Raw genomic sequence first — 72,089 nt, forward strand, 5'->3', positions numbered from 1 at the left:
ATCCTTACTCCATTTATTGAACAAAGAACTAACATTCACCACTTTCAAGTCCACTGGCTTATCCAAAGAATATATATTTCCCTTAAAATTCAAGGATGCATCCCATCCCGTCCTAGTGACTTACCTAATTAAATTCAGTCAACTTTTCTAATCCATCCATGTTTTAAATTTTCAACATATCAAGAAATGTCAAGGAAATTAAAATGGATTAAAGATCGTCCATAAAATTCTCCTTTGATTTGTTCTCCAGCTAAGTTTTATAATCAATCTTAATCTATATCAGGATTACTACATAGTCTCAAAATCTGAATGCCTATTAGTAATCTGGCCAACCATAGTTAAGGAACGAATGCACAACTTTTTCAATAAATGTTTATTGAAATCAAAGCAAATAGTTAACACTTTAAAAATCAGTTCAAATTGATTACCTGTTTTTTTCACAGCTGGAAATGTCCTTAAAAGTTGAGGTTGTGAGAATAGCTTGTCAATAAGAACCAGTGGATTCAGTAGCTGCCTTTGCAAAAAGCAGTCAATAAGATAGAAAATGGAAGGCTATTACACAAAATAGAATCCCATGAGGTTGAGTGTATTATGATTAGGGACTGGTTAAAAAAAGCTCGAATGTAAAATATAATTTTACCACTGGCTGGCACCACCAGCAATTTATGATGTTCATTGATGAAATGGATGAAGGGTTCCAGGTGTACAAATTTCCAAATTTTAAGATGCAAAGCTTGGTAGGAAAGTAAGTGTGTGTCAAAATTGCAAGGAAATGCTAAGATAATGGGGTCAGTACATCAGTATAGGGCTTCGGGGTACTGATGGGAAGGATGTGCTTATCAAGTGACAGAGTAGCACTCGTCCACTGCATTGATTCAAGCAATTAGGATATTGACATATCAAGTGAGATTGAAAAGGATCTGTTGATCCTCAGGAAGTTAGAAGAATGAAATGTAATCTAACAACAATATAAAACATAGTTTTATATAGTATAATAACAATAACAGCTTCAGAATAAACCTTTAGAATGGAGATGAGCAGGAATTTCTTTGGCCAAAGGGTGGTGAATCTGTGGAATTCATTGCCACAGGCGACTAGAGGCCAAGGCATTGGGTATCTTTGAAGCGGAGATTGATAGGTTCTTGATTAGTAAGGGCATCAAGGGTTATGGGGAGAGGCAGGAGAACGGGGTTGAGATGGAAAAACGGATCAGCCATGATCGAATGGTGAACAGACTCGTTAGGAACAGAAGTAGGACATTCAGCCTATGTCTTATGGTCTAAAAAACACCTGAAGGATTTCAGAGCAGATGCAGTAAAGCTGTTTCTTTTAGCTCAAGTGTCTAAAACCAAGCAGCATAATCTTGGGTGAAGAGGACAGTCATTTAAGATCATGATAAGGAGAAAGTTCTAGTTGTAGAATCACTGTACAGTTCGTGGAGAATTTTCAAATTCCAACAATTTACACAAACAGATTATTTAAAATTATGATTGCATCATGAAATGTCCTTCTTTACTCAAACGTAAAGCTTATCTAAACCCAATTTATCGTTGTTTTTAAGAAAACAATCAACAATCAGTTCTGAGAACTTTGTGGCAGTTTGATCAGAATAGTGTCCATTAGTCTCATTAAATGCACACAAACTCAAAGAATTACAAAATTGAAGATAATTCTGTGGGAAATTGTTAAAAGTTCCAGAATATTTTAATTTTAATACATTTAGCTGCTTAGCAGTTCAATCAGATGGTAAAACAAACATCTTATCTAGGTTTGTTGTCTCAACAAAAAAAAAACACAGGTTAGTGGGCAGGAATTTACCATGAAAACAACTCACAGTGGGCTCTTGAAACTATCAACAAGTCTGGCTGTTGTTAATAGTTTCACAAAGAGCAAATAAACAAAAAGTAAATCGGAAATACTGATTTTGCATTCAAACTTCAGTTATTTTATGCATAAAAAAGTGAAATAGGAATAAACACGTTAATGGGTTCAATATCCAAAGTTCTCATCTCTGAATAAATCAGAAGTAGATGTAGATTTTGTTTTATTGAATAAAAGTAATATATAGATTTCTTCTTTTTTTCCCAGAATCTGGGGGTCCTGTTGGCATGAATCAGCATTCAGCTCAGATCAAAACAGCACCATCAGTCACTTAAAATTCCTCGAGCAATAAGCTCTTTCATTATTTCATTTGTGCCACCATAAATTGAGCTAACACGGGAATCAACAAAAGACCTAGAAATAAAAGGGCTGACATCAGGTTTAACATGTAAAATCATAAAGCAAAGTAACTGTACACTTCTAAGTTCCTCAAGTGAGAAATGTAAAAAATGCAAAATTCCTAGGGTAATTTTATTTCCTTGACCTCTCCCTTCCTCTTGACAGGAAGACGATTTTAAAATATATTATGGAAATATCACATGCTAAAGAGCAGGGTGACTCAGTAATTGTAGACTTGTAAACAACACCTCAAAGCTAAGGTATATAAATCCATGGTACACAGACATTAGACAAAGCCCAACTCGTCCTGACTTAAATCCACACATATATATTTTCCAGAAGTTGCAACTGGACAGTAATCACAAATGGGAAGCTTTTTACCACCGTACTGCCGTACCCAGATTGGGAGGGGGACCTGTCCCTTTACCTCCCCCCTCGACTCCATCCAAGGACCAAAACAGTCTTTCCAGGTGAGGCAGAGATTCACCTGCCCCTTCTCCAACCTCATCTATTGTAACCGCTGTTCCAGTTGTCAACTTCTCGACATCGGCGAGACCAAGCACAGGCTCAGCAATCGTTTCGCTCAACACCTTCGCTCAGTCCGCGTTAACCAACCTGATCTCCTGGTGGCTCAGCACTTCAACTCCCCCTCCCATTCCCAATCTGACCTTTCTTCCTGGGCCTCCTCCATTGTCATAGTGAGGCCCAGCGCAAATTGGAGGAACAGCATCTCGTATTTCGCTTGGGCAGTTTACACCCCAGCGGTATGAACATTGACTTCTCTAATTTCAGATAGTTCCTCTGTCCCTCTCTTTCTCCTCCCCCTTCCCAGTTCTCCCACTAGTCTTCCTGTCTCCTACTACATCCTATCTTTGTCCCGCCCCCTCCCCTGACATCAGTCTGAAGAAGGGTCTCGACCCGAAACGTCACCCCCGAGATGCTGCCTGACCCGCTGAGTTACTCCAGCATTTAGTGTCTACTTTTGATTTAAACCAGCATCTGCAGTTTTTTTCCTGCACAGGATTAAGTAATGAATAATGATCTATGTTTAGCCAAAGGTTTAATGGCATGTGAAACATATAACTAATTGTATAAACATTTACTGTCATTCTGAAAATATATATTCTATACATTATCTCTAGATAGGTGATGTTCAAGAAATAATTAAACATTATATAGAGCCAGTTCTTCCAACAGTTTTTTTTTGCTCCAGATTCCAGCATCTGCAGCCTTTTAGGTCAACAGAATATTTCTTTTGAACAAACTTATCACTTTAAATCAACTGCTGATAATTACATAAATGAGGGTATCACAAAATGCTGGAGTAACTCAGCAGGTCAGGCAGCATCTTGGAGAGAAGGAATGGGTGATGTTTCAGGTCAAGACCCTTCTTCAGACAGGGGGGCAGGACAAAGAAAGAATATAGGTGAAGACAGGAAGACAGTGGGAGAACTGGGAAGGGGGAGAGGAAAAGAGGGACAGAGGAACTATCTAAAGTTAGAGAACTCAATGTTCATACCGCTGGGCTGTAAGCTGCCCAAGCAAAATATGAGGTGCTGTTCCTCCAATTTCCAGTGGGCCTCACTATGACACTGGAGGAGGCCCATGACAGAAAGGTGGGAGGGAGTTGAAGTGCTCAGCCACCGGGAGATCAGATTGTTTAAGGCGGACTGAGCGAAGGTGTTGAGTGAAACGATCGCCGAGCCTGTGTTTGGTCTCGCCGATGTAGAGAAGTTGACATCTGGAACAGCAGATACAATAGATGAGGTTGGAGGAGGTGCAGGTGAACGTCTGTCTCACATGGAAAGACTATTTGGGTCCTTGGATGGAATCGAGGGGGAAGGTAAAGGGTCAGGTGTTGCATCTCCTGCGGTTGCTGGGGAAAGTGCCTGGGGAGGGGGTGGTTTGGGTAGGAAGGGACGAGTGGACCAGGGAGTTACGGAGGGAACGGTCTCTGCGGAACGCAGAGAAGGGAGGGGATGGGAAGATGTGGCCAGTAATGGGATCCCGTTGGGGGTGATGGAAATGTTGGAGGATAATTTGTTGGATACGCTGGCTGATGGGGTGGAAGGCGAGGACAAGGGGGATTCTGTCCTTGTTACAAATTGGGGGAGGGGGAGCAAGAGCGGAGTTGCGGGATATAGAGGAGGCACTAGTGAGAGCCTCATCTATAATGGAAGAGGGGAAGCTCCGTTGCCTAAAGAATGAGGACATCTCTGATGCCCTAGTGTGAAACACCTCATCCTGGGCGCAGATGTGGCATAGATGGAGGAATTGGGAGTAGGGGATAGACTTTTTGCAAGAGACAGGGTGGGAAGAAGTGTAGTCCAGATAGCTATGTGAGTCAGTGGGTTTGTAGTAGATGTCAGTCACTAGTCTGTCTCCTGTGATGGAGAAGGTGAGATCCAGAAACAGTAGGGAGATGTCGGAGATGGTCCAAGTATATTTAAGAGCAGGATGGAAATTAGTGGTGAAATGTATGGTCAGTGAGTACAATAGGTAGAATCAATGCAGTCGTCAATGTAGCAGAGGTAGAGTTTGGGGATGGGGCAGTGTACATCTGGAACAGGGATTGTTCGACGTGCCCGACAAAGAGGCAGGCATAGCTAGGGCCCATGCGAGTGCCCATAGCTACGCCTCAGGTTTGGAGGGAGTGGGATGAGTCAAAGGAGAAGTTGTTAAGGGTAAGAAGCAGCTCTGCTAGGCGGAGGAGAGTGTTAGTAGATGGAGGTTGGCTGATTCTACAGTCGAGGAAAAAACGGAGGGCTTCAAGGCCATCACATTGCATAAATGGGGACTTACTTAGCAATTGGATATTCCCACATATATCCACATCCACCGTGGAGTTGGAGACACTGGTTGGCTACAATATTCTGGAGATCAGACACCCTTTATTAAAAAAAAAATGCATGCATTATTCTTAGTTTAGTTTACCGTGTGGAAACAGGCCCTTCGGCCCACCGATCCTACACATGGACATTAGGGCCAATGAACCTACAAAATTGCACGTCTTTGGAATGTGGGAGGAAACTGGATCACCCAGAGAAAACCCACGCAGTCACAGGGAGAAAGTACAAACTCCGTACAGACGGCACCCTTACTCAGGATCAAACTCGGGTCTCTACCGCTGTGTCACTGTGCCGCCCTTAAGTTGCAAATCCAAATCCAAATACAGTTATACTACTATTGTACCAAGACCAGCAAATAATTTCTGCAGCATCACCAAATGTCTTTATTTTGTCCATTTTCTCCTACCAGGCCCTAAACCCATCCTGTACTCTTGTGTAAATGGCTAGACTTCATAGCCGAGAACATACAGTGGTGTTGGCAAGCTGTTTAATCTGCCAAGCTGCAATGCATACTCGACACTCAGACATACAATTCCCTAGATTACTGATTCCCTAACTTGGGTGTTCCCAAGCTGATGGTATCACACACCACCTCTTCCCTGTACAGTTGTAATCAGCCAAATCAGCACAAACTGAGAATTAAACCGGGGATCATGTCAGTTACACTTGCTTTAACTATCCAACAAAACAGGAAGTTCTGCAGCATATTTTTGTTAATTAACAACTAGTACATGTTTAAAAAATCAAAGTGTTACAACAGAAATATCTTATCAGGTTTTATATATAACCTGATATATATGCGATCACGCGATCTTATGGTACTTAATCTTGCAGAATTCAAAATATTTCAGAAAAATGTTCCAATGGATATTTCTTTGAGTCAGACATTATAATGTCCTTGATGTAATTTTTGTTTCCGCTCATATTTTAAAGCAGTCATTTGCAATTGGAACTGTGGCTAATGAACATGGAATTTACTATCACCTCACATTCAGTTTTGCATACATTTTATTCTTTAATTACCTATTAGTAATCATATACATATAAATGTATCACAACTAAATAAAATTGTTTGGACAGTGCCAATAATGTTTCAAGCAGGCACAAGCCCATAACACAAACAGCCCCTCCCCATGCAGCATTTATAATTATTTGTATTGAAATAAGTGGGAATTTTCAGAAGCTCAGCAGTGCAGAGTGGATGGACTGAACTCTGTATTTGGCATCCTGTACCTGACCTGGGAGTGAACAAACATTATCTTCAACATATTATTTCAACATTATATTCAACCAGAGAGAATACTTTAACTTAACCATTACTCTTCACCTCTCCCTCAATGTCAGCCAGACAGAAAGGCAGATGAGGTTGTGATTGACCTCAGGAAGCAAGCAGTACACATGGGTCAGTATACATTGATGGCGCCAAAGTAGAGATGGTCGAATGCTTCAAGATCTCTCCAAATTCACCACTGTCCCACATATTTTGTCCTCCTCAGATATGTCAGTTAGCCAAATAACTTCATCTCCAATTATCGTATCAGCGAGCGCTTCTTTGTGGATATGTTAGAAAAAAAGTTCAGCAAGTTATGCTTCTACATTTTAATGAGACTTTGTCAAATACATCCAGTAATATTTAATTATTTTACATTTGGACATTCACCACTTTCTTTGCATTTTACAATGGGTTTCTTCATTAAATGGCAGACTGGAAACTAGAAGAACAGCAAGCTGGAAGAACAGCAATTCGTATTCTGCTTAGGAAACCCAAAACTCAAAGATATGAAGACTGAATTCTCCCATTTCAGATAAACACCACCCCTGCTCTCTCCTTCTAAATTAGCCAGGTTCTTTCAGGCATAACTTTTGTTCCACTTCCTCTGCCCTGTCACCCAGTTTCATTTCCCTCCTTTTGTACATTCACCCCTACCTTTCCCCGGGTGCTCCGGTTTTCTCCCATACTCCAAAGACGTACAGGTTTTTAGATTAATTGGCTTTGGTAAAAATTGTAAATTGCACCTAGTGTGCAGGATAGTTTGTGTATGGGGTGATCGCTGGTTCCAATGGACGGTAAGCCGAAGAGCCTGTTTCTACATTGTATCTCTAAAATTCCCCATGGACTCAGATGGATATGGACCTAATGTAGGTGAATGGAATTAATATAGAAAGGCACCGCAGTTGCCATGGGCCAAACAGTCTGTTTATGCACTGCGGCTCTATGACTCTATTCTATGACTCTATTCAGTAAGGAAAAGAGAAAGATAAAAGAGACTGAAAATTAATACGTTAATGTGCAAAGTGGAAGACAATATATTTAAAAATAAATATAAGTACAGGCAAAAGAAAGGCACTTAACAAAGTGGATGAGCAGAGAGACCTCAAAATTCAGACATTTTCTCCCTCCATTAGAAGTACACGTACAAGAAATGATGAGAAAGGTATACACAAGTTAGGGTACATCAATTGTCAGAAAATCCAGTAAGAACAAACAATGTCGACTCAGTAGATAGAGCCTAAAATTATGTTCAGGATCTGAAGTACTGGGTTTATTTTCAGAGAAGCAGAAGAGAGAAGTTGGAAATTTAATATCAATTTCTAAAATCATCAATTTATGCAGCAACCAAGGAAATTCAATTTCTCCTACTTTGAAAATCAACATCATCATCAATTTAGAATCATCACCAGGTAAGTAAGGAAAGATAACTGTATAAACATTTGTACAATGAGGGCTATAACAAAATAATGGAATTATTTGAAACAATTCGACTTTGAGAGAAAATGGGATAACATTTGTAAACAAGGGGACTCAAATGACTGAAGATCTATACGTTTAGTCTTCAATTGTTCCAGCAAAGAGCCAGTAGATACAATAAGCTGAATTGCCTTAACCTTTGTTGAAAACCCAGCAAACAGTTTCTTAATGCCAGACCAACCCCCCCCCCCCCCCCCCACACCATTTGGCCAATGAAATGTGATGAGCTGTTTCAAAGGGTTACAGGGCACAAATAATAACAAAACCAGACCACAGTGACATCCGTACTCAATTTGAGCTGCAAATGTTAAAGGTAAAATCTCAACAGAGCACAACCAAATTTTTACGAACACAATAAAGAACAGTTACTGTATTATTTAAAAAAGCAGTTCATTAGAGTTGAGCATATTCATGAAGGTCAAACAATTTTATGTGGATTTATGGAACAAACCTCACCACTGTAGCCCAGGCAAAATTCTCACTTTATATAACTTCTATAAATTAAATTCTGTACGTAAAGCACTAAGTGGTTTCACATCTGAGAAACGTTTTTACTATCAAATATGTGTCTCAATTCTAACCCATAATAATACTTTCTATAGCTGTAGAAAGTAAGCGTGAGTGTGCGAGAGACGAGTGAGTGAGAGGCAAAAGAGAAAATTTGGTGGGAATGGTGCAGCAAAATGATTAATATTGCTTGAAGACAATGGTACAGACAGAGGTGGAGCTAAGGACATCAGCCTCTGGGTCTTCCGCTTAGCAAGTAAAGTAGTAAGCTTTGCAAGTAAATTTAATTGTCCTTAAGTAGTTTGAGTGCACTTCAGTATTTTTGAGAGTGCTCGGTATTATACTTTTTTTTAAATGATGCAGTAGCAAAAGGGAATTATCACTCTATTGTAAAAGTAGAATTGCTGCTGTCACTTATATTTGATAAAGTGAAGTGTTACAAATCTGGCCAAAACTCCCCATATAACAAGAATCAGTAAACTTCAAAAATAGTTTCTTCCCTTCTTTCTAATCTAGATCTTCCACTGTAACAATCTTTACTTTGTCCCTGTTTGTTAACTTCCCCTTAAAATGCTGTCCATCTCAAGCACTCAGTGCGATTTCCAAATTTTAATTGTTGGGAAAAACACCATTGTTGAATTTTATATGAGATTTCTTGTTGACTATTGTCCTGCCAGACTATTGTCTCGTCATGCTTTTCCAAGGAACTGGAAACATTTCTCTTGTACCCACTTCATCATCATAATTCTAAAGAGTTATATTAGTTACCCGTCAGCCTCCTCATTGCAAAGTATAATCTGGTCACCCATCATATTTCTTTTTACATACTTCCTGGTGGATTTTGCCATCAACAGTCAGAATATTGAGTGGAGAAGTTGGGATGTTATGTTGCAGTAGTTGAAGATATTGATGAGGCCACATTTGGAGTATTGTGTTCAGTTTTGGTCACTCAGCTATAGGGAAGATATTAAGATGGAAAGGGTGCAGAGAAGATTTTCAAGGCTGTTGCCAGGACTCGAGGGCCTGAGCAACTGGGAGAGGTTAAGCAGGCTCGTACTTTATTCCTTGGAGTGGAGGAGGATGAGGGATGATCTTATAAAGATCATGAGGGGAATATATAGGGTGAACACAGTCTTTTACCCAGAGTAGGGGAATCAAGAGCTGGAGGACATTGGTTTGAGGTGAGAGGGGAAAGATTTAATAGAAATCCAAGGGGAAACTTTTTCCACACAAAGGGTGGTGTGTATATGGAATGAGCTGCTTGAGGAGGTAGTTGAGGCAGGTACTATCACAAATATTTTAAAGGCCATTTGGACAGGTACATGGATAGAAATGTTTTAGAAGGATATGGGCTAAATGCAGGCATGTGGGCCGAGTGTAGATGGGGCATTTTGGTCGGCATTTGCAAGTTGGGCCTAAGGGCCTGTATGACTCTATGACTGTCAAAGGCTACAGAAGAATTCTTTGTGGCAAGGCCGACACATTTCATGCAGTTCAGCGTTTAAGGCCTAATTGTTGTTCAGGGCATTACTGCTTAATTCTAGGACAGTCAGAATAATCAAGACCCGATTTGGCAAAGGCAAGAATGGAGGAAAGCGGGAGGCGAGTCGTGAATACAGGTGACAGGCCAATATCAGTAAAATGCATGCCTATGATAATTCAATAAAACTAAAAACTGACAAGAGCATACCCTGAACATTAAAAGGCAAACTAGAGTAAACTTCAACAATATTATTATCTTTTTACATTAAAACAGACTATCGAAGCACAAAAAGAAAGTAATGTAGCATAAATACCAGTATTTGGCCATGGAAGTAGTAGCAGAATCTAATCGCTGCTCCATATGCAACCACAGGCAGCTATCGACGAATGCTCGGCCCACACAAATCTGGGTCTTTATTTCCGCCAATTTATGCTGCACAGTCTACAAGTGAAGGAACAGGAACTTCCTGACCATGTTCCATATCATCATAAGATAGCAAAGTTGAGTAAATATTCATGAGATGGATTTTTAAATTTATGATGAATGAAAAATATGTCTAAGTATCACCAACTACTGATCACAGTAGCAATATTGTGAATGGTCCCAACCTGAAACATCACCCATTCTTTTTCCCCCAGAGATGCTGCCTGACCCGCTGATTTACTCCAGCACATTGTGTATAATATTATATGCTTTACAGTTTATGGAATTGCACATTGCAATACGTCATGCTAAGTATCAGACATTTCAGTGAATTCAATGAACAAGAGAATTTGGAGTTAATAAGGCAGAGGAGTGCATAAAGTAGCAACCCCACTATTTAAATTCAAACAGGATATATAAACAATATTATAGAAATATTTTGTCATGCTTTATTGCATTAGCTTGTTCCCTGGTAGGTCAAATGTATTGAACTGCTGGAATTGTACAATAATACTTCAAGTCTTTCTTGAACTATTGGAGCTTTTAGTGTTAGAGGATCAAGTTTGCGTCTATCAGATCCTTTGCTTTAACATAAACTGTGGCTGAAAAGACCATGCGGATGTTGTTTAAGAACAAGGTTGGTGATGTTACCTTCTGCAATGGAATAGCCTGGAAATAAAGGCCAGGTTATTTGTAATTATTTATTTTTGGGGACCTGCATGTCACCAGCAAGTCATTTATTGCCCATTGTTCGCTGCCTTTGGGAAGGAGGCGGTGAGCATCCTCCTTGAACCATCCCATTCCTTCTTCTGGAGGTTTCCCATGGTTCTGATGGGGAGGTAGTTCCAAGATTTTGATTGTCAGGATGAAGAAGGATCAATGACACATATCCAAGGTTGATGTGCAAAGTAACGAGCGACCTATGGATGATGGTGTTCCCATACACCAGCAGTCCTTGCGTTTCTTGGTGATAAAGGCTGCCGTAGGAAGTGTGGTGGCAGTGCCTAAGCAAGTTACTGGGGTGTTGTAGATGAGGCAAGCTGCAGTCAACTGTATGCCAGTGGTGGAGGGAATGAACGTTTTATGTGGTTGTAAGGATGCCAATCAAGCAGTTGCTTTGTCCTGGACAGTGTCAAACTCAAGTGTTATTATAGCCGCATTCATCTAGTCAAGTGGAGGGTATTCCATTCCCTGCCCTTGTATTTGATTGAAAGTCTTTGGAGTATCAGGTGCTATTTGCCTCAGGTTAGCCAGCATTTTGTACATTTACCTTTGGCATCTAGGCTTTGATGGCAAGGCCAGTGTTTATTGCTCATCCCTAATTTCCCTAAAAAAGATCAGCATGAGGCTTGTCTTTGAACTGCTTCAGTCCTTCAAGTGAAGACATTCCCATTGGGCTTTTGGGGGGGACGTTCAAGGATTTAGAAGGGCCAGCTATATATTTCCATTTCAAGATAGAGAGTACCGTGGAGGGGAACTTGTAGTTCCCATTCACCTGCTCCCCTCATCTTTCTTGCAAGGGAGGTAGCCAGAGTACCCTGACCAAGTGATCGCAATGCATTTTATAGATGGTGCATACAGCAGCCACGGCACAGTAGTGGGGGGAATGCATGTTTTAGGTAGTAGACAGGTTGCCATCCATTGTCCTGGATGGTTTTGAGATTCTTGAAGGTTGTTGATGTTTCATTTATCCAGCAAAGTATTCCAGGCTCCAGAGACACAGGAACTGCAGATGCTGGAATCTTGAGTAAAACACAAAGTGCTGGAGTAACTCAACACGTCAGGCAGCATCTGTGGAGCGAATTGATTGATGATGTTTCGGGTTGGAACTTTTCTTCAGACTTCTACGATATCTCTGATCTGATCCGGTAGCCATGATAGTTACATGGCTGGTCCAGAGAACCAATCACTTGCTGAACAGGATTTGAAAGAACCAAAATCAAGGCATAAATAAAAGAGCAGTGAAGAAAGTTTCTTTAAATTTCTGAGAGAGGGAAGAAAGTGGATATAGATAGCAAGTAATTTTATTCATGCTCTTCACATTGAAGAGCTGATCTATTATATTTATTTTTCCCAAGGTGGAAATGTCCAACACCAGAGGACATAGCTAAAAGGTGAGAGGGGGAAAGCATAATGGAGATGTGAGGGGGAAAGTTTAATGGAGATGTGCAGGGCAAATGTTTTACACAGAGGGTTGTGGGGACCTGGAACACATTGCTTGGGATGGTGGTGGAGGTAGATACAATAGTGGCGTTTAAGAAACTTTTGGGCAGGCACAAAGAAATGCAGGGAATAAGAGGGATATCAATCATGTGCAGGCAGAAGAGACCAGTGCAGCTAGGCATCATGTTCGGCACAAACATTGTCAGCTGAACTGTTCTATGTTCTATTTACTACTTTCTTTACTTTTCATATTGATAACTGCATTAGATTTTAGTTATTTCAATGTTGTGATAGCAATCAGTATGTTATATCCTATTCATTCAGCAAAACAGTAGGCTCATACAAGCTTTTCCATTAATCTACAGGAAGAAAATAGATCTAACAGTTCTATTTTTTATTTTTTTGCAGTGCCAAAGAATGTAAACTCACCTGTAAATCAGCAATTGTTTTTCCAAAGGCCTTCCTCTGTTTCACATACTTTCTTGTTTCTTCAAACATGAATTCACAGCTGGCAAGTGCCATGTCAGCGATGAGCAATCTTTCCTTTAATCACACAGGGTCAAATGTGTTTCAAACAGCATCATTTTGTCTGTACTTTCCCACGATTATTTTTGGTATTTTAATGTAGCCCCCCCCCGGACACCAAGGCCTGACTGATGGACACTCCCTACAAGGTGGATATGGGGTGAGGGCATTTGGCAGCTGGGTGGAGATAGTCAAAGACTCGTGAAAACGAGCCTAAAAGATGTCAGATAAGCAAAGGAGTGAAATGTAAAGCAGGAGGGAGAGATCTGGGTGGAACGGGACGGGGTGGAGAAAGCGGGACAAAAGGAAATATGGGATGAGGGGATTGGAAAGGAGCATATGCACAGAAAAGGGAGCAGGGTGACGGCGTGGTGGGGCCACCTTTACATCGGCGAGAGCAGGCGTAGACTAAGCGACTGTTTCACAAACATTTGCACTCTGTCCACCAAAGCTAGCTGGAGCTCCCAGTTGGTAACCATCCTTCCCATTTTAACAAGACCATCTGTCCTTGGCCTCTTCCATTGCCAGAGTGAGGCCACTCAAAACGTGAAAAACAGCACCTCGTATACCGCTTGGGTAAGTGGAACATGCAAACTCCATACAGACAGCATCCGAGGTCAGGATCGAACCCGGTTCTCTGGCCCTGTAAGGCAACAACTCTACCACTGCACCATCCTGCTGAAGAGTGATCTTATAAAGGCATATAACATCATGAGGGAAATAGATAGGGCAAATGTACAGGGTCATTTTCCCAGGGTAAGTGAATCAAGAAGTGAAGGACCTAAGTGTACAGATTGAGAGGAAAGATTTAATATGAGCCTAACGGGCAACATTTTCACAGAGGGTGGTGGGTATATGGAATGAGCTGCCAAAAGAAATTGAGGCACATACAATAACAACATTTAATAGACATTTAGACAGGTACATGGATAGGAAGGGTTTAGAGGGATATGGCCACACACAGGTAAATGGGACTAGGTTAGGGATAGGGCATGGATGAGTTGGGCTGCAGGGCCTGTTTACTACAACTCTACTTCCCTCTCCTGAAAGTGCCATCTCCTGGTGAAGTGGCATTTACCCCAAAGTGGTAATGCATCTAGCAGGTCTTAAACAGATATGGGAAGGGAATTTTGACAAGCCTGATCCCTTTTTCTACCTGTGTTCAAGGAGCGAATGACTAAACCAAAATGGTACTTTGGCTGATTATTCCTTCCCCAACCCCAATCCAATGAACCTGGCAAAATTCTAATTTTGTATTTAACATGGACAATCAAGATCAGTAATAGTGTGATGCAGCAATACCCAGTAGACCACCCATACACATCAATGTGGTTCTGGAACTAAAGCTCATTATTTCTAGCTGGAAAAGTCTCTAGCCATTACGTGCAATGTAATAGGAAGAAACAGCAGAAGAAACTCAGGAGTTCTCAGTACAGATCACTATTCCCATACCAATTTAACATCACAAAGTCAGCTCCGCTCCTAATGCTGGTGGGCAAAGGCATAACCCAGTGCACTACTCAAGTATACATGAAGTGCAATGTTCAATCACAAAATAACACAGATTCTGAAAATTGTAATTAAAAATACTGGAAGCACTTTGTAGGTCACATTTTCCAAGTCACCTACTTGTCACCAATAGATCGCCATGGCTCTTCCTGCTGATTCCTTCCTGATCTTTCCCTAATTGCATTGTTTTGTGCTGAACCAGTGGATCACAATGAGCAAGTGATAAGGCAGCTGCATTACTCTAGGCTAGTGGTCTATATTATGGGCCTTTCAATGATTGAATTTTATGTTCCAACACATAAATGTGACAATAAGCAAAACCTGCCAATATGTACATTGGAATACTAAAAGGAGATAAATTGTCAAATCACGAGACCAGCAATAACATATGTAGTTAGATGTTACCTGTGGAAGATCATTCATTAAGTAGTAGAATCCTTTATTAGCTTTCCCTAGTAAAGCATTTGCTGGCAAGCGGACATCCTCAAAGAAGAGCTCAACTGTGTCCTAATTTAAAAAGAACAAGGACAACTTCATGACAATCAAAGCAGCACAACTTGCAGCTTCTTTACCTTTTCTATACCTCAGTGAATATCAATAAAGGTCAGTGCTGTTGGACAATATTCAACATTCACAAAGAGACAAAAATATCTGATGAAACTCCAATGGGGAAAATATTTAAGAAGAAACATTTAACAATTAGTTATTTTATTACCTAACTATAATCAAATATTTTCTGTAAAACTAATGAAAGCTGAATTATTTTAAATCAATAAAATTAAATTTAGAAAGTATCTTGCTCAGAGATTACAGTATGCCAACTGGTCTTCAATTTTACTACTTTAGAAGTTGACATCAAGGAAACATTCCAGTTTCTGGAGACAATGCAAGCAGGAGACATAAATCTGATCCTCGGCATCAAAGACCTGAATTACACTGAAATCAGGTTTCAGTGAAATCTGGATAAATGGACATTCAAAAATCAGACGCTTCAATATACAAATTAACTGCAATCACAGTTCAGGTGAACAGGCAATTCCAAAGAATTAACGATCCTTGAGATGAAATTCTTCTGCATCTGAGTCACAAATGGGTGGCCCTTTGTCCCGAGACTATGCGTCTTCAGATTCATCAACGAAGGAAATAAGCGGGCATGATTACTTGGTATCACAAAATCATGGCTACAAGGTAACCAAAGCTGGGAGCTGAATGTTCAAGGATATGGCGTTCCAGAATGATAGACAAAAAGCAGACCTCCCAACATTTGATTTTACAAATTCATAATTTTGATGTCCAAAATTCAGAATTTTACATAAAAATTCATAATATAGCACATAATGCAACTTTTCAGCAAAAAAAAGTATGCACGCAAAATGCTCATACGCGTTGCGCTTCCTGTATTGAGGTGACCAGAATGACATGCAATATTCCAAACGCAGCCTAAACAAAGTCCTAAAACTGTATAATTACTTCTTGACTCTTATACCCAACGCCCCGACCAACCAAGGCAAGCATACCAAATGCCTTCTTTAGCATTCTCTCTGCTTGTGTTGCCACTTTCAGGGAGCTATGGGCTTGTACACTAAGATCAATGCTGTTATGGTTGTTGCTATAATTGTATATTTTTCCCTTACATTCAACCTACCAAAGTGCAACATCCCACACTAGCAGATTAAACTACATATGCAATTTCTCCACCCATTTCTGTAACTGATCCCGCTGTATACTTTGACAGCATTCCACACTGTCCACATCCCCAGTAATCTTGGTGTCATCTAAAAACTTACTAACCAACCCATCTACGTTTACGTCCTAATTTATATATATGAAACAACTTGGGTCCCAAAACAGATCTCTGTGGAACTCCACTGGTCACAACAGACCTCCAGCCTGAATATTGTCCTTCCTCTACAACCCTCTATCCTCTACGAGTAAGCCAGTTCTGAATCCATATGACCAAATCACCGTTAATCCTGTGGATCTTAATCTTCTGGATCAGCCTACCATGGGAGACTTTATCAAATGCCTTACTAATATCCACACATCCAATGCCCTACCCTCGTCAATCACCTTCACCTCAAAAAAAATCGATGATGTTTGTAAAACGTGGCCTACTGGTACAAAGCCATGCTGACTGTCCCTAAATAACACATTCTCTTCCAACTGGGAATAAATCATTTCACGAACAATCGTCTCCAATAGATTTCATAAAGTTATCTGACCTATAATTATCTGTATTCTCTCAGTCCCTTCTTAAACAAAGGAACAACATTAGATACTCTCCAGTCCTTTGGGACCTTACCTGTGGCTAGAAAAGACACAAAAAATCTTTGCTAAGGCTCCTACAATCTCCTCTCAATAACATGGAATAGTCCCTATCAGGCCCTGGGGATTATCCACCTTAATACTCTTCAAGAGCCCCAACATCTCCTCCTCCTCCATCATAAACTTGCATATTAGTATTCTCCACACTGGCCTCACCATTCCTCTTGTCTTTCTCCGTGGTGAATATAAATGCAAAGCACTCATTCAGTACCTCACCTATATCCCCAGTCTCCAAGCACAAATTCTCTCCTTGATCAGTCCTACCTCCTCCCTGGTTACCTTCCTATTTTAATGTAGATACAAAAAGCTGGGATTTTCTTTTATCCAACTCGCCAAAACCATTTTGTGGGACCTTTTGCCCCTTCTCATCGCCCGCTGAGTTATTTCCTCCTTGTTTATATTCCTCAAAGGCACTGTCTGATTTCATCTTCTTAAAACTTGCGTGCACTTCCTTTTTCGTTTTGACAAAATTTACCACCTCTTTGGTCATCTAAGGTTTCATTACTTTGCCATCCTTATCCCTCCTTCTTACTGGAATATGCCGATCTGGAACTTTTATCAACTGGCCTTTAAAAGACTCCCAATCAGATATAAAGTTACCCAATAACATCTGCTCCCAATGTACCTTCTAGAGTTCTTGTTTAATAAAGCTGAAACCATATTGAAGTCGAATAAAGTTAAAGAAAACTGCCATTTTAAAAATGTTCAAAAGTTTAAATAAAGACAGACTAACCTGTGCTTTCAAACCAATTTTCTCCAGCTTCTGTCCTTTGATGAATCCCTTCACACCATTATCCACAAGAAACAGGCTTATCCCATGGGCTCGAGAATGTGCCTGAGGGTCTGTTACAGCTACAACAATGACCACATCACACATCCAGCCATTCGTTATAAAAACCTACAATAAAAGATTTGGTGTTAAATGCATATACTCTTAGAATCATACTTATTTCTCATTGTGTCAGTGTTTTGGAGGAGCCATCTCTAATTAGTATCACTCAGAGAAATTTCACCCTCCAAAACCAACAATAGAAGAGTAATTGTCAAACAGAGATACTTTTAGAAACATACTTAATTTTATACTTACTTTTAATTCCATAATTTTTTTCCTTTTCACATGCTTTCCACCAGCTATTCAGACACAGTGTTCCTGAATTCCATGCATGATACATAAAATAACATACTCAATCTCTCCTGCCTATTTGCCTAGTTATGTTAGCTCTGTAGGCACAAGGAACTGAAGATGCAGGAATCGTGCGCAGAACACAAAAGGGGACTAAAGAAGACAAGTAGATAAATGGGCATTGATGGGGAGAAATGAGCTTTGAAAGAGGAGTGAAATGTAAAGCCAGAGGGAGGGATGTGGGTGGTAGGGACGGGGAGTGACAAGGGGGGGGGGGGGAGGGGGTGAGCACCAGGGACAACTTATTTCTCATTGTGGGATATGGACCAAGCACAGGCAAGTGGGACTAGTGTAGCTGGGACATTGTTGGCAGTGTGGGAGAGTTGGGCCGAAAGGCCTGTTTCCACACTGTGTCACTCTATGACTCTACAACAGCTCCTTGTCTCCTTTTTGTTTCCTACAGTCCCCCTTTGACATCCTTTTGTCTTCTTTTCATCTTTACCCTTAGTCTGTCCATTTAGCAATCAATAACCCTCCACACCTGTATCCACCTATCACTTGCGCGGCTTTGTCCTGCCCCCACCTCTTTTCCAGGTTTCTCTCTCCTATTTCAATCAGTCTGAAGAAGGGTCCCGACCCAAAACGTCACCTATCCATGTTTTCCAGAGATGCTGCCTGACCTGCTCAGTCAATCCAGCACATTGTTTCTATGTTAACTCTGTGTTCTCTGCTGACTGATCTTTTGCCAATGAACACATCATTTTATTTTACACTGATAATCATAGTTGTGTCAAAATGTTACCTCACACCTATTTCCATGAGGCCTACTTTAGTTCGGATCCCCCATGATGGTCAAGTCACAACAGTTTTGCTCTCTGTTATTCCATCACTGATTCCCTCCCCTTCTTCATCTGATTGTCAATTTCTGTTCTTTACCATCAAATCTCATAATTTCCTGTAATTATGTGTCTCATTTTGTATTCATTCCTGTTTCCTATTTTTATTCCTTCACTTCCACATAGAACATCGAACAGCACAGCACCGGAATGGGCCCCTTTCTCCACAATATTTGTGCCGAACATGATGCCTACCTGAACTGATATCTGCCTGTACATGATCTATGTCCCTCTATTCCCTGCACTTCTATGTGCCTATCCAAAAACCTCTAAACACCACTATTACAACTGCCTCCACCACCACCCCTGACAACGCGTTCCACATCCCCACCACTCTTGTCTAAAACAAAAACTTGCCCCGCACATCGCCTTTAATCTTTCTCCCTTTCACCTTATAGCTATGCCCTCTAGTGTTGGACATTTCAAAGGTTTCAAAGATTATTGTCACATGTACAAATGAAGGTACAGTGATATGCGAATTACCATACAAAAATAAGCAACAAGGCCACAGAGGATTCCCCACATTCCTCACTGTGATGGAAGGCAAAAAAGTGCAATCTGCTTGCTCTTTGTTCTCCCGCGGTCAGGGCAGTTGAACCATCTGTCGGGGCGATCGAAGCTCCTGCAGCAGACGGTCGAAGCCCCCGCAGCTTGGAGTTCCCGAAGTGGGACTCTGACCTGAGACCGCAGGCTCCGTTAAGTCTGCAAGCACCCGCGGTTGGAGCTTCGAGGTCGACCCCTGGCAAAGGGATCGTGAGCTCCGCGATGGTAAGTCCGCAGGCGACCGCGGTCGCAAAATCGGTCTCCAGCAAAGGCCGCCAACGCGTCGACGTTAGGCCGTAATGCGGACGGAGATACAATATGGAAAAAAAAATCGCATCTCCGTCGAGGTAAAAGATTAGAAAAAGTTTCCCCCAAACCCCCCCCCCACATAAAACAAGCTAAAGAACACTAAAAACATACATTTAACACATACTATTAAAACACAAAGGAGGAAAGGACAGACAGCCATTGCTGGCGTCACCCAGTGTTGCACCCTGGGAAAAAGATTCTGACAGTCTACCCTATCTATGCCTCTCATAATTTTATATACCTATATCAAGTCTCCCCTCAACATCCGAGATTCCAGAGAAAACAATCCAAATCTATCCAACCTCTCCCTGCAGCTGCAACCCTCTGATCCAAGCAGCATTCTGGTAGGGTCTGAAGCAGGATGTCGACTCAAAACATCACCCATTCCTTCTCTCCAGGGATGCTGCCCGTCCTGCTGAGCTACTCCAGCCTTTTGTGCCTACCTTCAGCATTCTGGTAAACCTCCTCTGCACCCTCTCCAAAGCCTCCATCTTTCCTGGAATGGGATGACCAGTACTGCACGCAATACTTCAAATGCTGCCTAAACAAATTCCTATAGAGATACATAAAGATTTTCTGACTCTTATATTCAATGCCCCTAGCAATGAAGGCAAACATACCATCGGTCTTCTTAACCACCCTATCGGCTTGTGCTGCCACCTTCAGTGAGTCTATGAACAAGATCCTTCTGCACGTCACTGCTGTTAAGGGTCTTGCCATTAACTGTATACTAACTGTATATTCTCTCCTTGCATTCAACCTCCCAAAGTGCAACACCTCACACTTGCTTTGGTTAAACTCCATCTGCCATTTCTCTGCCAATTTCTGCAACTGGTGTACATTCCGCTGTATCTTCTGAGCCTTCTTCACTGTCTGCAACTCCTCCAATTTTGGTGTTATCCACAAACTTACTCATCAACCCACCTACATTTACGTCTAGATTATTTAGGGATTCAGGCATGTGGGTGAAGTAAAAAAGAGGAAAAGAACCGAGCGCTTGTGCGAGGCGTACAGCGGGGGTCAATAAATTGGAAACATTTTGAAAATTTACACCCAAAATTACCAGTTTCAAGCCTCTTTTAGTGCATTTCAAAGTAAAAACGGACAGTACAAAATAATGTGAATATATCACTGTATACTAATAACATTTTAATTATTTTATTTAATTTAGTTATATAATCTCACCCTTAAATTTAATATTTACTCATTACAGTTCTACCACTGATTTTCTGGCACTCTTGGTTCCAGAGCTTTGCTGGTTTATCCAGCAGGCCAAGGAAATCGGCAATGGGGATAGATGTGCTGGCTCCAGCTGGGCTGGAGTTCCAGAGTCCCGGCCGCAGATTGCAAATTCAACCCACCGATCAGCCGTGCAAGTCCCGATGAGGTCGAGATTGGCTGCCTTGCCCAGCCTAGGTGCTACATTTTCGAGGAGACTTCCAGGGCGTGGGGGATTTCTCGCGGAACCCCTAGCGACCTTTGGCGAAACCCTAGTGTTCATTACAAGTTTATATATCGTTTATTTTCTTTTTCCGATCCGATTTCTCCATTGGTAAACGTGATTTTGGCAAAGTGAAAAACGCGGAAATCATACAAAAAGCGCGGAAAAGGGATTTTAAAAACACAGAAATCTGCGGAAACGCTGAAAATTCACATGCCTGAGGGGTTGTTCAGGCAGTGATTGGTCAAGATTGAGGTGATCTGGGTACAGTCTAACTTTGGAATAAGAGAACAGGAGAAACTAATCTGAAGGAAACAGTGCAACACCACCTGCTCCATGTGCTTCCCAGCACAAACCAAACCTCTGCCCCTGCCAATTAACTACCTTCTTTCCCTTCCTTCTTTCACCACCCTATATTTCCTCCACCCACCCCTTAAATCCCACCATTCACCAGCCTATCACCAAGCCCTCAGTCCACTTGCTTGAATTTGTCTTTTTGGCTCATGTGAACTCAAATTCTACTGAGTTTTAATTTGAAAACTCTGCTTCTATAACTGGATAGTGTACAAAGAATAAAAGCATGTGGCTTTGCACATAACATGGACGGGCATTTAAATGTAGATGAGGAGGAATTTCTTTAGACAGAGGATGGTGACTCTTTGGAATTCATTGCTATGAATGCTGTGGAGATAAAGGCATTGGGTATTTTTAAAGCAGAGATTGATATCAAAGCAGTCATCTCTGTGTGGAGCCACTGGAGATGGGCAATGATCTTAATGAATATTTCTCCTCTGTTTTTACCATGGAGGAAGACATGAAGATCAGGGTACTTGAGGCAGTCAATGGAAGTGTCTTGTGGACAGTCAGTATTACAGTCTAGGTGGCACTGAATGTCCTGAAATGTATGAAGGTAGAACAATACCCTGGACCTGCTCAAATAAATCCAGGGACACGATGGTAAGCTGGAGAAGAAATTGCCTTGGCTGTGATATATACAAATCATCATTAAATACAAGCAAGGTGCTGGAAGAGTGGAGGGTGGCAAACATTGTGCCTCTATTTAAGAAGAGCTGTAAGGAAAAGCCTGGAAACTATAAGACAGTGAGTTTTTTGAAGGTGTAACCAAAAAGGCTGATGAGGGCAGAGCTGTAAACGTCAGTCAGTCACAATCAATAAAATTATTGAAGAGAAGAAAGAAAATGGCAGTGATAATAGAATCATTAACATACTCTCAATAGTTTAAGCATGCATTGTAAAATGGGAATGTTAGAAGAACAACTTACTTTTCTGTAGACAAATTAAAAATCACTTTCGAAGTTGGTGTTTAATGTGGATATGAAGTGATTATAATAACTTAAGTGGTCTGAAAGAGTCCGAAATATCAGCAAATTCATTGATTGTTAAACATCAGATCTTTTTTTGTGGCAGCACTGCTCATCAACACCTGAAGTGCAAAATGTGTGTACCGCTGCACTTCATCATTATCAAGCATAAAGTAAAAACCCATTGTATTATTTCTGCGTGTACTAAAAAAAAAACAATGATTTTTCCTTACTTTGCTGCCATTGAGGACCCAGTCACCATCAACCTTTTTAGCATGTGTTCGTATTCCTTGTAAATCACTGAAAAGAGTCCAGTTTTAAAGTTAAGGAACCATGTTGTGGGGAGCCTTGTCTCTTATTTCTAAAATGCTCGTATTTGTTAGGCAAGTTACAGGTAGAAGAGTATTATTTCATTTGGTGTTTTGGGAGCAGAAATCAGAGTTAGCTCATATTTCTCTCTGGGTGCAAGGAAATCACTGTAGATATCCACCCAACATTAAATTTATTTGAAGGACCTAATCCCACCCCTCCCCTTGCAACTTAAAACATGTTTAACAGATCAGATCAAAGTTCTGCAGTTTGCTCAGTCATGAATAGTGACGAATAATTAAATAATAATGGGAGGAGATGAAATATCACAAAAGAAAAACAAGCATCTCCAAACAGATCAGCTGTAATTCACCCTCTCTCCTTCAGCCCACCTCCACGTGTCACTCTCTGTGGGTCTCTAGCCCTACCAAAGGACTCCATTTGTTCTCACCACAATCCACCCATTCCCCCCCCCCCCAACATTGGGAACATGTTTCCTGCCTCTAACGTGTCCAACCCCTTAATAATCTTATACGTTTCGATAAGATCTCCTCTGATCCTTCTAAATTCCAGTGTATACAAGCCTAGTCGCTCCAGTCTTTCAACATACGACAGTCCTGCCATTCCGGGAATTAACCTAGTAAACCTACGCTGCACGCCCTCAATAGCAAGAATATCCTTCCTCAAATTTGGAGACCAAAACTGCACACAGTACTCCAGGTGCGGTCTCACTAGGACCCTGTACAACTGCCGAAGGACCTCTTTGCTCCTATACTCAACTCCTCTTGTTATGAAGGCCAACATTCCATTGGCTTTCTTCACTGCCTGCTGTACCTGCATGCTTCCTTTCAGTGACTGATGCACTAGGACACCCAGATCTCGTTGTACGTTCCCTTTTCCTAACTTGACACCATTCAGATAATACTCTGCCTTCCTATTCTTACCACCAAAGTGGATAACCTCACATTTATCCACATTAAACTGCATCTGCCATGCATCCGCCCACTCACACAACCTGTCCAAGTCACCCTGCAACCTCATAGCATCTTCCTCACAGTTGACACTACCACCCAGCTTTGTATCATCTGCAAATTTGCTAATGGCTTTGTATCATCTGCAAATTTGCTAATGACTTTGTATCATCTGCAAATTTGCTAATGTTAGACTGCAACTATGGTATCTCCTCACCGACTTTGAAAGCTCAATTTAGACAGATCAATTTGAACCCAAAGTAACATGTGACCAGATTGGCACATGCAGCATACAGATGACCATTGGAGGTCTGCCCAGAACACACACACGTATCAAGCTGTAACTGAACAGCAGCGTTGAGTTTCCCGAATGGAAAATGGAACTTCAACTTTTACCAACAGTTGCAAAGTTGAAGGGAATCAGACCAGGGTTGTTCCAAGAAGTCCATGTTAGGTTGGCTGTCATTAGTCGATGAGCCTTCTCCTAACCTCAGTTCACCAATTCCTGTGGTTAAATGTGTTGCACCTGAAAATGGATCATCTGTTCTGGGAGGGGTATTAGGGAGTAGGGATCATTACCTCCGTGAAAGTCAGCTTCTTTACAAGAAATCAGAAAGGAGCAGTATTTATTATGAGGAAGAAGCATATCTAATGACTGAGGGATAAAGATTATTTATTTCATTTTGGATTAGTCTATAATGTACTTAACATCAGAAAAACTAACAGCTAATTTTAAATTGCTTACCTCCCGGCACCAGATTCCGTCATTGCAATGGCACCAATACATTTTCCAGAAACCATCTGAGGAATATAGTGTTCAATTTGATCTTTAGAACCATAATTAGTAATATAGGGCATGACAATGTCTGAATGCAAGCTGAAACCAGGTCCACTGCAGTTTGCATACATCCTAGAAATTAATATAGTAATCAGTCACAGAGTCACTGGCAGCATCCAAACTGACCCTTCAGCCCACTGAATCCACACCAACCATTAGGCACCCCATTCTAGTCTTGTGCAACTGTAATGATGTTGAAACTCCTGTACTCAATACGCTGACTGATCAAGGCCAATGTATCAAAAGCCTTCTTTACTATCTACTTGTGACGCCACTTTCCATTAACTATATACCTGCACTCCTAAATCAATCTGCTCTGCAATACTTCCCACGGCCCTACCATTCACTACCATTCACTGGGAAGGTCATGTTCCGGTTTGACTTCCCAAAATGTAAAACCTTGCGCTTATCTGCATTAAACTCCATTATCCATTTCTCATCCCACTTGCCCACTCAGTATTTAATTGTGAGTGCAAACATAATATTAAAATCTTTCCTTCAACTCCCCCTCCCCCCCTCCCTCACCTGTTGTTTAGTTTAGTTTAGAGATATAGAGTGGAAACAGGCCCTTACTTCCATAACAACTTACGTCCATAACACAAATTGGATATAATTGGTAAATCAGGCTAAATTTGTAATATTATGTGGGCCAAATTGGTTATTACCCAATTTCAATTTGAAACTAGATAACCACTTAAATGTCATTTTGGAAATTGACAAGAGAAAAATATCTAGGAAAGAACTACAGATGCTGGTTTCCTCTACACCTCCATCCCCCACCAGGAAGGTCTTAAAGCCCTTCGTTTCTTCCTCGACCGCAGAACCAGCCAATTTCCATCTACTAATACACTCCGCCTAGCAGAGCTGGTCCTTACTGTCAACAACTTCTCCTTTGACTCCTCCCACTTCCTCCAAATCCAAGGCGTAGCTATGGGCACTCGCATGGGCCCTAGCTATGCCTGTCTCCTTGTAGGGTACGTCGAACAATCACTGGTCCTGGCATACACTGGCCCGAACCCCGGAACTCTACCTCCTCTACATTGACAGCTGCATCAGTGTTGCCTCCTGCACCCATGCAGAACTCACTGACTTCATCGACCTCACGACTAATTTCCATCCTGCACTCAAATTCACTTGGACCAACTCCGACATCTCCCTACCGTTTCTTGATCTCACCGTCTCCTTCACAAGAGAAGGCTATTGACCGACATCTACTACAAACCTACTGACTCCCATAGCTATCTAGACTACACTTCTTCCCAATCTGCTTCCTGTAAAGACTCTAATTTCTACTCCCAATTCCTCTGTCTACGCCGCATCTGCACCCAGGACGAGGTGTTCCATACCAGATCATCGGAAATGTCTTCATTCTTTAGGAAACAGGAGTTCCCCTCTTCCATTATAGATGAGGCTATCACTGGGGTCTCCACGATATCCCGCAGTTCCGCTCTTGCTCCCCCTTCCCCCCATTCGCAACAAGGACAGAGTCCCACTTGTCCTCACCTTCCACCCCATCGGCCGTCGGATACAGCATATAATCCTCCAACACTTTTGCCACCTCCAACTACTGGCCACATCTTCCTATCTCCACCCCTTTCTGCTTTCTGCAGAGACCGTTCCTTCAGCAACTCCCTGGTCAACTCGACCCTTCCCACCCAAACCACCCCCTCCCCAGGTACTTTCCCCTGCAACTGCAGGAGATCCAACACCAGTCTCTTTACCTCCTCCCTCGACTCCATCAAAGGACCAACAGTCTTTTCAGGTGAGGCAGAGGTTCACTTGCACCTCCTCCAACCTCATCTACTGTATCCACTGTTGCAGGTGTCAACTTCTGTAAATCGGTGAGACCAAGCGCAGGCTCGGCGATTGTTTCGCTGAACACCTCTGCTCAGTCCGCCTTAACCTACCTGATCTCCCGGTTGCTCAGCTCTTTAACTCCCCCTCCCATTTCCAATCTGTCCTTTCTGGCCTGGGCCTTCTCCATTGTCAGAGTGAGGCCCAGCGCAAATTGGAGGAACAGCACCTCATATTTCGCTTGGGTAGCTTACACTCCAGCAGTATGAACATTGACATCTCTAACTTCAAATAGCCATTGCTTTCCCTCTCTCTCCATCCCCTCCCCCTTCCCAGTTCTCCCACCAGTCTTACTGTCTCCGACTACATTCTATCTCTGTCCCGCCCACTCCTCTTATATCAGTCTGAAGAAAGGTCTCGGCACAAAACATCACCCATTCCTTCTCTCCGGAGATGCTGCCTGTCCTGCTGAGTTACTCCTACATTTTGTGTCTAGCTTAAAAAAAAATCTATCTTGGGAAAAAGAAATCAATGTTGGAAGAAAAATCTCTTTTCATCTAACCTCCCCGCAGTAATCAAACACCATTGTCTCATAAGAGGCCTCTGGTTTCACTGGGGGACACCATTGCAATTGACATGTAATCGTTTTGATTTTTACTGCTGCAATTGATACTCAATCAAGCAATATAAAATACAGCCTTTAGCATTTTTAACTTGTAGTAACAAAAGTAAACTCACTATTTTTTTTTAAACTTAATTTTAAAATCCTGCAGGGAAAAATTATTCTGTTATAGTAAGTCCAAAGCTCTCTAGCCCCTAAACCCCATTTTCCAATTGACACAATTGTTTTATTACATGATAGACTATAACGCAAGGTTTCTTAGGAAAACAATTATGGTGTTATAGCAGAACAACTCTTGTCTAATTTGTCACACTATTTTACAAATGTTTTAGATCAATGAAGACAGTAGAAAACATTTCTGTATTTTCACCCATTATTGCATGTAAAACTTCTCAGCAATGCCACATTTAATGTACTTACTGTTCCTCCCAAATGATAGCGGCAGAAAGCACATCACCACCTGGCCCACCATGCTCTTCTGGTGTATTGACTCCCAAAAGACCCTGCTGTGCAGCTTTTTCCCAAACTTCTCGACTGACTTGACCATCTTTTTCCCACCTGAAACAATAGAAACTGTTCACCAAGGCATCTGATTCCTCATGAGAGAAGCAAATCTCTGTGATGCTAATGTTACATTCAGCTGACAGCGAACAGCTCCAACAATACTGCACATTACTGGGTGCATGCTGCCACTAATAATGCATACAGCTGGCAGTGAAGCGCCAACAGTGAAGCGCCAACAGTACCTCACACAGCTGGCAATGGGAAGTTAGTGCAGAACAACCATGAATCTCACACAGCTGCCTGTCAAAAAGCGTCAATATCACATGCAGCAGGCATTGAACAGCCATCAGTCTCACACACGGCTGGCTTTGACCAATGATCAACATTGCAAACATCTGGCAGTAACACACAAAAATATTATACCATCAATTATTAAATGTCCTGGAGAAAATAACAAACTATTTCTTCTTAGTATTTTACTTAATATTGAGAAGGCCACCTACTGTGCATGATATGGAATGACCTCTGCCTCAAAGAATTTCCTCACGCTTTGTCTGAATATATCATGTTCTTCAGAAAATATCCGTCGAGTGCCAATGTCCATTAGATTCTTTGCAGAGGAAGTTTCTGGACGAGAAACCTTGTGGGTTTCATAACTTTGTGTTATTGTACTATATAATCTAAAAAAAGAAATTTGTATTAAACATTTATACGCCAAAATTAAAGTTATGACTTACAAAAACCTTTTCATAAAATAGTGTTTACTAACATTTCTCTGTACCTGAACATAGAACTAGTGTATGGGTGATCGGTGTTTGGTGTGGATTCATTGGGCCAAAGTGCCTGGTTCCATGCTGTATCTCTCAACTCTGTATCTCTCAACTGTATATCTCTCAACTCTAAGACAGGGTTGAAACAAGGGCAGACCTAGCAACTCAGCATTCTAGGTTAATGTTACAGGCACTGGAGCAAGTAAGAATCTCATTGTTCCGATCCTGGTGTATATGACTCTCACTAAACACTTGCTCTCTCACGCTCTCTCACCTTCTCCATAATTAACTGGGATCACTTCATGTGAAAGGATGAGTTGAGGTGGAATTTTTAATGTGTGTCCAAAAGAGCTTTTTGAACTGGTGTGCAGAAAATCCTCACAAAGGGAAATATCAGACCTAATCTTAGAGATTGACAGTCATGTGGTTGAAATGTCATTGGGTGCATTTTTATGGAAAAAGTGGCCAAAGTTTAAGTGTCAGAGTAGTTCTCAACCCTAGTACCTTGCAAGAATACGTTCTCAGTCCTTTACTATACTCCCTATACCAGCGTTTCTCAACCGGGGTTCCCAGGAACCCTAGGATTCCGTGAGAGGTCGCTAGGGGTTCTGAGAGAAATAGTGATAAATAGGTTAATCATATGTAAATGCATTTTTGAGTAATTTTTGTGTTTAATTTCATATTTGTAATTTTATTATACATGTACAGCATATTCTTGGAAAACTTATGGGTATTATAATAAAGTCAACCTGTTATATCATTTAAAAGTATAATAATCATAGGGAATATATTTAGCAACATCTATACGGCGCAAGTGCAAAACAGCCTTTAGTGGTCAGTGGACAGGAGCTGTACGTGACAGATCTGTGTATCATCAAGTGACTCACTCGAGTACAGATGCATGCACGGTCTCCATCAGTCCTGTCTGTGCTTCCTGACGTGTAGGTACAGTCCCGCATTCACCCAAGTTATTTTGTAATTTTTGCCTATCATTTTAGGTATGTTATATGAATTAAAAAAATTTAAGTATGTTTATTTTTGTTAGTTTATGAAAAGTTTGTGTGTGTTGTTCGCCTTATGAACTTTAAGTTTATGAAAGAGAAAGAAAGAGGTTAATAAAGATATATAATCATTTTTATGTAGGGGTTCCCTGAGACATGAAAATTATTTCAAGGGTTCCACAAGGGTAAAAAGGTTGAGAATATACACTCACAACTGTGCGGCCAAATTTGGCACAAACTCCATTTACAAATTTGGTTTCACGACAACAATGTCAACAAGGCAAAGGAGCTAGTTATAAATTTCGGGAAGCATGGTGGAGTATATGCCCGCATCAGCATCAATGTTGCCAATGTGGAGATGGTTGAGAGCTTCAAGTTCCTTGGCATTAATATTACTAGCAATCGTGTCGTGGACTAACCACATTGATGTGACAGCCAAGAGGACAGACCAATGTCTCTACTTCTGCAGGAGTCTGAGGAAATCCACCATGTCTTCAATGACTCAAACAAACTTTGACAGATACACCATAGAAGGTATACTTGCATCACAGCTTGGTTTGGGAACAGTTATCCCCAAGTCTGTTAGATACTGCAGAGTTATAGATGTAGCCCAGTACATCACACTGACCGGACTCCCCACCATTGACTCAATTTACACTTCACTCTATCTCGGAAAAACACCCAACATTATCAAAGACTTGCCCCACCTTGGTCATTCCTTCTCCCCGCACCCATCGGGTAAAAGATACTTATGAACAGTCTTTCCATAGCTAGGGTACTGTCTAATTCACTTAGAGTCATAGTGACAGAGTCATAGAGTAATAAAGTGTGGAAACAGGCCCTTTGGCCCAACTTGCCCAAACTGGCCAACATATCCCAGCTACAGTAGTCCCACCTGCTTGCACTTGGTCCATATCCCTCCAAACATGACCTAGCCATGTACCTGTCTGTTTCTTCAACGTTGGGATAGTCCCAGCCTCAACTACCTCATCTGGCAGCTTATTCCATACACCCACCACCCTTTGTGTGAAAAAGTTACCCCTCAGTCTACCATATTGCAGAGTTTGTCTATGGAACTGATGTGCTACAATGCCGAAAACAGTGTTCAGCATTCCGTATCTTGAAAAAGGTTATTTACAATTGAAATAGGGGACTTTCGGTGGTGAGTTTTGCTCACACCCTCCTCGCTCACACCCCACTGCTCACACCCTCCTCGCTCACACCCTCCTCGCTCACACCCTCCTTGCTCCACCCACTGCTCACACCCTCCTCGCTCACACCCACTGCTCACACCCTCCTCGCTCACACCCTCCTCGCTCACACCCTCCTTGCTCCACCCACTGCTCACACCCTCCTTGCTCCACCCACTGCTCACACCCTCCTTGCTCCACCCACTGCTCACACCCTCCTCGCTCACACCCTCCTCGCTCACACCCTCCTCGCTCACACCCTCCTCGCTCCACTCACTGCTCACACCCTCCTCGCTCACACCCTCCTCGCTCCACTCACTGCTCACACCCTCCACGCTCACACCCTCCTCGCTCACACCCTCCTCGCTCCACCCACTGCTCACACCCTCCTCGCTCACACCCGCCTCGCTCACACCCACTGCTCACAAGCGCCGTTGGCCGGGCCGCCCTTCCTTGCCGCTCACCTGCGAGCTGCCCGCCAGCCGGGCCGCAACGCCGCCATCTCTCCGCCCGCCCGCCCGCCCGCCCGCCCGGAGCAGGAGGCCGATGCGGTGACAGCGAGGGTCACGGGATCCGCTCCCAGACACAGGGGCGGGTCAACCGCCCCCCCACACGGTGCGGCGCTCCCTCACTCCGCCCCCCCCCCCCCCCACGGCGCTCCCTCACTCCCCCCCCCACGGCGCTCCCTCACTCCCCCCCCCACGGCGCTCCCTCACTCCCCCCCCCACGGCGCTCCCTCACTCCGCCCCCCCCCCCACGGCGCTCCCTCACTCCCCCCCCCCACGGCGCTCCCTCACTCCCCCCCCCCACACGGTGCGGCGCTCCCTCACTCCGCCCCCCCCCCCCCACGGCGCTCCCTCACTCCCCCCCCACACGGTGCGGCGCTCCCTCACTCCGCCCCCCCCCCCACACGGTGCGGCGCTCCCTCACTCCGCCCCCCCCCACGGCGCTCCCTCACTCCCCCCCCCCACGGTGCGGCGCTCCCTCACTCCGCCCCCCCCCCCACGGCGCGGCGCTCCCTCACTCCGCCCCCCCCCCCCCACGGCGCGGCGCTCCCTCACTCTGCGAGATATTGCTGTGTGTGTGGCATTCTTTGCCACGTCTCCGTGCTTATTGCTGCTCCTCTGTAATTTGTTGTTCAGTGTTGGATCAGCCGGCACAGACAGTGGAGATGTGCCTCTCAGCGCTAAAGTCATGGGTTCAATCCTGACTGTGGCCTTTATACATTCTCCTGCATGGATTTCACGAGGGGTCTCTAAACTCTGCGACAGCAAGGGTGACATATTTCAGCTGGAAAGAAAACAGAGAAGATTTACAAAGATGTTGCCAGGGCCTGAGCAGTTGGGCAGGCGAGGACTATATGCCGAGGACCACAGGAGGATGAGAGCTGATCTTATAAGGCGCTTGCACGGCGGCGAGGTCACGACACTTGACCCGTAATGTTATAAGGTCATAAGTGATAGAAGCAGAATTAGGCCATTCGGCCCATCAAGTCTACTCCACCATTCAATCATGGCTGATCTATCTTTCCCTCCTAACCCCATTCTCCTGCTTTCTCTCCATAACCCGTTGCCACGCAACGCCTTCTGGAGGACAAGCGGTGTACAGGAGGCAAGCACGAGTGTGTTGATTACTATGGCGGCCAGCACAGGGGGGACCGTCTTCAGTCCCAGCAGCCGTTGAATTGTCGCCGGTTTTTGCCAGAATTCTGCCAGAGACCCTGAAGCCAAAATCGCCACTAAACTTGCAACACCTCAGTCCCAATGAAAAATCTTTATGAATGGCAGCACATAATTACAGTGCTTAATCACATCAGGCTGTTTAACTGCATCCCAATAAACTGAGTCTCGCCGCAAACCTCACGCTACATACCACAACATGCCTGTTGAACCATGTCAACCTCACCACTCCAATATAATCCACACGATTTCCTCATTTTTGTAGAAGACACGTTTCTGCAACTATTCAAAATGTTGGTCATTGTCCAAGAGACATTAGACAGGGCTGTAAACATGTAAAATTGAAATGTATATTCTGGAAAATAATAATATGTCCTGAAAGCCTAAGCACCCCCTCCCTTTCAAATATGACAGGAATCTAGAGTACATTGGCTGAAGGGTGGAGGCAGAGACTAATAGTATTTAAGAAGTATCTGGATGAACATTTGAATTGCCAAGGCTTAAAAGACTATAAATGAAGTACTGTATCTGAGATTAATATTGCTAGGTTGTTGATGATCGGCAGGACATGATGGGCCAAAAGGCCTGTTTGGTGCTATATTCCTCTATGATTCTATGAAATGCTGCTTGACAGCTGAGTGTTCTCACTATTCTTTATTTTTTGTTTCAAATTCTGTTTTTCTTCTTTTTCCTTTTGTAAATTAAGGCCTAAACACCTTGACATACAGCATTTTAATTTTCTATGTTTTATGCATCAGCACTCGTAACTCTTTACAGTGATATTTAGTAGAATGTTAAAAAAATTCGAAGATAAATGTGTTTTTGTTTTAATTCTTTGTATCAAAGTAAATAATTCTTCTCATAGCTGAAAATAGACAGGATATATTCCTCAATATTTCTCTCCTTGTGAAGCAGACCTTTTTTAATTTCATTTTTCTATTTTGTTTCCACCTTTCTGGAAATGACTTATGGTTCTCTCTGCTCTGGTTCTGAGCTCTGGTATTTTCTCCATAACCCCAGCAACTTCTTTCCAACATTCTTCCTCCCTTTACTCATTGATTGGGTGGACTAATTTGTCCTTGTGTTATTTTGTGCCATTTGTCATAGCGTTCTTTGGGACCTCTTTCTATGGTGAAGATGATATTTAAGTTTAAGATGCTCTTTTGATGACAGATGATAAGCCAGATACCAGCTGCAGAACTCACAAATCACTGTTCCTTGGGGCTTGTAATAACAAGGAACTACAGATGCTGGTTTATACCAGAGAAAGACACGTGTGCCAGAATAATCCAGCAGGTCAGGTAGCATCCCTGAAGAACGTGGATAGGCGGCGTTTTGGGTTGGAACCCTTCTTCAGACTGATCTGAAGAAGGGTCCCGACTCAAAATATCACCTGTCCATGTTCTTTCGGGTTGCTGCCTGACCTGCTGAGTTATTCCAGCACTTTGTGTCTTTCCTTAGGGCTTAATGAAAAAGAGCTTACTTATATTTTGCAGTTCCTTTTTCTTGCTTTGGTACACAGGAGACCAATTGTGCCTCTGGTTAGATTTCAAAAGATATTCCTGCAAAGCCTTTAAGGTTATGGATACCAGTGTTGGAGGGATTTAAATCAGCTCACATAAATGCTGGAATTGGAAGACAATGGAGACAGGGAGTGTAGCCAGGCTGGATGAAGTTAGGGAGAAAAGGATGGCCAAGTGTTTGGCCTCATAAAATAATATAGCGGAATCACAGAGGGGGAGTAGTAAGAGAGGATGTTGCTGAACTCTCGTCGGAGAGAGGAAGAGAACTTCTTCAAAGTATACATACCTTGAGATTTTGCAGTGGAACGACAAAATGTGCAGGAAAGAAGTGCAGATGCTGGTTTAAATCGAAGGTAGACAAAATGCTGGAGTAACTCAGCGGGACAGGAAGCATCTCTGGAGAGAAGGAACGGATGACATATTGGGTCTGAAGAAGGGTCTCGACCTGCACAAAAACTTACCATTTTGACGGTATTTTCCAGGTAGGAACTTATGTGTTGCGTGTGTGATGAGTGTATGCCTGAGGCTTGCTTGTCCTCCAGTACGCTTGAGCGACTCCGTGCGTCACACCATTTGACCTACCGTGCAAGCGCCCTATAGAGGTGTCTAAGATCATAAGGGGAAAAGATAGGGTGAATGCATGGAATCTCTTACCCAGAGGGAATCAAGAACCAGATTACATCATTTTAAGATGAGAGAGGAAAAATTTCATAAGAACCCGAGGGGCAAAGTTTTCACCCCAGAGGGTGGTGGGTATATGGAAAGAGCTTCCAGAGGAAATAGTTGAGGCAGGTGCTAAACATCTTTTAAAAGTCATTTGGACAGGTATAAGGAAAGGTTTAGAGGCATATGGGCCAAATGCAAGCAGGTGGGACTAGTGAAGATGGGGCATGAGCAAGTTGGGATGAAGGGCTTGTTTCTGTGCTGCATGACTCTTATGTTTGGGTACAACAATACTTTTTAATGTAGTTTAGTTTATGATGTCCAAAATTTTGAAAATTATAAGGAAGATGAGTTGCTTATATTCTGTTTAACCCAAGAGCTTACATACTAGGGGAAATGGCCAACATAGGGAATTTAAGGATGTTAATGAGGTAATAAATTGATTTATTGTAGTGTTTAGATTCCAGAGCACAGCTAGTTTAGTTAAAATAAACATTTGTGGTTGGAAACTAAGCCGAGGATAATAAAACTGATCAGGAAGTGTTGATTTTTATTGCTCCTATTATATAAATGGGAGAGTGATTTCTAAATAGCAAGAAACATGAGGTTAAATTTAACTGGGAAAAGACAAAGATGAAAGGTTAGAGAGACATTAACCAATGATGAATTATTTCAAAATGTTGAATCCGCATGAAATCATTGCATTGTGACAATATAATAATGCTGTTGGTGCTGTGAATCTTTGAAACATTTTGGGTTCTCTCAGAGTGTTTTCCCAGTGTATACAGTCAAGGCCTTGAATAAAAGGCACGGGTGTTGCGGTAGAGCTACTGCCTTAAAGCACCAGAGAATCGGGTTCGATCTCGACTATGGGTGCTGTCTGTACAGAGTTTGTACGTTCTCCCCGTGACTGCGTGGGTTTTCTCTGGGGTATTTGGTTTCCTCCCACACTCCAAAGATGTACAGGTTTGTAGGTTAATTGGCTTGATATAAGTGTAAATTGTCCCTAGTGTGTGTAGGATGGTGTTAATGTGCTGGGATCACTGGTCAGTACGGACTCGGTGGGCCGAAGGGCCTGTTTCCGCGTTGTATCTCTAAACTAAACAAAACTTGAGTGGCACAACGGTAGAGTTGCTGCCTGACAGCGCCAAAGATCCGGGTTCAATCCTGACCATGGGTGCTTTCTGTATGGAGGTTATACATTATCCCTGCAGCAGGAGCTGAATTATATTTTGTAAGTGTCCCTTGCGTACACTGCAGATTAAAGCAACTTTCTATTTCATCATATTTTGTGTATGTAAAATATCTCAGTTCAGCATTATGTGTCTTTAGAGTGCAGTAGTGGGGTGAGGGTGATCATCTCAGTTCCCACCCTCCAAAGAGCATCCACATTATTCTGTTCTGTCATCTCTACTCTAATTGCCATAACTAGTTGATATATGCACAGGTATGCTATTGGAAGAGCTTAAGAGCTAATGACAAAATACTTGCATTTGAATTTTACAATATTTGGTGAAAACAGGCCCTGATTGATATTTAAATAATTGTGCTTAGTCTTCTTATTAAAAAACTATATTGAAGTTAATGTGTACATTTTTAAACATTATGATGTAATTTTTATGGTGTAGTTTGGTTTAGTTTAGTTTAGTTTAGGTTAATTTAGTTTATTGTCTCGTGTACCAAGGTAACTCTTTTTGTTGCGTCCTATCCAATCAGCGGAAAGATTATGCTTACGAATCAAGCCGGCCACTGTGTACAGATACAGGTTAAAGGGAATACCGTTTAGTACAAGATAAAGTCCAATTAAAGAAAGTCCAAGGGTCTCCAATGAGGTAGATGGTAGGTCAAGACCACTCTCTAATTAGTGATAGGATGGTTCAGTTGCCTAGTGTCTTTCTAGGTGTTGTTTAGTATGATTTTATCATTCCCCTCCATTTGCAGCACAGTATGTGCCCAGGTTGTGTAACTAACCAGCCAGCGAGCCAACAAAACTCTACTCAGGGTGCACTATGCAAAACTATTATTTCCTTAAGGTTGACAGCTCCATTGTGTAAGTCTGCAATTGTGCAAAAAGCTTAAAAGGAAACCAGACATATTCCTACTCAACTATGTCAATGAACTTAATTTAAAAGCATTAAACAGAAATAGGTTGGTTTGGCCGTGTTGTGCTGAAGGGCCTGTTTCCATGTTTTATAGCTCTGTGACTCTATGACAATGGAGGATAGTCAATATATTTAATGTCAGGAAGCTCTGTGAATTGGGGAGAAACCTGCATCTCGTGCTGTGCCCTGCACCTCTGCCCTTGTCCCTCATGGTGCTAAAGGTAACGGGTTTGGGAAGTGCTGTTGCTTGAGTAATTTGATGCATTTTGTGAAGTATGCACACAGGGTGGTGGTAGAGGTACCAATCAAATGTGGTGGATCGTATTAAGTTTTTTGAGTGTTATTCAAGCTGCAGTCATTACACTCGTGACTTGTGGCTTATGGATAGTGGAAAGGCCTTAGGGTGTCAGGTGAGTCTTTTCCCGCAGGATACCCAACCTCTGACATGCTCTGGTAGCACATGCTCATTGTGCTTCTTTGATCTGGCATAGCAGAGCAGCAGGAGGTCTTCACTGCAACAGCGTCCTCTCACAAGAGGGTTGATTTCTCGAGGCAAATCATCTCATCCCTGGGCCATTTCTGCATGTTTCTCGTGGCTGTTCTCAGACCACAAGCAAGGAATTAATGATCTTCCCCCAAATAGTAATACATGTGGGTTTTACTGATGAGTGCAGTATTCAGTTCCATCTCCATAGCAAATGAAGCCAAGATGTAGCAGCATCTGAATAACATTCGGATCATTAAGTAGCAGGTAATATTCACCTCAGGACAGTGTCCGAATGCAACAGGAGGAACTGAAACCACCTCTCCTTTCCATCTCAAAGGCATTACTATTACCAAATTCACAGGTTTGAAACTGACTATGGGTGCTGTCTGGACAGAGTTTATACGATCTCCCTGTGATCGAGTGGGTTTTCTCCGGGTGCTCCGATTTCCTCCCACATTCTAAATACGTGCAGGTTTGTAGCTTAATTGACTTCTGTAAATTGTTCCTAGTGTGTAGAATAGAACTAGTGTACAGGTGATTGTTGGTTAGTGTGGACTTGCTGGGCCAAAGGCCCCTTTTCCCTTTTTCTCCCAACAGTATCCTGGAGATCACTAGAACCACACATGATGGAACATGTCCTTGAATCCAACTTATCCATGCCCACCAACAGAGATACCTATACTTCTGACCTATATCTCTCCCAAAAATTTCCTATTCATAAAAGAGAAAAAATACAACTATTTCCACACAACATGCTGTTCCAAAAGCAGGTCAGAGGTTGAGTACCCTGTCATTAGTGATTTACCTCCTGACCTTTAAATGAATTAAAAACAAAAGTATTGGTGGACACAACTGCAGTTGCTTGCATTGTGTGAGGATTGAGGTCAAATGTGTAAACTGAGGTTAGAATTGGGAATTGATCAATTTTGAGCAAAAAGAGGATTTGGTGACAAAGTGCATTTGAGCCCAACTGTGGCACTGGAGTGGTTTTATGAGCTTAAGACAGTATTAAGACAGGAGAAATTCAAAATTCAGGAATCACAAATGTGGCGTTGGTATGAGGGGGGGGTGGGGAGGCAGCTTTGATTCGACAAGGCCACAGAGTGTGCGTGGATAATGCTTGGAACTAAGAACTAATTAAGTTGAGCTACAGTGCCATTGATGGGTGACAAATTTGGCTGAAGTTAGACACAAAAAACTGGAGTAACTCAGCGGGACAGGCAGCGTCTCTGGAGAGAAGGAATGGGTGATGTTTCGGGTCGAGACCCTTCTTCAGACTGAAGTTCTCAGCCCCCATTTGTCTTTTTCATAGTCCAGGCCAGGATTGAAGGTAAACCTTGGCTTTCAGAAAAGGACCGTACCTCTGCAGCCTCACACTAGATTGTTCAGTGCAGGGGACTCTGACTGTCGGTTCAGGGTGAGTATGACTTTGAAGGATTAATACTAGTTATTGAAAGTATATCAGGCATTACATATGCTCCTACCTGTTACTGATAGTGAATCATTGTATTGCCATCTCTAATGATAGGAATCCAAGTGTTACTATTGATAACACACTGAAATTACTCCAGTAACCATCAATTATTTTTTGGTCCACTATGCCCACTTCTGCACCCCTAACCACCTTCCCCCTTTAATTCCCCCTCAATGAAAATGAGTTTCCATTTCCTCTTTGCTCACCAATTAGTTGCTGCAGGAAACCATGGCAAAGACTGTCTGATGCCAAGTAACACCAATGTTGGATGAATGCTGTCATATTAGCTGAGATCATATGATCAAGTAAGCCAATTAGAAAACATTTTTTTCTAGATAAATTGAAGCTTTTGCAGTTAAACTGAGAACAACAATGAAGGTTCTCAAAATAGCAGAGCTGGACTGGGTGTCAGGAAACATGGCAGCACACTACCCAGTGCTCCTTGAAAAGTTAATGCAGTCAACGTTAAACACTTTATTTGTATTTGTTTGTAGTATTTATGAACGAAGACTGCCCCATGTAGAGATATAACAGCCAGAGACTGACCACGAGCCTTTATTGGATGCTGACTTCCGTGTGCACTTTTCAACCACGTCAAACATCGTGGACAAACTAAGCAGTTTTATCCATCGGGTTTGGTACCAAAAATATCTTCTTTTCTTTTTTCCCACTTTTGTTGGTTGAAATATTGTTCATTGGATATGTAAAAAAAGCAGTTCTTGTGCAGCCTGAAAGTAGACCAATTGCACTGTTGGAACAGTTCCATGTTGTGATATCTTGGCTGTGTCAGGTGTTCAGCGACTTAGAACCATGTGCACCAATTCTGGAAACTAATACCAGCGCAAAGAACATCAACATAGTGTAACATCCTTGCAGTACAAATATTAAAAAAACATAATTTCTAAAAGCCTTGATTTCCAAGTTTTTAAACACTCACAGCTTCCCCTACCTTAATCACCACCTCCCTACCTCTTACACCACCTCCCCCCACCCCTCCCATCCCCTCTCCGATAGCTGGAACTCCTTCAATGCACTGTGCAGCATCTACAGGATGCACTGTTACAATTCGACAAGCACCTTCTGTAATATAGACCTCTAATATTTCAAGAAGTCACAAGACTTTGGTTGGGAAAGACTTTGGTTGGAGAGCTTCCACGTCTTTCCTGCAACGGAGCGACCAGTGCAGCGTGCAATATTCCAAATGGAGAGGGTGCAGAGGAGTGTACCAGAATGCTGCCTGGATTAGAGGGTTTCCGCTACAGGGAGAAGTTGGATAGACTTGTATTGTTTTCTCTGCAATGTCAGAGGTTTAGGGGAGACTTGATAGAAGTATAGATAGTCAGAATCTTTTTCCCAGGGTGGAAATGTCCAACCCTAGAGGGAATAGCCATAAATGGATGGGGAAAAAGTTTAAGGGAGATGTGCAGGGTGTTTTTTTTTACACAAAGGGTGGTGGAGGCCTGGAATGCATTGTCAGGGCTGGTGGTGAAGGTAGATAGGATTGCAGTGTTTAAGAGGTTTTTGGATAGGCATATGGAAATGCAAGGAACAGAGGGATACGGATCATGTGCAAGCAGATGAGGTCAGTTCAGCTAGGCATCGTATACGGCACAAACATTGCGGGCCGAAGGGCCCGTTTCTGGGCTGTACTATTCTATGTTCTATACACACCAAAGGTATTTATTTCACAAAATGCTGGAGTAACTCAGCAGGTCAGGCAGCATCTCAGGAGAGAAGGAATGGGTGATGTTTTGGGTCGAGACCCTTCTTCAGACTGATCTATATTCTATCTATATTCTTTCTATATTCCTTAGATCTATGTTCTATACACAATGCCCATTGTCCAAAATTGACAACAAGCCTTTGGAAACCACTAATTGCAGCTTTTCCTCCAGAACAGCACACAATCTGGCTGTACATCGGAACAAAATGAAAAGAAGCATGCGAAGGCCATCTGGTGGTGAAGAAGGCATATGGTACGATTGCCTTCATCGGTCAAGGCATTGAGTATGGATCAAGCATTGAGTATGTTGCAGCTTTATAGGACTTTGGTTATGCTGCATTTAAAGTATTGCTTGCAGTTCTGGTTGCCCCATAATGATAAGGAGGTGGAGGCTTTGGAAAGGGTGCAGAAGAGGTTTACCATAATGGTGCCCGGATTTGAGGATATTACGTACAAGGAGAAGTTGGACAAACTTGGATTGTTTGCTCTGCAGTGTCGGAGGCTAAGGGAAGACCTGATAGAAGTACATAAAATTATGAGGCATAGACAGTGTAGACAGAGTCATTTTTTCTCAGAGTGGAAATGTCAAAGTCCAGAGGGTATAGCTTTAAGGTGAGAGGGACAAATTTTAAAGGAGATATGTGGGGCAAGTTTATTTTTTGCAGAGTGGTGGGTGCATGGAGCATGCTGCCAGGGGTGATGGTGGAAGCAGATATGACAGGTGCATTTAAGAAGCGTTTAGATAGGCACATGGATTTACAGGGAATGAAGGATCACATGCAGGCAGAGGAGATTAACTCGGCATCATGTTTGGCACAGACATTGTGGGCTGAAGGGGTAGGGTACTGACATGGATAGAAAATTGGTTGACAGACAGAAAGCAAAGAGTGGGGATAAATGGGTCCCTTTCGGAATGGCAGGCAGTGACCAGTGGGGTACCGCAAGGTTCGGTGCTGGCACCCCAGCTATTTACGATATACATTAATGACTTAGATGAAGGGATTAAAAGTACCATTAGCAAATTTGCAGATGATACTAAGCTGGGGGGTAGTGTGAATTGTGAGGAAGATGCAGGGTTGTGTGAGTGGGCGGATAAATGGCAGATGCAGTTTAATGTAGATAAGTGTGAGGTTATTCACTTTGGAAGTAAGAATAGAAAGGCAGATTATTATCTGAATGGTGTCAAGTTAGGAGGAGGGGGAGTTCAACGAGATCTGGGTGTCCTAGTGCATCAGTCACTGAAAGGAAGCATGCAGGTACAACAGGCAGTAAAGAAAGCCAATGGAATGTTGGCCTTCATAACAAGAGGAGTTGAGTATAGGAGCAAAGAGGTCCTTCTACAGTTGTACCGGGCCCTGGTGAGACCGCACCTGGAGTACTGTGTGCAGTTTTGGTCTCCAAATTTGAGGAAGGATATTCTTGCTATTGAGGGCGTGCAGCGTAGGTTCACTAGGTTAATTCCCGGAATGGCGGGACTGTCGTATGTTGAAAGGCTGGAGCAATTAGGCTTGTATACACTGGAATTTAGAAGGATGAGGGGGGATCTTATTGAAACATATAAGATAATTAGGGGATTGGACACATTAGAGGCAGGAAACATGTTCCCAATGTTGGGGGAGTCCAGAACAAGGGGCCACAGTTTAAGAATAAGGGGTAGGCCATTTAGAACAGAGATGAGGAAGAACTTTTTCAGTCAGAGAGTGGTGAAGGTGTGGAATTCTCTGCCTCAGAAGGCAGTGGAGGCCAGTTCGTTGGATGCTTTCAAGAGAGAGCTGGATAGAGCTCTTAAGGATAGCGGAGTGAGGGGGTATGGGGAGAAGGCAGGAACGGGGTACTGATTGAGAGTGATCAGCCATGATCGCATTGAATGGTGGTGCTGGCTCGAAGGGCTGAATGGCCTACTCCTGCACCTATTGTCTATTGTCTATTCCTATACTGTACAGTTCTGTGTTCGATCATTCAATCTATGATTTTAATATATACTGCAATTCCACCCCAATTATTCCCTCAAAATTCAGGAATACCCTCCCCAACCAGTGTCCTCTACTGTCATGAAGGACTTGGGGACCAAGTTCAACATATGGACTGTACCAGCTAACATCCTCAAAGACAGACAATAAATACCAGTTTTGCCAGTGACGCCCATATCCTATAATGAGCAAGAATATTGGATCGGAGCTAGATACAAAATGCTGGAGTAACTCAGCGGGTCAGGCAGCATCTCGGGAGGGAAGGAATGGGTGACGTTTCGGGTTGAGACCCTTCTTCAGACTGATGTCAGGGTAGGGGGTGGGACAAAGATAGGATGTAGTAGGAGACATGAAGACAAGTGGGAGAACTGGGAAGGGGGAGGGGAAAGAGAGGGACAGAGGAACATGGACAAAGGAAATATTGGATCATTCCTTTAGCCTTACACACATGCTTTCACTTGAAACAAATTGTTTGACATCTAGTCAAAATCCGGAGTTTTACTTTTTACCCAGTCCAAACATTAGGGGATGGAAAGGGAAATGTTACAGTGCTATTGCAACCTTCAGGCATTACTTGCTGATGAGGATCTTACAAACCACTGTGTTCTGTCTGCATAGAGATGCTGTAATTCCTGCCTGGTTTTGGTCTAGAAAAGTAAACTATTCCCAAGGACATCCTGCACACACTTGGTACTCCACCTGCAGCTACATTTCTCCCATTCTGCGCTTTCTCTTTCTAAAAAGTCTTGATAGTAAATTGCTGAAACACAGCTGATAGCTGAGGGTCATTTCTGTGCAGCCAATGGGCTATTAGCAAGCAAGCAACAAGTGGAAGTCACAAATTAGGAACTGTACACAACGTAACACGGACCACGACGCAAAAAGACAACTGAAGGAAGCATACCTTGTAGATCCATTTTAAACAGACATGATGTGTTTGACAAAAGCTGAGAAAGAAAAATAAAATGAATGAGTAAGATGTCACATGAGAAAATAAAAGGAAATTCCAACAACTGAAAGAAAATGACCAAGCTCATTCAAACAAATACCTTCATAGTTGATGCAGCCATTGGGATCTTCTTGTCCTTTCAGCAGCTCTTCCACCTGTTCTTCTGTCAGCTTCTCACCTGGTGCACACACCAAAAATTGCTGCATCATTCCCTCCATTACAATGGACAATCCCTCCTCGTACCCAATTTACTAGTGCACAGTAACAGCTTCTTACAGAAATACGAGCCAGAAAACAGGAATGTATTCCAGGAATAGGCAACATTTGACACAACAAGAGCCTGTACAAACAAACATCTAAGAACAAACAGGTCACTCCAGCAAAAACCTCTGGATAATTTATCGAGAGAATGACTGTAGCCACATAATTGGCCATCAATATCTAGAAAGCGAGCTAATTCCAGGTGTGATACCTAGAACAATACCCTATGCTGTCATCAGCAGTACTCCCCATTGTTCACACACCCATTCACTGCTTCGTCACCACCTTGTGCTTTCCTACATATCCCATTGCATAGCTGCCCAACCTTCACCAGCCATTCTGACTCTCTACCCTTGCCCACACTGTCCTCATGTTCTCATTATATTTCTTCCAAACGAAACATTGATCCCTTAATATTGTCAGATAAACAATATTAATTATTTGGATGAAAATGTATGCAGTATGGTTAATAAGACACCAAAATTGACAGTATTGTGTCCAGTTAAGAAGGTAATCTAAGGTTACAGCAGGATCTAAATCAACTGGGAAAGTGGGCAAAGGAATGGCAGATGGAATTTAACTTGGACAAGCATGAAATTGTGCATTTTGAGGAGTTAATCCAGGGCAAGGCTTACACATTGAATGAAAGTCCCTGGGAAGTGTTGTTCAAGACAAACAGACAAAAAAACAGAAGTACACAGTTCCCTGAAAGTGGCAACACAGGTAGACAGGGTGATAAAGAAAGTGTGCAACATTCTGGCATTCATCAGTGAGGCACAGTGCAGATGTTGGAACGTTATGTTATAGTTGTACAAAACATTGGTTAGGCTGCATTTGGAGTACTATGTGCAGTTTTTTTTAACCATGTTACAGGAAAGATGTGATTAAGCTAGGGAGGGTGCTGAAAAGATTCGCAAGAATGTTGCCTGGATTGGAGGATTATATGGATGTTATAAAGAGAGATTGGATAGGCTGGAGTGAAGAAGACTAAGAAGTGACATGATGAAGGTATCTAAAAATGAGAGGCCTCCATCGGATTTTTTGCTAGAGTCTGTTTCCCATGCAAGGCCGTCTTTACAGCATTATGGGCCCCGGGCAAAGCAGTGTACTGGGGCCCCTACGACAACTACTCACAGGAATAAAAATGTAAATGGTCGATAAAATGGGGCCCCTATGCTCGTGGGGCCCCGGGCAAGTGCCCATCAGGCCCATGCGTTAAGACGGCCCTGTTCCCATGGTCTGGATGCCTAAAACTAGAGGGCATGGGTTTAAGACGAAAAGACAAAGGTTTAATGTGAATCTGAGGGTTCATTTGTTTGCACAAAGCGTAGTTAGTATCAGGAATGAACGGTCAGAGGCGATGATAGGAGCAAGAACAGTAATAACATTTAAGAGGCATCCGAATGGTTCTTGAGGCGTATCGTTCAGATGCCTCTGAAGCAAAATTGAGAAAGATAATGAACTCACTTTCTTCCACACTGAACATGTTGTTCCATAATGTTCCATGTTGATGCCTATGCACTCCTTTCATCTATATGCACCTTGCAACCTCATCACTATTTATATTCCCACTTAATTTTGTGTGATTCACAAAACATGTAAGTATTAAATTTATCCTTTTGTCCTCCCAGATTGTGCTCAACAGTACCCTACGAGTTACAATTGCAAACCAAAAAATAATTCATTTATTCCCTCTCTGTTAACCAGCTCTCAATCTTTATTGGCGATACAAGAAACTGCAGATGCAGGTTTACCAAAAAAAAGACTAAATGCTGGAGTAACTCAGCTGGTCAGGCAACATCTCTGGAGACTATGGATTGGTGATGTTTCGGGTTAGGGCTCTTCTTCAGACAATGTAGTGGGGGGGGTGAGGGGGTTGTTTGGGAGCGAAGGAGCTGCAAGAGAGTTGGGGCAGGACAAAGCCTGGTGAGTGATGGGTGGATATAGGTGGGGAGAGTTGATAGGCAGATGGTTGTACAAAAGCCAGAAATGTAATGACAAAAGTGTGAGATAAGGATAGAAGACATGCAAATTGTGCAGTCAGAGGAAGGAATATAGATGGAAGGGGAAGGGGAAATTAGTGTGTGTCCAGGCGAGGCACAGGGAAGAAAGGGAGAAGTAAGGAAAATAAAAAAAAAATCTCAATCTATGTTGTTACATTACTCCAATTCCATGTGTTGAACTTTGTTCACTGAACCCCTTTGGGACCTAATCAATGGACTTCTGAAAATCCAAATATACCACATTGACGAGTTTTCCTTCATCCAATTTACTAGAAACATCTTCAAAGAACTCTGGATTTGTTAAACATGATTTATCTTTCATTAATTTATATTAACTCAGCTCAGTCATATATATTTTTTAAGTGTCTTGAAGTCCATATTATAGATTTCACAATTTCCCAATGACTAATGTCCACTGTCAGTGTTTTGGATTGATAATCCCCATTTCCTCTCTTCCTTCTTTCTCCTTCCTTAATCAGCAGCTATCCTCAAATCCACAGAGACAATTCTAGAATCTGTAGCAACTTGGAACGATAACCAGGGATATCCACTTTCTCCACAGACACTTCCTTCAAAACTCTGCAATGTAGATTACTGGTTTCTTGGGACTAATTTCCAGCATCATTAATCTCTGCAGAAGTATTCCTTTACACTCAAGGCTCCTGCCTGCCTGTTCCAATGTGTATTAAAATTCCGTACATTCGTTCAAGTGAATGCGGGTATTTGTAATGACTTGGCCACGATTCTTTCCTCGAGCGTCACCTAACAAGCACTTGCTCAATGGTGGGACTTTGCTATCACGTAACTGGGCAGATTAACACAAAATGATTACAAGCAATTCCTCTGCTGTAAGGCAGTGTACTCTCATGGGGACATATAGACACATATTAACACGTTAGGATAACCAGTTACATTCCGGATTTAGCCAAAGTGTCAATGCAAAATACATTGGGAACACAACTGTGTTCAAACTGTTACAGTAAAGACAGGTGCCGGAATCTCCATATAGATTTTAAAAAAATTATTCTTCTATGCATTCAAATTCTACTTTGCTTGAATGGCCTCATTTTTACAATTACAACCATACTTTAACATTGTAGATCTCATAGAGTCCTAGCGTAGGCAACACGGAAACAGGCCCTTTGGCTCAGCTCACATGACCAAATGGCCTATCCGACCCAGTCCCACATCCCTGCACTTGGCCTATATGCCAGCAGAACTCTCTTATGTATGCACTGGTCCAAGTGTCTTTTAAACGTCACAATTGTATCTGCCTCTACCACTTCCTCTGACAGTTCGTTCCATGTACTCAACCCTACCCTCTGTGAGAAAGGGTTGCCTTTCGGGACTCTTTTCAATATTTTCCCTCTCACCTTAAACCTGTCCTCTAGTTCTAGACTCTCCTACCCTGGGGAACAGACTGTGGATATTCACTTTATTTATGCCCCTCATGATTTCATCAACTTTCACGCCACCCCACACCCTTCTATGCTCCTGGGAGAAAAGAAGCCAGCCTCTCTAGCCTCTCTTTCTACCTTAAACATTCCAGTCCCAGTAACATCTTATAAATCTTCTTTGCACCCTTTCCAGTTTAATAACACCCTTCCAATAATAGGGTGACCAAAACTGCACAGAATCTCCAAATTTGGCCTGACCTATGTCATGTCCCTACGTACCCCTGTCTTACCTAGAGTGGCCAGCACGTGGCGGAGTTCAGCACCCATCACTGTGCCATTGCCTTCCTTGTCAAACACGCGTAGACCCTCAACAAAGTCCTCATAGGATCCCTGTTCCTTGTTGTTAGCCATGGTCTGGAGCATGGGAAGAAACTGGTCGAAATCAATGGCTTTGCTGCCCATTTCTATAGAAAGGAACATTAAAATAAATAATTACAAATAATCAGGTCAAGGTCCTCAGGATATATGATTGTCGCAACACAGGAGAGTATTTGTGGCATCCATTCTGTACAGGATACCTACCCTCTGCACTGGGGTTGCTCAGGATCTTCTTCACTTCAGTGTTAGTTGGATTCTGGCCGAGGGCCCTCATGACATCTGAAACCTGGTTCAAGACGATCTTGGAATTACCAGTCCTGTCAAACAGGAGGAAAGCCTCCTTGAAGTCTAAGGGTAGAGAACATGACAATATATACAAAAGGACGGATAAGATTGGAAAGAATAAATTAAACTCTGACCATATTAAAATCACCAATCCAGTGCCAACATACACAATTTAAATACTGACTGATGTTTAAGAATGCTACAAATGGCAGAAATATCCACAGAAACAAAAGGAATCAGTGTGAATGTTTGGTACATTTGTAATGAAATGTAAACGTACATTAGTAAACACGCTCACATTCATTTGTGAATCAAATTTTAAGGACGTTTATATCCAGTGACCTTTCTGGTTTGGTGGGGGGCAGAGTTTAAGTGACCAGCATGTAGCGGAAAATTTTACCCCAATCTCATGGTGAATGATGGATCTCCCAAGGAAACACAAGTATTTTTGGGCAAAGCTACTGGACACATAGCACTGGCCAACTGAAACTGACCTCCACTATTTGACGTACCTGCTCCGTTAACTGCAAAGTTGTCTAATATTCTGACCTTTCATTTCTTACTGAGATACAAAAAGATAAGTGCAGTTGCTGGATGAAAGGAGAAGCTGCCTGACCTTATATTCTCTTTCAACATGACTACCCATTGAGTTTATACCAGGTCCCAGAGCAATCTGATTTCACCATTTATTTTTTTGTAATTCATTCTTTCACATGTGCTGATCTCCCATCAGCCATCTACTTTCGCTGTAATTTACAGTAACTATTTAACCTACCAACCCACATATCTTTGGGATATGGGAGGAAGTTTGATGATAAAAGGAAATCCAAGTAGTCCCAGGGAGAATGTGCAAACACTGCACAGGCAGTACCTGCATCAGGATTTGAACCTAGGTCACTGAGGTGGTGAAGCAGAAGCATTACCTGTGTGTCAATATGCAATTTTGTGAAAAGAGAGAAAGAGAGAGAGTGGAAACAAGCCCGTCAGTCCACCCAAATCCACGCCGACAATGGATCATTCGTGTACACTACTTCCATATTTCCCACTTTCGCACACTGCACATTAAGGCAAATTTTATAGAAGCCAATTAACCTATAAACCTGCACGTCTATGGAATGTGGGTGGACATTGGAGCACCCAGAGTAAACCCACACAGTCACAGGGAGAACATACAGACTCCTCACAGACAGCACCTGTAGTCAGGATCAAACCCGGGTCACTGGCGCTATGAGGCAGCAGCTCTACTGCTGCACCACTGTGCTGCCCCAGCGTTCCAGCATTTTCTATTTTATTTTTAATTTGGTTTTCAGTTATAATCCTGCCTGAATCAGGAACAGCAACATAACTATACTCAACATAACTATAATTATATCAATGACAACATAATTCATGAAAATGCATAATCACCCGATCATGATTGTCATTATATTCTTCAAAATTATCACATTTTCACTGCCAGACTTTTAGGAAAAGTGCATGCTGGCAAAACAGTTTGGACCCTCCCACAAAACCAAACAGCTTTACTTCAGCCAAAATAGGTCTGTAGCTAGAACAAATGCCAATCTCAAACACACAGTGGTTCACATGTTTTTCTTGTCTTCAGCACCAGTGCCCAGTGCCCTTCTCTTATAAAAATCTATCTATAAATGACCTAAAAAGCATCCTTTGCATACCAACTCTATCTATATTACAGATCGCCCTGACCACTGACTAACCCAACCCACTGACTCCCATCCACATACATACACAACTCTAGTGGAAATCTTCCACTCACAACACAAACACAGTCCCCCGCAGCAAAAAAACAAACCACTGGGGGCGCTCAGCATGTCAGGCAGCATCTGTGCAAATGAACAGGTGGTGTAGGACTTTCTTCAAACTGATGGTGTAGAGGGAGATAGTTGGTAGAAAGAGGTGAGGGGAAGAGATGGAGCAAGAGCTGGCAAAACGTGAAAGATCCGTAGGTGACACAGTGGGGTTGGTATTGATTTATTATTCACTGGTGTACCAAGATACCATGAAAAGCTTTTGTCTGTGTGCTATCCAATCAAATTAGGCATAAACTATACCCGAATATAATCAAGCCAAACGCAACTAAAACGGGTAGAGAAGAGAACTCTGAATATAGAATATATCAGAGTGCAGAATTATAATTCCTCAGCGTTGTAGTAGACCACTTCCAGAGAAAACGTCCAGAATCTGCAATGAGGTAGGTTGGAAAATGGGGACTCTATCTACCCTAGCTGATGGAAGGACCGATAACAGAGGGCAAGAAGCTGTCCCTGGGTCTGGTGGAATGTGCTTTCAATCATTTGTATCTGCTAGTGGATGGGAGTTGGTAGCGGAGGGAGTGACAGGTGAAAAGGGTACTTGATTATGACCCACCATGGCTGGTATCCCGAGGCAGCGTGGTGTAGTCAATGGTGAGAGAGGTTCTCGCAGAACTGCTGTGGGAGAGGAGGCGAGCTTCTTCAAAATGGAGCAGTGAAAGATTGCTCATGGAATCTGCATCTGAGTCTTGTGTCTCCTCGCCAGAGAGGGACGTCTTTCACTGCACCCCCTCTGTGGCTCTCTTGTTCTTGGCCCGCCCCATCCCCTCGCCGTTTTCTACTTGCTTTCTCCCCTCTACTCCCAAGAGTCTGTTGAAGAGCCTCAACACGAAACGCGGTGTGTCCATTTCCCTCCACGGGTGCTGTGTGACCCGCGGAGTCCCTCCAGCACTTTGGCTTTGCTCGAGATTCCAGCGTCTGCAGTCTCTGGTCTCTGGTCTCTCCCTCACAGCCAAGTACTGAGCCCGCCCACCCAAAGGCAGAGAGGAAACACCCATCATCAATCACATCTCCCCCACACACCGCACCGCACCGCACCCCGGTCGCCCCACTCCCATCCCCTTGCCCAGACCCGGGCTCTCAGCCGCCTCCTGCACCGGGCTGTGAGCAGAGCGGGGTCCACAGCTGGCTGAGGGGGGAAGGGGTGGACACTGCTGGGGAAGCCGCTTCTCACCTTCCTGCTGATCCGCACTGAACTCGATCTGCAAAAGAGAAAGAGGAGGCGGTTTGGAGAGATGGAGAGGGCGCCCGGGCCAGGGGGCAGCAGCAAGCAGGGGCAATGCTACATGTGGCTGCCTCGGCCCGGGACCCACCCCGGTGTCACTTACCAGCAACCTCGTCTGCAGAGAACGACTGCAAAAGAAGAAGAAGAAAACAGAGGTTGGACACATTGCAAATGCAGCGGGAGGGGGAGCGACTATGCGGCGGGCAGCAACGCGACCCACCATGGCTGGAGGTCGGCAAGGGTCGCTGAGCTCTTCCCACAGATGGAGCTGCAGCAGCCCGGTGCCCGGCTACTTATTGCCGGCGCTCAGTGACGGGGCAGCGGATCAGGTGTCGTCGCCGAGCGGCCCTCCCCCCTCTGTCAGAGTTCTTTAACTTTCTTAGGGCAGGAGCAGGGCGCTTGAAATACCCGCCCAGGCTATTTTGGGAGCACGGAATTTCGGGCAAGGAGTCTGCGGCTTGTCAGCACTTTCAGGGTCCGCTTTCATCAGTCTGCGGGCGCTCGCTGACCCAACTGGGACCCTGCTATAAAAGGAGCCTTGGTATTTTTATGGGCAGTTATTGATTTCAGGGGAATCAGATTGGTGCAATGCAGGAACCCGATATTGGGTGGTGGTAACGTGGTCTCCGAGCAGGCTTCAAGGAGATATGGTCAAGCTGTGATTGGGCGAGATCATGACTGATGGAATCTAACGATGTGAACATTAAAAAAATCATGGTCTGCAGACCCCGAGGAGGCGGACGCTGGTATTAACCTTTAAAAGGTTTCACGAGTGGGATGTCTGGGGTTGAAACATTGATCGAGTTTGTCGAGTTTGTGTCTTCTGCCATAACAGAAACATGGCTGAGAGAATTGCAGGACTGACAGCTCAATATTTCAGGGTATAGATGCTAAAGGCGTTGTAGATGTACAGTGGAGGAGGCGTTGGCTTTTTGACCAGGAAGGACATAACTACATTGCTCAGAGAGAACATTCTTGGGGAATCATCCAATGAGGATAAGTGGGCACAATTAAAAAATAGGAAGGGGATATTCACTTGGATGGGGCTGTTTTATAGGCCTCTCATTAATCACAATGAATTAGAGGAGCAGATATGAAGGGAGATTATACATAGCTGCATAAATAAAGGTGCTATTAATGGTAGGTTTCAACCACCATTTTACCACAGTTTAAAGGGGTTGAATGGGATGGAGTTTGTTAAATGCATGCAAGAAGGTTTCCTTCATAACATAGAGGACCCAATTGAAGAAGGTGCAACACTGGACCCTTTGGCAAATAAGGTAGGACAAATGACTGAAGTGTAGGTGAGGGAGCACTTTGGGGCCATAATTCCATTAGTTTAACCTAGTTGTGGAGAAGGATAGGACTGGCCCACAAGCTATGTCAAGGCTGATTTTGGACACAGGTGAAGTTCTGGAAGACTGTGTGGTGGCTGTTGTTATGTTATTATTTAAGATGGGTGTGAGGACAAGCCAGGCAAGTACAGGCTGGTGAATCTGATGTCAGTGCTGGATCTGTTGTTGGAGAGGATTCTTAGGGACATGATCTATCAGCAATTGGATAGGCACAGACTGATGAGGGATAATCAGCATGACTTTGCATGTTGGAAATCACGTCTCACAAATCTATAGTCTTTTTAAAGAGGTCACCAAGAAGATTGATGAGGACAGGGCAGTGGAAGTTGTGGACTTTGGCAAGGCATTTTGATGAGGTCCTGCATAGTAAGTCTATCAGGAAGGGTAGATCACATGGAATTGAAGGTGAGCTAGCCAAATGGATTCAAAATTGGCTTGGAGGAAGGAGTCGGGGTGAAATTGTGGAAGATTGTTTTCTGACTGGAGGTCTATGATCAGTAGTGTGCCACAGAGATCAGTGGTGGTCACTTGCTGTTTGTTAGCTACATTTTCTTTTTGAATGTTGTCTACATGGATTTTGGTAAGATATTTAATAAATTCCCCCATGGTAGGCTGATGCAAACGATTAAGATGCATGGGATTAACCATGACCTAGTTGTATGGATTCATAACAGGCTTACTGATAGAAGACAGAAGGTAGTGGTAAAAGGGTGATATTCAGGCTGGAGGCCTGTCACCAGTGGAGCTCAGCAGGGATCTGTGTTGGGACCTCTGTTGTTTGTAATATACATAAATGACGGGTGTAAGTGTAGATGGGTAGGTTTGTAAGTTTGCAGGTGACACCAAGATTGCTGGAGATTTGGACTGTGAAGAAGGTTGTCAAAGTATACAGCAAGATATACATCAGCTACAGAAATAGGTGCAGAAATGGCAGATGGAGTTTAATCCAAGCAACCGTGCGGCATTGCACTTTGGGAGGTTAAATATAAGGAGAAAATATATAACTAATGGCAAGACCCTCAACAGCATTCACGTACAGAGGACTTTTGGGGCCCAAGTGCATAACTCTCTTCAATTTCAAACACAAGTAGATCGAGTGGTAAAGAAGATATATTGAATGCTTGCTTTCATATGTTGGGGTGCCTGATAGAAATATATAAAATTATGAGGCATGGATAGGGTAGACAGTCAGACCCTTTTTCCCAGGATGGTAATATCAAATACTAGAGGGCATGGCTTTAAAATGAGAGAGGCAAATTTTAAAGGAGATGTGCGAGGCAATGTTTTTTACACAGAGGGTGGTGCATACCTGGAATTTGCTGCCAGGGGTGGTGGTGAAGGCAGGTACAACAGTGGCGTTTAAGAGGGATTTGGATAGGCACGTGGATATGCAGGGAATTCAGGGATATGGATCATGTGCAAGAAGATATGTGTAGTTTATCTTGGCATCATATTCACCACGGACATTTTGGGCCAAAGGATGTCTGTGTCCTATGACAATGCAGTTAACACCGTTGGTAAATATGTTAAATTTACAACAACACTAGTAATTGTGATCAGGATAACAGCCATCTAAGTTTACAACAGGATCTAAGTTGGTTGGGGAAATGGACCAAGGAATGGCAAATTCAATTTAACTCTGCTAAATATGAGGCGTTGCAGAGCAGAGTTGCACAGTTAATGGTAGAACTGCAAGTCACGTGGACTTAGCGGTGAAGGCATTTGGCACGCTTAACTTCATTGGGAAGGTTATTTAGTACAAATGTTGGTACATCATGATGTTGCCCAGTTTTCCTTTAAACACATTCAAATTGCTCATTCAACTATTCCAGATTCTAATTTTGTGCCAAAGTGATGTTTCTGAATTCCTTGGAGCCTAAGAGACTGAAGATGCTGAAATCTGGAGCAAAAATTAAACTGTTGGAAGAACGTAGTGGGTCAGGCGGCATCTGTGGAGGAAAAGGGATCATCGGAGTTACAGATTGAAACCCTGCACCAGTCAGAATTTAAGGTCTCAACCTGAAACATCAACCATTCCTTTGCCTTCACAGGTGCTGCTTGACCTGCTGAGTTCTTCCAGCAGTTTACTCAATTCCTTCTTGCATTAATTAATAGCCAATGTTTATGTCACACTAATTTTGGACCTACCCATAAATAGGACATCTGTACATCTATCTAATCAATACTTTCTAATTTTTAAGATATTCTATGTGATACCTCAGTCTTTTATGTTATGGTTAAAAGAACAACAGCTTTCATAGGTGTAACCGATGGGTTCTGATAAAATCCCTTAATTTTCTACTATCCACCACATCCATGTAGGTGGTCCAGGCCAATGCGCGCCATTCTAAACATGGTCCAAGCAAAGTTCTATACAACCTCTACCTAACTTCCCCATCCATTTCTCTTGGAGGTATCTCCATAGCTCATTGGCTTGTAAATCTTGATCTTTCTGTCCTTGGCCTCCTCCATTTCCAGAGTGAGGCTGCACACAAATTGGTTATTTTTACTCATTTCTGGGGGACAACCAATGACTGCACCTCCACAGACGCCTCTGTGAAGCTTCTCAAGTTTGCGGACAACACAACCCTGATTGGACTGATCCAGGATGGGGAGGAATCTACCTACAGACAGGAAGTGACACAGCTGGCATCCCAATGCAACAACCTGGAGCTCAATGCTCTTAAGACAGTGGAACTGATTGTAGACTTTAGGAAAGCTCCCCCTCCCCCCCCCCCACTCACCATCAACAACACCACAGTCATATCTGTAGTCATTTAAATTCCTTGGAACCATCAGCTCCAGGGATCTTAAATGGGAGGCCACCATTGACTCCACAGTCAAAAAGGCCCAACAGAGGATGTACTTCCTGCAGCAGCTGAGAAAACACAATCTGCCACAGGCAATGATGGTCCAGTTTTATACTGCCATCATAGAGTATGTCCTCACCTTCTCCATCATGGTCTGGTTTGGCTCAGCCACCAAGCATGACATCTGGAGATTGCAGCGCATCATTCGATCAACCGAAAAGGTTGTTGGCTGCAACCTTCCCCGATCGACGAGCTGTACACTGCAAGGGCCAGGAAGAGAGCGGGTAAGATAATCTCTGACCCCTCTCACCCTGGCCACAAACTCTTTGAAGCACTTTCCTCTAGAAGGCGACTCCGGACTGTCAAAGCCACCACAGCCAGACATAAAAACAGCTTTTTTGCACGAGCAGTAGCTCTACTCAACAGCCAAATGTCTGTAACCTCCTTGTGCTCTGGTATTTTATTTCATTCTTCACATGTTTAAATTATAATATTTTATTTTGATTGTCTACTGTATATCGTGTTGTTACTTGTGAGCAAAGCACCAAGGCAAATTCCTTGTATGTATACATATTTGGCTAATAAAAGTTATTCGATTCACTTCAATTCAATTTATTTTACCCATTGGCTATTTTCACTCCCCTCATCCTCTAAATTCCTCCCTCTGGCTTTATATTTCACTGACACCCTTTTGTCTCCTTTTCGCCTCTAGCCTTTGTAACCTACACCACCCATCTGCCCATAAAACCCTCCTAACCTGTATCCATCCATCACTTGTCAGGCTTTGTCCCGCCCCCATCTCTATATTTTTCAACTTTCTCCTCCCCTCCCCCCTCCCTACTCCAATCAGTGGAAAGAAGGGTCCTAACCTGAAACATCATCTGTCCATTTCCTGAATTCACTTTCTTGGATTTCTGCAACGCCTTGGTTAGTGGTGGAAGTGCAGTGTAAGTATTCATTTCATGGTTTTGAGTCGAGGGTCCATTTGTAGTGGAGAGTGACCTAATTTTGTAAATTCAGTCTGGAAGTGGAGTTTGGAATTTTCAAAGAACAAAGAACAGGAGGGCATTTCATACAATTTGATTTCATGACATTTTTCGTTCTTGGAACTTAGAAAACACCAGGGGTATTGGAATGAAACTGGAAACACCTGGCACAGTTTACTGAGGTTACACGGTAATGTGTGGCGAAGGATGTGGACTAGGTTTACTTTGATTGGGACAGGTTTCTCAGAGGTTTGACAAATAAAATAAATTGTTTACCTTGGTATTGCACAATTCAGAATGCACAGAAATTATGGTTGTACTGTTTATACAGTTCAGTACCGTTTCATTGGTAAAGGTTGTAAGGGAGAGAGAGACTTAGATTTTTTGTTGTTGGTCAAATTATTACAGATTAATTATTTATTCACCCAGCATTCATGTGACTCTGGGAAAACCTCCCTCTGCCTCTCTGAACCACTATCAGTGACCACTACCTCTTACAGGATTTTAGTGACTGCAACTTGATAGGACATCGATGCATTTGCAATGTTCTGTTTCCTTCTTATCGTTCTCAAGAGACTGCAAAGAGGGAATGCACACAGATATTACTTTCAATAAGCATTCAGCAATAAACCCAACAAATGATAGGGAGGATAAGGAACACCACATAAGTCACTAAAAACAATGAACCTTCCATTGAAGAAAGTGATTAATGATCTGATGCTGTGTCAGTTAGTGATTTCTGGGAGAAAGTGCAATATTGTGAAAATAATCACCAAAGTGCAAAGTATTGAAATCATTCCATTGGCATGCTGCAAACAACCTGGGGAATTTTAATTTCACAATCATTTGTAATGAACAAGCAAATTAAAAATAAATATATGAGGAGAGAGTGGAACTCTGTGGGGATATGTAAAAGGATATCCAGTGGGTACGTGGGAAAAGAGTTGAGATGAAGGCAGCATATCTTCAGACCTTTTCTGTCCTAATTGTGGGACACAGTTCAATTCGAGCTGCCTGAATAGGGACTGGGACAAGGCCAGTCAGTATCGGGGAGAACTCTGAACCTGCCAGCTACTTTGAAGACTTAACACTGTTGTCTCCAGGAGGACTAAAGACTGCAGATGCTGGAGCAAAATAAACTGCTTGGGGGGGGGGTGGGGTGGGGGGGGGGATGGGGATGGGGATGGGAATGGGATGTCAACGTTTCAGGTGGAGACTGCTTTAGGATTGGGGTGAGGAGTGGTGACATGGGAAAGATGGCCGGCATATAGAACAGGCGGGCAGGGTAGAGGGTACAGGAGCTGGTAGGTGGAAGATGAGGAGTGGTATATTTAGTAAATGGAGCCAGGTGGGGGAGGGATATAGGTAAACAAAGGGAGAGGGGACCAGGGTTCTTCCTTACACATAACCCCGCCAAATTCTCCTTTTAGCTCTTAGAACCCCATACGACATGCTTCAGCAGAGTCCCCAGAGTTTCCCTAACACAAATATCTTCAGAGATCCTACAGTCCTTTCACTTACCCCTCAATGCTCCCCTTCATTTACCACCCAGGCTTTTTATTTTACCCCAGTGCCGTTATGCGAACCCATGCTGAATGGATTTAAGTAAGGAGGGGCCCTCTGGGAATGTGTATAAAGGGGCTCTGAGGAAGTGTGTCCCTGGAGTGATAGGTGTGATCCATTTTCTTGTGGGGAGAGGATAAATGGGCAGCTCCTCTGCAGGTATAAGGTTTAAGGTGATCTTCTACACCATGATGCCTTACATATGAGCCCTCTTATAATATGCCTCATTAATCATCTAATTTGCAGCATGCAACAGCATATATATGCTTCTGAGCCAACTCAAATATACCCTAAATACCCTTGGTACATTCTTTACATTCTTCCTTTTTACATTCTTTACATTCTTCAAAACCAAGGGCTCTTTAATATAAACCGCACAACCACCTTGCATATATACCCACATGGAGCTCCCTAAAAAGGATTTGAGAAGGAATTTCTTTGTTCAGAGGGCGGTGAATCTGTGGAATTCATTACTACAGACGGCTGTGGGAGCCAAGCCATTGGGTATTTTCATGGCGGAGATTGACAGGTTCCAGATTAATAACGGTGTCAAAGGTTATAGGGAGAAGGCAGGAGAATGGGGTTGAGAGGAAAAGATAGAACTGCTACGATTGAATGGCGGAGTAGACTCGATGGGCCGAATAGCCTAATTCTGCTCCTGTGACTTATGAACTTATGCAATACCTTTCATACATATACTCTCCTCAAAATCCCCTTACATTCACTCTCCTCAGTGTCATCTTACATATACCCGCTGAACCTCTTGAAACTCGCACATCCTCACAAAGCCCCCTTATTCCCCGAAACCCCTCCCTCCCTTATCGTGCTCCCCTTCATTATGAACTGAGAAAAACTGATCCCATTATTTCCGTGCGCACCCTCGTGCTGGATTTTGGGGGGAGGAGGGTCGGGATTGGAAGGAGTATGTTCCATCCACTGCGTCTTATACCGGGGAATGTCTTCCAGAGAATACAGCAAGGTGGGAGGCCTCTGTTCAGATACACCAGAAGACCAGTGCCGGGAGAGAAGCCTACCTGCCTGAGAGGTTGATGGAAGAACAGGGACCGGGGAGTCCCTTGGTTCAATGTAAACTCAGGATGGGTTTAACACGGTGCGTTAATTTCAGTGCTCCCGGTGTTAATAGCATACGGAATGAAGAGTTAAGATGGATCTTGTTCAGATCCTGGGTCACATTTAAATGATCGCCAGTTCTGTTTCCGCGGTTTGAGAGAATTCGGTCGGCGAAGGTCTGGAGAGGATCCGTGCGGAGCCTTTGCACGAAGCTGATCAGCTCAGTTCAGCAACAAGCGCAGGTCAGAGCATAACTGCTAATTAGGGGAAACGATGGGAGTCCGGTACATCACCAGGCAACACAGAACGAGTATGTCCTTTTAAAGCAACGATGCCTTAATTGTAACCTTAGCTGGCACGCTTTGGCTGTCGCTCCCATATTTGGCAATATTTCTGCAAGAGGTTCCAGTCTCCTGGCTCGCCCAGCGGGGGGCGGCAGCCAAGGGCTGGCTGGTGACCACCACTCCCAGGATCCGCGTGAAATAAATACTTCATGCTGCAATTTCCCACCGCCAAGCGCTACAGCGTGTTTCTTCAAAAACAAACGTTTCAAACATATTAGACCGACATTCAGATTTATCAAAAAACCTCGAAGAATGATCAAACGGGGCCACACAAGGAAGCAGCGAGACCTCGTTAATCTCACGCCAGTTTCATTTGGTGCTCGTTAATTCTCAAAACATGCACCAGCGGTGGGAGATCTCGCACGGCGGTCCTCTGGCGGGAGATGGTGAGTGGGGCAACATGCAAAGCCAAGCCGCTTCATCATATCCCAGCAGAATTTGCACAAGACCATACCCACCTTGACTGAGGACAAGTCGATGGCCGGCTCCTTGGGTTTGACGGGCTCGGGAGCCGGTGCCGGTGCCGCTGCCGGGGCAGGAGCCGCGGCCTTCTTGACGTCCTTCTTGGGTGCCATTTGGGATGTAGGTTGGGACGTGAGGTGGTGGTGAGAGGCTGTCGGCGTGGAGCGGGGCAGAGTCTGCCTGACCGCTGGGCTATTTATGCCCCTTACCGATAAGACAAACCTGTCACATGCGCTCGATTGGACAGTCGACAGGAAGGGAGATAATCTACCCGGACTATAAATGGAACTAGGACTTCACCAAACCAGCAGGAATTCTTCAGACCAGATCCTCTATTTTCGCACCAGCACTAAAAGGGTAGAAAGCCGCGGATTCCGCCACTCTTGACGCACTGACATGATGGGACATTTACACCGAATTATCATCCGCTGAAGTTATACATTCCTCACATCACTGCCAGTGCATTTGGTTTCACCTGGCATTTGGGAATGAAGGGAATTCCTCGGGGTCGCGAGCACTCCATGGCCCCTTCTGCACAAAGTGCTGATTAAACAGAAGAGCGGTTTAAAAATAAAAAGAAACCTATCCTGGAACAGAGAGTGCCAGTCTCCAGAGCCCGGCTGCCTCCAAACATCCCCACTCCTCCCTCCCCCGGGCTCCACAGACCCATCCCAGCCCAGCAATGAACACAGCCCTAAAGCACGGCTTCTCTTCAGAAGTGAGACCCAGATATCACTAGGTGACGTCTGACTCCTTGTCCCCCTGTCACGGGATAAGGCGCTGCACGTCCACCCTCACAACAACCCAGGCTCCAACTTGTTCGCAAATAACATTGAAACCTGGGGCAAGATCACTTATGACCGTCCAACTTGCACCACCCGCGTGGTTTCATCCTCCGGCAGATGTGCAGAGTTTCAGATGAACATCCCCAGCCTCTGGGCTGCACCCACTTCAACATCTGGGCAGATGCGCAGCGCCTACTGCATCTCCTCGGCCTCTGGGCAGATGCACATAGCACAGCTCCTTGGCCCAGATGTGTAGTGCCCGACCGTTGGTCTCCTTTGGCCACAATACCTGCTGCATGATCCGGCCTTTGGGCAAAAGGGGGAGCGCAGCATCTGGGCACATGGGCAGTGACCCTAATCTGCCCTCTGCCAGACCCAGAACCCATGCATCAACCGGAGGCGCCCCAAATGCGAGTTTTTATATATGCGTCGCAAATGACAAATTGGGGTTAAAATTAGCAGAGGGGAGGCCGGTCGGACAGAGCCTTGCGCTGTCCCCGGAGGCATGTTCAGCAGAGTGACACCCCGGTCAGACCGGGCTAGTATCCGTTAATCCCCGTCTAATTCCCGCTGTGAGTCCGTTCTACAGGCCCGTGATCAGCGGCTCTCTCCGACATCTGGACTACAGTTACCCGTGGGAATGTCTTTTTGACAAAGCCAAGCATCTCCCTCCCCCCTGGTTAACGCACCTGGAGTTGACAAAACGCCCTCCAGTTCTGGTGCAAACACATTGGGAGGAGATTACCCTCTACCCTGATGGTCCGAGCTCCTGGGCCACGCTGGACCAGGATAAGTGGGAGGCTGCATTGACTGCACCCACCTACCCTGCTACTTACATTGGGTGGTTTGGAATGGCATAACAAACCATCACCCAGCACCCACCAGTAAATTAACTCTAAAGTATTAAAAGCAAGTCAAAAGGATCACACACAGGGTGAAAATAATAAAATTGATTCAATGCAGACTTCAGAGGAAGAGTTGGCCAACAAACACAAACGGAACTCGGCCTGAACCAAGACCCACAGAGCAGCCTAATTGATTGGTAGAGTTCGCAGGGACACTTATGTATCAAACCAAAAGTTGTGCCTCAAGCCTTGATCTCGTAACATTTAGTAAACCCCTCAGGCTCTAGCATGTTGTACATTCTTACATATTAATCATCATGGCAGACAGTCAAGAGAGTTGTCACGAATTACAGCAAGATCTTGAACAGTCGGCTAAATGGGCCAAGGAATGTCAAATGCGGTTTAGTACACGAGGGAAAATCTAACCTTCCAAACTTCAATGTAACCTTCATGTTCCTCTTCCGTTACTTTCATAATTCAAATCATGGAGAAATACGGCACAGAAACAGCCCCTTTGGTCCATCGACCTACACTGACCATCCAACATCCACCTGCACTAATCCTATCCTATTCTCTTTACACTCCTCCCAGATGTTATCACTCACACTCACATTTGGTAAAACAGAGCAAATGCTGGAAATCTGAACTAAAAATAAAAAATGCTGGAAATACTTTGCTCCCTTTGTGACTCCCTCATCCAGCCTGTCCCCATTAACCATTCCCTTATGGAACTTCTCCAAGCAAGCAGTCTTGTGCTGTACGGCAGGTTTGAGGAATGGCACATCAATGTAATGTCCCGTCATATCTGTTAGTCTTGTGTCATGTTCTGTGTTTAAGATTCCCATGTCACGTCATGTCCACGTCTTGTCCTTAGTGCGGTTCGTCAAGTTAAAATCACTCATGTCAAGTCTCGTGCTCACTTCCTGTTTTAAGGTGAAATTTACCTCTTATCTAATTTCAGGTCTCTTGACTTCCTGCCATTGTAATTGTCAGCCCTCCTGACATGATGGGACAGCTCCTTGCTGTGCAAAAGTCACAAATAGTACCATAGATGAGGTTGATTCGATTGAAGAAGTCTACAGTGTTCACTGCAATCCAATCATTGAAGTTTTCCCCTGCAGGAAGCTGCACTACAGTCTTGAGATCAACACCAGATTTAAGTGAAGCCTGAGCTTTCTTATACAACTCAAACCGTTGTGTTCCTGGCTCGAACCTCTTCCGTGGTCGAAATGTCCTATCTTTATTGAAGACTTGTTTCAGGCAAAGAGCCATCTTCAACGAGGTATAGAAAGGAACGTTTCCCTCTTAAAAACAATTCACCATAAAAGCAATTTACTGGTCCTGATAACGTGGCAGGTAGATGCATAGATAGCCCACTTAGTTCATTCTCCACAGCTTGATGTGGCAAACTAAATTTTCAACTCTGGTGGGGAAGTTCTCCTCATCATTGATCAGGGTCTCAATCCAGTCCATGAGCAAATGCATGTACTGTGGAGCAGTCACTTTGGTTGGCCGCTTATACTTGTGTTCGTCCTGCCACCTGTATTCGTATTTCCTGGAGGGGGCCGAGCAGCCTTTTCTGGTATGGACAGATCACAAGAACCTGGAATACATCCGTAAAGCCAAGAGACTCAACTCACGTCAGGCCAGATGGACTCTGTTTTTTAGTAGGTTCAACTTTTCTCTGTCTTACAGGCCCGGTTCCCAGAACACAAAACCAGACGCCCTGTCCCGACTTTATGACCCTGAACCTGATACCAGAGAACCCAAACCCATCCTGCCACTTAACCGTGTGGTAGGAGCGGTGTCTTGGCAGATCGAAACAGATGTGAAGCAGGCTAATGATGAGACTCCAGCACCGAGTGGCTGTCCTACTGTTTGTTTGTTCCTGTGACATTACGCCCCCACTGGGCTCACACGTCCCTGCTCACATGCCATCCAGGTGCCAAGAGAACTGTTTTTGTGGTTAAACAGCGTTTTTGGTGGCCTTCACTTGAGAAGGATGTAGCTGAATATGTGGCCGCCTGCCCTGTCTGTGCAAGGAGCAAGCCCTCCAGACAAGCCCAAGCGGGCCTGCTGCACCCACTTTCAGTCCCTCAGAGGCCCTGGTCCCACATCTCTATTGACTTTGTTACTGGGTTGCCGGCCTCCAAAAGTAACACAACTGTCCTGACGGTGGTAGACCAATTTTCAAAGATGGTACATTTTATTGCTGTGGCCAAGCTCCCCTCTGCCAAAGAGACGGCAGAGGTAATGATGTCTCACGTTTTCCGTATCCATGGTTTCCCTACAGACATTGTCTCGGACCGAGGCCCTCAGTTTGTGTCCAAGTTTTGGAGTGAGTTTTGTTCCCTCATAGGTGCCACCGTCAGCCTGTCTTCTGGTTACCATCCGCAATCCAATGGCCAGACTGAGTGGATAAACCTGGAGCTCGAGACCTGCTTGCACTGTCTGGTCGCGCAGAACCAGACCACCTGGAGCGACCATCTCATCTGGGTCGAGTACGCACGCAACACGCTCCCTACGGCTGCCACGGGACTCACACCCTTCCAGTATGCCTACGGCTATCAGCCCCCCTTGTTCTCGGCTTATGAAGGTGAGGTGACGGTGCCTTCTGCCCACGCCATGATCTGACGCTGTCGCCGAATCTGGGACGGAGCTCGGAGGGTTCTACTCCGGGGTCAGTCCCGGATGAAAGCGGCAGCCGACCGCCACCGCAGGCGCTACTGTGGAAAGGCGATTGGGTTAGTCTTAAGGATTGAGCACTGCCATACATTATACTAAGTAAAGAGTGCTGGCTGACCTCAGACAGTGAACTGAAACATTAAGACAGAAAGTACAAGCAGAAATAATAGCTTGCTTTATCCTATCACATCCCAGCAGTTCTCCTCTTCATTTCCAGAAACTACACGTTCACATTTCCAGTATTTGCAGCATTTCTGTAAATCCTTTGGAATGAATTGTTGGCCTGCTGCTCAGTCTGGTCCGTGTCAGGTATCAGGGCAGTCATAAAAGAAATAAGAATCAGAATTGTTGGGTAGTTTTTACTGCCAGTGGTGGCATTACCGATACTGGGCCATCAGAGCACCTCCAGACTGATGTGTCTGAACACAGACATTTCATATGTGCAAGATTGGAGTCCAAAGACTCATTAAAATTTAGGATCTAAAATCATAAAAGGGCACCAGCTGTAGGAAGGGTAAACATGAGTCTAAATGTAGAACCTTCCACTTCCTTAGAGTATTCAACAGGATAATGTTGCAGATTTACAACATGTTGCTATTCAATTAATTACCAGTTGCTGGCAGTTTGTTGCTTGCTCCTTCACACAGGCACTATTGCTGCTAGCTAAACGTCTGCTAAGTCACAGTATAGCACAAGGTATTTATCACAATCAATTTGCTTTCTCACTATATCAGTACTTTTCTGTTGAAGATGCTTTCAATAGTGTATCTTTCAATACACAAGTATACATACAAACAAGGAGCAAGATTCGGCTACTTTGCCCCTAAAGAATATGTTAGGAAATCTTGATGCATCTCTATAGGACTTTGGCTTGGCTGCATTTGGAGTATTGCATGCAGTACAGAAACGAAGTGGAAGCTTTAGAGAGTGTGCAGAGGAGGTTTACGAGAATGATGCCTACATGGAGAGGTTGGATAGACTTGAATTGTTTTCTCCGGAATATCGGCGGTTTGGGACTTGATAGAAGCATAGAAATGTAGAAGAGACACAGATAGGTAGACAGTTTGAACCCTTTTCCCAGGGTGGAAATGGCCAACACTAGAGGGCATAGTTATAATGTGAGAGGGGGAACGCTTAATGGAGATGGGCGGGGCAAGCATTTTACACAGTGTGGTGGGTCCCTGGAACGCATTGCCAAGTCTTGTGATGGAAACAGATACGAAAAATCTCCCAGATAGTGCCCAAGCTTGGCAACTCTTTGTGTGTTAGTCACAGAAATGGATCTGCGACCTCCTGCAACCACTTGGCGCTGCAAGGACCCAACCAGCGAAATCTACCTGGTCTATCGACTTCCCAGAGCCTTCGACCGACTCTACCGTCCTTCCCCTGGAGCTACTGACCCCAGGGCTAGTCCTCTGGGCGCGACCATCAGCATCTCCGACAACGATGAGAAGGCCTACCGGGAGGAGGTGGCTGATCTAGCACTCGGGACAATAACCTCCTCTTGAATGTCAGGACAATAGCCTCCTCTTGAATGTCAAAAAAACGAAGGAGTTGATTGTGGACTTTAGAAGGGCTCAACAGCCAAGGACGTACATGCCACTGGAAATAAATGGGTCTACTGTGGATAGGGTGAGCAGCTTTAAATACCTGGGAGTCCACATCAAAGAGGATCTGACATGGACAACACACATTGCCGCACTGGTGGGTAAGGCAAGGCAGCGCCTTTACCACCTCAGACAGCTGAGGAAATTCAGAGTGTCTCTGAGGATCCTTCAATGCTTCTACTCTGGGGCTGTAGAGAGCATCCTGTCCGGCAACATCACAGTCTGGTTTGGGAACAGCTCTGCCCAGGAAAGGATGGCCCTGCAGAGAGTAGTGCGTTCAGTGGAATGCACCATTGGAACTAAGCTCGCCCCCCTGCAGGACCTATACATCAGGAAGTGCAGATCAAGAGCAAGCAAGATTATGGGTGACCCCTACCACCCCAGCAATGGACTGTTCCAGCTGCTATTATCAGGAAAACGCCTCCACAGTCATTCTATGAAAATGGAGAGGATGAGACGGAGTTTATTCCCACAGGCCATCAGGACAGTTAACTATCATAACTCCAGGGACTAAATTTTTTTTCTGTATTAATTTAAATTTATATGCTGTAATTGTAATTTTTTTTTGCACAATCCGCAGGCATTGCCACTTTCATTTCTCTGCACATCGTGTATGTGTATGTGACAAATAAACTTGACTTGACTTCACCCAGACTCGCAGGTATCAATTCCTATATTACTAATGCTCCCTATGTCCTCCCCTGTGACCAACCACCACTAACCTGACCTGTGGCCTACCACCACCGACCCGACCTGTGGCCTACCACCACCAACCCGACCTGTGGCCTACCACCACCGACCCGACCTGTGGCCTACCACCACCGACCCGACCTGTGACCTACCACCACCGACCCGACCTGTGGCCTACCACCACCGACCCGACCTGTGGCCTACCACCACCGACCCGACCTGTGACCTACCACCACCGACCCGACCTGTGGCCTACCACCACCGACCCGACCTGTGGCCTACCACCACCGACCCGACCTGTGGCCTACCACCACCGACCCGACCTGTGGCCTACCACCACCGACCCGACCTGTGGCCTACCACCACTGACCCGACCTGTGACCTATCGTCCTCCTGGAGCCTCCGGACGACTCGATTAACGAAGCTGCCTCGTGGCCCGACTGGAAACAGGCCCTAACCTACAGGCAGAGGAAGGCTCCACCGCCTGACCTCGATGACCCATGGTCACAAGACCCGACCTTCCAGATCTCCCAACGGTAGATCCCAGCAATGGGACCTGACCAGGCCGAAGACCCGATCTTCGAGACCACCCAGCGCTGATGCCGACTGGCCTGGCCGACCAAAGGGAGCCGGCCAGGCTGGGCCTAACCACATCCTGGACAGTCCAGCAACAACACCAGGCCGGAGGCCTGACCCTGGCAACCACCCAACCACCCACGCTGATCCTAGGCACTTACCTCTGGGACCGTCCAGCACCACCACTGGCCTCCAGTGGTCAGCCAGACCAAGGCCCGACTGACCCCATCACCGATGCCAGGTCATAGGCCAGATCCAAGCCAGCCGACGACGACTCCAGCCATCGGGAACCGGCGTGGATGGGTTTTTGACGTACCGTAGTGCCCAAACCCCCTTTGAACGGGGAGACTCATCTCCCAGGGCTCCTGACACCGAGCGCAGCCTCTCATTCCCACTGCCTTCCAGCGCCAACTCTAGGCGAGGGAACAGACTCATGAGGCCAAAGTGCTGCCACCTAGTGAGGAAATGCGATAAGCACGCTGGGCTACAAGTGAGGTTGAAACAACGGGGATTTTAAGACCCTCCGAACTGGCATACTTCTGGCTAATGGGCAGTCTATGGAAAACTAGCTGGATAAATTTAAAGCCAGACTGACTTACCTCAAAGAAGTGAGAGGCTGCTGTGTGCTCTGTTTCATAGAGACATGGCTCACACCTGACTGTGCCATTCAGCCCGAGGGCTTCTCCCTTCATTGGATGGACCATACAGCGTCTACGGGCAAGGTTAGAAGCGGCGGTGTCTGCTTTCTAATTGATACCTTGTGATGCTCAGACATGGCAGTCCTGACGAGTTCATGCTCCCTGGACCTGGAATATCTATCTGACTGTGAAGTTCCCTCCCTAGTACTGATCGAGGGAATTCACCTCAGCTATCCTGTCACCCCTCCCCATGTGGACATGGGGATTCTACATCCCTCCCCATGTGGACATCAAGCTTGCTCTGAATGAACTGTACTCCACTATCAACAGTCTTGAGACAAAACACCCCAAAGCCCTGGACGTTGCAGCCAGAGACATCAATCAAGCCAACCTCAGGGCCATACTACCACAGCACTACCAGCATATCTATTGTCCTTCCAGAAGCCTGAACACCCTCAACCACTGCCATACATCAAAAACAAACACCTACCGCTCTGCACCCGACCACAATTCGGGAAATCTGATCACCTAACTGTGCTTCCACTCCCTGCCTACAAACAAAAACTGAAGCAAGAGCATCTGATACAGAGCTGTTCAATGCTGGTCAGCAGACACGGATGACATCCAACACGGATGACATCCAACGCGGCTGCTTCGAGTCAGAGGACTGGATCATATTCAGGGATTCTGCAGCGAACATGAATGAGTATGCTACTGCCATGACTGACTTCATCAGCAAGTGCTTAGTGGAGTGCGTGCCGACGAAGACAATCGAGTGTTCCCAATCATGGATGAACCACGAGATACATTCACAGGTTAAGGCTAGGTCCGCTGCATACAAGTCAAACAATCCTGAGCAATAAAAGAAAGCCCGCCATGATCTCCGCAAAGCTATCAAGGATGCCAAGAGCCAAACTTGAGTTCCAGTATAATCATTCGAACACACACAGAATGTGGCAAGGTATGAATACTTTAACTGGCTGCAAAGCGAAGTCAGGCAATATCACAAGCTGGTGCGGCTCTACCCGATGAAATGAATGCCTTCTATGCTCGCTTTGGGCAGAAGGCCAACGGGGCGAGGACATCTGTCCCTCCAGACTCAAGTGTGCCTCTTTCCAGGGTGACTGTGTAGCAGAGGTTAGATCAGCCTTCCAGAGGGTGAACCCACGGAAAGCAACTGGCCTAGACGGAATCTCTTGCCTCATCCTTAGAAGCTGCATGGACCAGCTAGCAGGAGTGTTCATGGACATTTTTGATCTCTCCCAACTCCGTTCTGAGATACCCAGCTACTTAAATCTGACCACCATAATTCCGGTGCTGAAGAAAAGCAAGATCTCATGCCTTAATGACTACCTTCCAATGGCCTTGACATCCACTATCATAAAATGTTTTGAGAGGCTAGTCATAGAATGCATTAAATCCAGTCTTCCAAGCAGCCTTGACCCACTGCTGTTCGCCTACCACCACAACAGGTCCATGGATGATGCCATCTCCCTGACACATCCCTAGAACACCTGGTTAAGAGATTCACCTACGTCAGACTCCAATTCATAGACTACAGCTCTGCTTTTAACACCAATATCTCATCCAAGCTCATCACCAAACTCGCTGAACTTGGAGTCAGCACTCACCTCTATAACTGGATCCTCGACTTCCTGACCAACAGACTCCAATCTAGACCTCTTTACTCCTGTGCAGCCAAGTATAAAACCAATTCAATTTACAAATTTGCAGATGACACCACCGTTGTGGGCTGGATATCAAATAATTATGAGGTGGAGTACAGGAAGAAGATTAAGAACCTCATGACCTCACCAACCTTTCTCTCAATGTCAGCATGACAATGGAGATTGTGATTGACCTCAGGAAGGAAAGCGGTACACATACCCCGGTTTGCATTGACTCCGCCGAAGTAGAGATGTTTAAAGGTAAAAATTCGTAGGAGTGAATATCGCCAGCAACTTCTCCTGGAGCACCCATATTGAAGTAATGGCCAGGAAAGCACAACGCCTCTACTAAGGGTGAGGGGGGGGGGTGAGTTGTATTCATTGGAGGTGGAGGGGAGGATGCTCCTCAAACGGCAGAGAATCTTGGACAATACATCTTACCCCCTCCATGACACACTGGTGAACCCGAGGAGCACCTTCAGCAACAGACTGGTCCCACCAAGATGCAGCACAGAAAGCCACAGGAGATCCTTTTTTCCCTGTGGCTATCAAAGTGTACAACTCCCCCTTCTGTCGTGGGGTATACTAACTCCCCCCCAAATCTTTGCACATCCCCAATCCTGCACTTTCCACTCGTCACTTTAATTTCATGTTTCATGCATCTTGTTGTATTTTATGATAGTTGGCAGACCAATATCCCTTCTGGGATAAATAAAGTTCTATTGTATCGTATCGTATCGTATCGTAGGAGGCGTTATTTCGGGATGCATCACAGCATGGTTTGGGAACAGCTCCATCCAAGACTGCAAGAAATTGCAGAGAATTGTGGAACATCAGCCCAGAACATCACACAATCCAACCTCCCCCCACCTGACTTAATTTATACCTCATCTTGCCTCAGCAAGGCCAGCAGCATAATCAAGGATGAGTCGCAGCCTGGCCACTCCCTCTTCTCCCCTCTCCCATCTGGCAAAAGGTACAGAAGTGTGAAAACGCAGACATCCAGATTCAGGGACAGTTTCTTCCCAGCTGTTATTAGGCAAATGAACCATCCTACCAACAACTAGAGAATAGTCCTGAGCTACTATCTACCTCATTGGAGACCCTTGGACTATCTTTGATCGGACTTTATTGGACTTTACCTTGCAGTAAACGTTATTCACATATTCCCTTTATCATGGAGATGTACAATGTGGACGGCTCGATTGTAATCAAGTATTGTCTATCCACTGCAAGCAACAAAAGCTTTTCACTGTACATTTGTGGATATGACAATAAACTTAACTGAACTGGACTAGATAGGCACATGGATTTGTAGGGAATGGTGGGATATAGATCACATGCAGACAGATGAGATCAGTTCAGCTAGGTATCATGTTCGACACGAACATTGTGGGCTGAAGGGCCCGTTCTTGTGTCCTACTGTTGTTCTATGTTCAATGAAGGTAGTCTGTATCTGGAATGACTTGTCAGACGAAGCTATAGAAGTGAACCTTTGTAACTTTGTTGGTGCCAAAATGTGGCAATACTTGTGTGCTGCCTAGGTGATGTCTGCTACATGATTTTACAGGGTTGTATGCAAAACCAAGCATTTCACTGTACCGAGGTACATGTGACAATAAAGTATCCTTGAAGTGTTACAAATGCCTCTCTTTCCCTTGCCCCACTTGGATGAACACATGTTCCCCTTCCTCACCTCTATTTCCACCTACATTCCTTCCTCTGTCTTCACATTTCACACCTCTTCTATCACACTTTTTGCCTCTGGCCTTTGTCCAACCATCTGTGAATCAAAAACCCCGCTCACCCACACCACCTATCACTTGCCAGTCTTTGTCCTGTCCCCACCTCTCTTGCAGCTTTCTCCCCTCCCACTACAATCAGTCTGAAGAAGGGTCCCAAACCGAAACATCATCTGTACACTGTGGTGGATGGCTCGATTGTAATCATGTATTGTCTATCTATGATCTATCATCTATCCACGTTCTCTAGAGATGCTGCCTGACCCAATGAGTCACTCCAGCACTTTGTGCCTTGCTAATGTTTTGGATGTGGGGAAACAAGGGAAATGGGACTAGCTCAGTAGGCATTTTGGTCGGCAAGGACAAGTTGGGTCGAAAAGCCTGTTTTCATGACTCCAAGAAATACGTCATGCTTTTCCATTTTCAAGAATGGACAAGCACTAGCAATAACTTGGTGAGGGTTGTTCCGGAGAGAGAACTTAGGATCCTAGGCAATAGACAAAGAGCATGGGCAATCCCCAAAGAAAACATAAAGTAGTATTCCTATATTTGAATGATTACCAAGGACAGAGATGAAATGAGATTTCAAAGTGCAGAATCTCCGATGGAAGTGAAACAGTATTTGGAAAAAAGGCTAATTTAACGATCAGCTCAGTTGGGTTCAGCTTTTCAAAGTAAGGATTGCATGTTGTATGAGAGAGTTGCCAGGTTTGAAGCATCTCAGCTTCGACATTACATGGGCACAGTGCATTGATACATGATGTTATATTGCATTATTAGCCCGTGACATGATGTTACAGAATGGTTGCTGCTGCCAATGCGGAATATCAATATCACATGCCAGTGTCTCAAGACTGTCTTTTACCTTGGGAAATATTTATTGAGCTGACTTTGAAACAGTATCATGTCAAAATATTCAATTTGTAGACTATCACTTGTTCCATCTGAGTGACACCTATTTGGTGCAGGTTCTCAAGTAACCAAATATGCCAAAGGGCATAGTCTGGCATCATATAACACGATTGGACACAGAGTACCAGCAACAAACTCCCAAGTACCCTGCATAAAGTGTGCTAATGGATTAGGTATGTCTAACAATCATTCAGGAAAAAATGGTGATCAATATACAGCAAAAAAAACACTGAACAGACATGTTACAAGACTATTTGTCAATGTCAGATACTTGATTGTAATTTAAACTCTTAGCCTACAAATGCATTCTATAAATATTACGCAAGAGACGTATCTCCTTATGGTAATCGTCCATCTTCAGTTAAAAATAAAGAGTTGCTTTAATCCTTCACTCAATGTTGCAGTTACGCACTTAATGTTACACATCTTCCAAGCATCCATGTTATGATGTTTTCTGTTGGTGAAGGTTTCGACCAGGTATGTATGCATTGTCGCCTTATTTCAGGATCAAAGTAATAAAGAATATTTTCTTGGCAGTTTTACTGACCTTGACAACCTGGCCGAGAGCCAGAAGTTTACAAACAGGTGTAAATCTGCAGTTGTCAGAGTAACAGCGGTACTCAGAGTGGACATACTGGGGGGCTATGTCGACTGACACATTATGGGTTGAGCTAAAAAATAAGAAAGGAGCAATTACTCTAATGGGAAAATAGACACAAAATGCAGGAGTAACTCAGCAGGACAGGCAGCATCTCTGGATAGAAGGAATGAGTGACATTTCATGTCGAGACCCTTCTTCAGACTCACGTTTCAGGTCGAGACCTAAAGAAAGGTGTCGACCTGAAACGTGAATCTGAAGGGTTTCGACCCGTAACATCGGCTATCCTTTCTATCCAGAGATGCTGCCTGTCCTGCTGAGTTACTCCAGCATTTTGTGTTTATCTTCGGTTTAAACCAGCATCTGCAGTTCCTTCCTACAACATTTCGAATACTCTAATGGGATTATATTATAGGCCA

The 72,089-nt window shown here is 44.0% G+C and overlaps 2 protein-coding genes across 10 annotated transcripts; both read right to left on the bottom strand.

Moving 5' to 3' along the window:
• Positions 1-405: 405 nt before the first annotated feature.
• acadl (acyl-CoA dehydrogenase long chain) lies at positions 406-31,568 on the bottom strand. Of its 5 annotated transcripts, none has more exons than XR_013547549.1 (11): positions 30,851-30,931; positions 27,929-28,105; positions 27,342-27,479; positions 24,413-24,577; positions 22,621-22,687; positions 17,487-17,651; positions 14,834-14,935; positions 12,824-12,937; positions 10,122-10,249; positions 6,384-6,619; positions 406-2,235 (listed from the first exon to the last, which is right to left on the bottom strand). XR_013547549.1 is itself a non-coding variant. In XM_078403767.1 (11 exons), exons 1-11 carry the CDS (start codon positions 31,474-31,476, stop codon positions 2,145-2,147), a joined length of 1,263 nt encoding a protein of 420 aa, XP_078259893.1. In that variant the 5' UTR covers positions 31,477-31,568; the 3' UTR covers positions 406-2,144. The 5 variants fall into 5 exon arrangements, 4 of the variants coding, with proteins under 4 accessions (XP_078259893.1, XP_078259892.1, XP_078259895.1 ...); XM_078403767.1 differs by lacking the exons at positions 6,384-6,619; positions 30,851-30,931 and adding exons at positions 5,023-5,109; positions 31,448-31,568; XM_078403766.1 differs by lacking the exon at positions 6,384-6,619 and adding an exon at positions 5,023-5,109.
• A 7,266-nt stretch (positions 31,569-38,834) lies between these two features.
• LOC144595896 (myosin light chain 3, skeletal muscle isoform-like) lies at positions 38,835-59,153 on the bottom strand. Of its 5 annotated transcripts, none has more exons than XM_078403771.1 (7): positions 58,922-59,126; positions 50,284-50,311; positions 47,200-47,343; positions 46,908-47,081; positions 43,057-43,134; positions 42,912-42,954; positions 38,835-39,144 (listed from the first exon to the last, which is right to left on the bottom strand). In XM_078403771.1, exons 1-6 carry the CDS (start codon positions 59,036-59,038, stop codon positions 42,926-42,928), a joined length of 570 nt encoding a protein of 189 aa, XP_078259897.1. In that variant the 5' UTR covers positions 59,039-59,126; the 3' UTR covers positions 38,835-39,144; positions 42,912-42,925. The 5 variants fall into 5 exon arrangements, with proteins under 5 accessions (XP_078259897.1, XP_078259900.1, XP_078259896.1 ...); XM_078403774.1 differs by lacking the exons at positions 50,284-50,311; positions 58,922-59,126 and adding exons at positions 50,438-50,462; positions 50,555-50,975; XM_078403770.1 differs by lacking the exon at positions 42,912-42,954 and having other exon boundaries at positions 58,922-59,153.
• Between the last annotated feature and the right edge of the window lie 12,936 nt (positions 59,154-72,089).

Source organism: Rhinoraja longicauda, chromosome 8 (assembly GCF_053455715.1).
Source record: "Rhinoraja longicauda isolate Sanriku21f chromosome 8, sRhiLon1.1, whole genome shotgun sequence".
Taxonomy (NCBI): domain Eukaryota; kingdom Metazoa; phylum Chordata; class Chondrichthyes; order Rajiformes; family Arhynchobatidae; genus Rhinoraja; species Rhinoraja longicauda.

Coding starts and splice junctions, on each gene's coding strand:
- acadl (XM_078403766.1), bottom strand. CDS start 30,888: ATGGCGGCGTTGCGGCCCGGCTGGCGGGCAGCTCGCAG. Junction 14,936..17,486: donor AAATTGGTTTGAAAGCACAG/GTTAGTCTGTCT, acceptor TTTTTAAATTAG/GACACAGTTGAGCTCTTCTT. Junction 2,236..5,022: donor TGGGAATATCCAATTGCTAA/GTAAGTCCCCAT, acceptor TTTTATTTCTAG/GTCTTTTGTTGATTCCCGTG.
- LOC144595896 (XM_078403770.1), bottom strand. CDS start 59,038: ATGGCACCCAAGAAGGACGTCAAGAAGGCCGCGGCTCCTGCCCCGGCA. Junction 47,082..47,199: donor GAGCAACCCCAGTGCAGAGG/GTAGGTATCCTG, acceptor TCCTTTCTATAG/AAATGGGCAGCAAAGCCATT. Junction 39,145..43,056: donor TGGCTGCATCAACTATGAAG/GTATTTGTTTGA, acceptor CGCTGGTATTAG/TTTCCAGAATTGGTGCACAT.